This window comes from Carya illinoinensis, chromosome 12 (genome assembly GCF_018687715.1).
Source record: "Carya illinoinensis cultivar Pawnee chromosome 12, C.illinoinensisPawnee_v1, whole genome shotgun sequence".
Classification (NCBI taxonomy): domain Eukaryota; kingdom Viridiplantae; phylum Streptophyta; class Magnoliopsida; order Fagales; family Juglandaceae; genus Carya; species Carya illinoinensis.
In genome coordinates, this window is record NC_056763.1 from 22,609,629 (window position 1) to 22,681,717 (window position 72,089).

Sequence of the window (72,089 nt, forward strand, 5' to 3'; positions counted from 1 at the left end):
CGTGAATGCATGAGTAACTTGTTTATCTTGAATTGTACTTATTTCATGGTGAACCACGTTTGAGTCCATGGCACCACATAACTTGTCATGTAGTGAAACACACTTGAGTCCGTGTTTCACTTAACTTGCATAACATGAAGTGAAATACGCTTGAGTCCGTATTTCACTTATTTTGCTTGACGTGGAGTGAAACACGCTTGAATCCGTGTTTCACTTATCTTGCTTGACATGGAGTAAAACACGCTTGGGTCCGTGTTTCACTTAACTTGCATGACATGGAGTGAAACACGCCTGAATCCGTGTTTCACTTAACTTGTGGTAACCACGCTTGAGTCCGTGATACTGTCTTAGCATAATTATGGTAAACACGCTTGGGTCCGTGCTACCCTAAAATGTTTATCTTTCTTAATGCATGATAATTTTCTTAGACTTCATAGACTTTTCTAGCATGACATATTCTTGTACATGGCATGGCATAACATGATATATTATTGTACATGGTATAGCATAGCATGACCTGGCCTAACATGATTTAATCATTTTATGACATTTCATGGCATGCATGATCTCAAAACTACATGAATATGGCATACATGATTTGGCTATTTATTACATGGCATGCTTGACTTAAGTTATTGCACGAACAATACATGGCATACATGGTCTAAGCACTACATGAATGAAGCATGCATGATCTGTCTATTTTAATTCATAGAATACCTATCTTAAATTATTATATGATCACATCATGGCTTCCATGTGATTTTAGTAACATTCAATCCATCAATCAACAATCCATAAAAGCATAACACATATATAGGCTTACTTTCCTGTAAATCATCATAATTCATAGAAGTTTATGAAAGCGATCTAACCTTGACTTGGCTCTTAGCGCAACGTAGATAACCATCAAAACCATATCATATTATCATACCCAATTATAATATTTACATTACACATACATTTATATGATCATATTATTTACCTCTTAGCGTTGCTTCCGAAATCTCACGTCGTAACTCGTGACCTATATAAGGCACTAGACGTTACTAATCTTTCTAAAAAACGTGTCGTAGCAATCTAATTATTTAAAATCTTACCATAGAGATAATATAATGAATATTCAAATATAAAAAGATTACCTAAAATAATATTATTCCAAAGCTCATATGATGATCTTAATAATTTTATAAAACTTAGTTAAAGGTCATTTGAAATATTAGCTAAGATAACAAGCTGAAACAATATAAAAGAATTCTTTAAAGTATGCTTAAAAGCCCTTCAATATATTGTATAAAAGAATGAGTCTAAGACTAATATATTTATTTAAGTGAAACTTTGGTCTGATTTAAGTTTCAGCCCAACCCCAATTACAGAAATCATTTAAGGTTACTAGAATAGTTTCTGTAAATACAACCAGCCCAATAAAATAATCAAGCCCACAAGAAATCAACTCACTTATCAATTAAAACAAGTTTCTGAAATATACTAGAATCAAGCCCAATTTAAAACAAAAGTCCATATTAATGAAAGATGTCTAATAAACCTCAAGCCCAGCCCACAAGGAAAAATAGCCCACGTATATGATCAGGTTTAAAATATAAAGTCTGCCTAGTTACTAGAGGGTAAAGAGGTAACTTCACCAAAAGTTCCTTTATGAGGCAGTTTACGGAAAGGTTAGGTGCAGTAGGTTGAAGGGCATTTGTGTAATAACCAAAACTTGCATGTACTTTTCAGTAAAGTAAAAGAAATAAGAGGATATGAACAAAGCAAATAATCATTTGCTGGAGAAAGCAGGCCAGCGATAGGATCTAAGGCTTGCTAAGGAAAGGTAATGTGTGACAAGAGAGAGAGAAAAAGGTGGCAGACTGCAGTGGCTTACCAGATAGTGGGGTGTTCAACGAAGTGGTTGACTGGCAGTGTCTGTGCAGATCTGAAGGTGCTCTGATGAGGTGGCTGGGTAAAAGAAAAGAAGGGACTGCACGAGTGCTATCCTTTTCTTTTCCCTCTTTGTCAACTAAAATTTCTGAAACATTATTCTGAGGGTCTGGTGATATTTTATAAAGGTGAGGGAAAGGGTTTTACGTGAGTTTTCAGGAGATTAGCTAGAGTTTTCAGGGGATTAGCTAGATCTGATTTGGTTTTGATCTTAGAATCTTTTCAAAAATTTTTAAACCTATCTGATAATAATAGAGAATACAAGATAAAAGGAAACCACCTTAAAAAACTAATTAATCTGGTTCATTATCTTATTTAACAAATAGATAATTATAAGCATCTGAAGATAAATAAATAAATAAGTAATTAATAAAAGCAATAAATATAAACAGAACATAACTAAATAATTCTAACTGAATTAACCTAAATTCTAGGTTCGTATGTTACAGCTAGGGACCCCACTCTTGAGTCTCGTTTTTTAGTCCTGCTTAATGTGTGCACGCCACTGTGGTATTTCCTTCGTTTGTTTTTTCATTTGCTTTCCACGATTACATTTCTGCACAACAGCGCCAGGGAGCATCATCTTCCCCTGTCCCCATTAGATTGCCCTCAAACCATTTCATTTTTCCCAAACCAATGCCCCGTTCGACTACCCCCAAACCCTAACCGTCTACCCTCGCCTCCATTGAACCCATCTCTGACCGGAGCTGGGATCTCCTTCATCAGACCTCAAATCCGGGAAACAAAACAAGAGAGAGCTAGAGATTCAAGTCTCACTGTGGAAGAGGGGAGAACACTGCGCGACAGTGAGCTGGGTATGGCACGATGGCTATTGAACAGAGATTTTTTTAGCCAAACAGGTTGTTGAGAAGTTGCTTGAGGTGGTGGAAGTCCGTTCAGGGAAAATCGAGGCTGAGAGTGCAACAATTTGCTCTTTTTTTGGGCAACCCAAACAAAGGCTTTGAAGAGATGAGGCGTGGAGGAAAAACTAGGGCTGAAGCGAATATGGTGGCTAACAGGAGCTTGTGCAAGGGCGGCAACATACACTGGGAGTGACGAAGGTTGTTGTGTGGGTTGGAGGTTGGCTTCATGGTTAGATGGTAGAGTGGTTTTGTGTTGTTGGGTTGGCTTGACTGATGAAGGGAAGACTTGGTTGGCAACAGTTGTGGTTGTCGTGGCCTTGGGCAGAGTTTTGGGTTGAAAGATGTTATGGTTTGCTGGTCTAGGTGATTTAGTTGGTTTGCAACATGAAGAAACATTAAGATAGATAGAGTTGATGAGAGAGATAGCGAGAGACGAAGACTGAGAGACAGAGTTGGTGAGGGAATTACGGAGAGAGTTTCAGCGAGGAAAAAAAAATAAAGAAGAAGGAGAATGCTTGGGCCTCAGGGAAATGAGTTTCAGCGAGTTACTAGGCCACGGTCAACTCTCACACATGCTCTGTTTTTAATAGTAAAAATAGAGGTTTGTCGTGCATGGAGTTGAGCCGTAAATTGATTTCGTGGTGGCTGAGTTTGGGATGCGCAGAGTTCAACAACACCGAGAAATAGCAGCAGCAGCAAGCAACGTGGAGTAGGCACTCGAAGAGGATGACCGTGGGAGGATCACGATAGTTGAGTGAGCGGTTGATCTATGATGAAGTGCTCTATTTTGGTTACTTAAAACAGAGGTTGACTCATGCAGATGGTGCCTATTTTTATGTGTTTGGGAGGTTGGAGCTACGGTGTTGGGTTGCGTCCGTGCAAATGTGTCACTCGTTGATGGTGCTGGGTGATCTTCCGCCATCGGTAGAGAAAAAAATTAGAGGAAGTGAATAAGGAGTGAGAGAGAGAGACAAAGAGTAAGTGCTGTGAGGGTACGTCAAATCGTCCTAGAAAACGTGGATGAAAACGTCAAAACGTGTTTCAGTCAACGTGGGGAAAAAAAAAATAAAAAAGGCTAATGTGGAGGACCACGTCAAGCAGGAAGAGAAAATGGGATCCCACAACGGGATCCCTAACATTTTCCTTGATTAAAAATGCTGAAATGTCAAAAAGAAAGATGAAGTGTGGTGTCAACCTATGTTCCATCTCCAGTATCACCAGAAACTTCCACATCGCAAGATAAATTTACCATACTACTTGTTTTTAAAAAGGTCGTATAAAAGGAATTTTGAGGGACTCATGATCTGTGGTAAGAAGAATGATCTTGTAAAAATGGATTTTGAGGGACTCATGGGTCTGCACACTATGGTAAGAAGGAAGATGAAAATAGTAACTTTTATCGGTTGTAGTTGGATCTATGACAAGAACAATAAAAATATGAGCTGTCTCCCTCCTATTGGAGGGTGTAAAATACACTTTCACAGCAAATCGATTTTAAGTTTTTTTCGAACATAAAATAACACAAAGGTATCAAATATCCAACTACGTAAGAAAGAGCCAACCAATATCTTCTCAAGAAGGGGAATATACTTATGGTCTATTGGTTTATTATCCCACCGCATCACTCCAATTACATCTTCTTCGCCTTGATTAGGACATCAACCTTGTCAAGGAATGAATGCTCGCTCCTTCATATTCCAATATCTAGTCTCCTATCTATCTCCAGGAGAAGATGATTGCATTTTCATCTGTTTGGATTTGGATTAGTTATTTGGGGGAAAAAACTTTCAATAATCTTATTCCAAAACAAATGCATGTACAAAGTTACCATTTTTTTGTACAAGCATGAACAAAGTTACTATAAATGAAGAAAAGAGTCTCACTAGTCATAAGCCATCTAGACAGCAGGTACAAAATACCAACCCAAGTAGCCCACTGTAAACTGCTCAACCAGCTTCCAACTAGCACAATTCCTCAAGGCAACAGCCCAACCAACCTGAAGTCTTAAGGCCCCGTTTGATTACACAGATGAGATAAGATGTTTTGAATAGTAATGAATAAAATATTGTTATAATATAATTTTTTAATATTAATTTGTATTAGAATTTGAAAAAGTTAAATTATTTATTATATTTTGTATGGGGATTTGAAAAAGTTAAATGGTTTATTATATTTTGTATGAGAATTTGAAAAAATTGTAACGATGAGTTGAAATGAGATGAGATGAGATTTTTGGTTTTGGTTAACCAAGCGGGGAAGTGCTTATTTGGAAAAAGTTTTCATCCCAAAATTCTCATTTCATCACATTCCATTTCCTTCCCAAACATCATTTCAAATATAAATACTTTCAAACTAATTATTTCAACTTTTCCAAACTTTCAAACAAAAAATAAAAAACAATTCAATTTTTTCAAATCACCAAACAAAAATAATATTAAAAAACAATATTCTAACAATATATTAACTTTATAATATTTTTTATTAACTTTTTTCTCTCTCTCCCAAAACCACATAAAAAATTAACTCAAACTATCTTACCACTATTCACAAAATTCTTATCTCATCTCACTCTCTAGTAAACTGACTTTTATTGGATTGGTTTGAGGTGGGCAGGTTGTTCGGGTGGTTTTCCTGCACAGACCTGGTATAAAGGATTCATGTCCATCTAATGCCACTCAAGAACCTCATATGAGCAACATTAAATATTATAGAGCCACAAGTTTTGTCAATCTGTTTATAAATTGGACAATCCAATTTGAGAATTAGAGAGATCCTAATATGATGTGTTTCAAGTTTTTTGTTTCGAAAGTTACGTATCCCTCCAACAAAAATAAGTTATACAAAAGAAAGTTAAAGTGAGAGAGAACCTTAAAGAATGTAGCTCTCCCTACATCTGCAAAGCTGCACCAGAGATATTGCCATTATGCGTGGTGAAAGCTGCTGACATCCTTACTATAGGTAACATGCCATTGTTGTCACTGTCTTTATAAAATATTCCTCAAATTATGCATGAATATAAGGCTAAATATATACCATTCTGTTGCTGTCCTACATCATCAAGCTAAAATCTTTCTTCAAGTTAAAAGAAAAGATTTTAGCGAGACGATGAATGACAACAAGAGAAAATATATATATTTTCATCTTTGATCCACACAAATTTTGGATTTGCCCTCAACATCTCAGTAGCAAACCCAAAATCCCTTTCTTGACAGCTTGGAAGATGACCTCCGGAACCTGAACATAATCCCCTTGTTAAATACCAATTATGACACCTCTTCATGTGTGGGACGGATTGTTCAGGGAATTGAACACGAATCAACTTCATTCCATATAACCCAAAAATAGGAAAAGAAGGCTAAAACAGTTCAAAAAATTAATTGAGGAATGATATTGCTTGAGTGGAGGCAATAATATATACCCATGAATTTAAGCACACTAGAGACTAGATGGCACAACGAAGCTGGTGAACCATGAATAGCTGGACTCTTATTTCAAGCTTAGGATCACTCAGTAGCTAACATCCAAGAATATTCACAATAATTGCAGCCCTTGCATTCTTAATCCACCTCTTTAATATGTATTGCTCTAATATCAATCTCTTAATCTTCATTTTATGAATTACTTAAAAAAAAAATGACTGCACAGATTTCCCACATACTCTATTCTTATAACCCCATGGAATAAAGCCACCTAAAGATATAACTATGACGTGTTGACAGCCATATTAAATGACTTCTCAAATTCTCCTGGAACATATCAAGTATTACTTCTACAGCGATATCTCTAGGATGCGTTGGCAAAGGAACATTAACCTTCATTATGGAAATTTTTTGTTAACTACGGCACAAATCATCATCCGTAATTTGAAAAATGATTAAAAATTACACCAAATCTAAACCAGACTTCACTTGGTTGAAAATGTTCCGTTGCTAGTATGTCTTAGCAAAGGAACATTAATCTTCAAATTAAAACTAACACTAAAGTTGTGTACTTTTCTTACCTGAAGAATATGTATGCTTGGCAAGCAACATTGAAAATAAGCACAACAGTAAAAAGGTTCTAAGATTTGTCTGACCAGTTCGACATTTTATCAAACAGATGTCATGCATGGTTTTCTACACAACCCTTATACTTCTTCAAGCCAATTCGGCCCCTCGACACCATTCAATCGAATCCGGCGTTATGTATAATTTTTATATAAATTATAACCACACAAAACTAAGAAAGCTACTGATTTGCTGAGGAAAAATCATAAGGAAGCCTAGGCTGAAAAGCTAAAAAAAACACACACACAGACGAAGGAGGTCTGAGACGATACCCGAGAGGGAGTACCTCTGGCCGCCGCTATAGGTTTCGTGTAGTTGAAGGGGCGTCTCTTCCGGGTGATTGGATTCTTTGGATGTGATTCTTTATTCCTTGCATTCCCCCATGCAAAAAGGAGACAATTATATGCTTTCGCGTAATTGGTTTAACATTTATTAACGTACAGTACTACTCATAATTTTCTCGTCATTTAATCGAGATTATAAGAAATTTTATTTGTAATTTCTAAATAGAGAATGTATATGTAGATTCTTTATTAAAGAAGAAAAAATATCATTCTAAAATATAAATTTTAATAATTTTAAAAAATTTTAAAAATAAAATTATTATTTTTTTGATAGAAAAAATAAAATTATTTATATTTATATTACAATTCCCAAATAGGAATAATACGTAGTATTGCCCACCATATAGTATTAGATAATTAAAAATTAATTATTATAATTTACTTATAAATATAGATTTTAATACTATGTTATAGAATGATGAGAAGAAGATAAAAAAAAATATGAAAAATATTTTTCTTTTATTAATATAGGAAATTTACTGATATCAAATACTTTTTACACAATTATTATATGTCTTCTTTTCAATTTGTAAAAATTAATCATACGCGCATTTTTTTTTATGATTTTAATAATAATCATATTTTAGAAGGAAAATGATAGTCTCACGGAGAAAATCCACAAAGAAAAGGTAACGAAAGTGCATTTTGTTTTTTTTAAACCATATTTGTATTTTTTTTTTAAATTACTAAAAAGAAACACACACAAATGATTGATTAAAAGAAAAGAAACACTAATCGGTACAATATTTCAATACAATGAATCGGTGGTCTTAGCATTGTCTATTTTAAAATGAGAGTATTTATATGAATTGGTATTATTTTTATAAATTATTCTAATTTAAAATATAATTATATAAAAAGTTGTAAAAGTAAGTATTTATTTGTCATTTTTTTAAATAAATATTTTAAAAATGTTATTTTATTATTAAATAACAGTATCAAGCATGTGGATGACATAAATGGCAAGGTTTGGATATAAAGATATTTTCATCTATCTTATTATTACAATTTTATTAAATTTTTATATAAAATATAATAAATAATTTAATTTTTCTAAATTTTAAAATAATAATAATATTAAAAAAATAATATTCTAACAAGAATTTATTCAACTTTAATCTAAAACATATAATTTCATCTCACTATTCAAACCTCACCTAAATCTGAGAAAATAAATAAACTAAAATTGAACAATAATAGTTAATGATTAAGAGAAGTGCTACAACTACAATTGGGTCATATAAAAATTAACCTACAAACTGACATTACTTCACATGATTTGTTAGATTTACTTTACAATAAAAATAATTTTACAATCTAACGTATTATATTAAATTACATTAATTTATAGATTTACTTTTATATGATCTTTTTATAACTAAATCATTTCTCAATACCTAATAATAAATATAATAACAGAAAGTAAATGAGAAAAAGATTTAGGCCCCATTTTGTTTTATGAACAATCTCAATCCATCCCATCTCATTTCAATATCTAAATATAAATATTTTTTAATTTCAAATTTTTTATTTTTCAATTTTTTTATCTAATCATTAACTAATCAATACAAATTCTTCAAATTTTAAAACAAAATATACAAAATAATTCAATTTTTTCAAATTACAAATTAAAAATAATATTAAAAACTTATAATCTAACAATATTTACTTTATAGTATTTTAACTCAAATTTTTTTATTACTATTCACAAACTATCTAATTACCATTCACAAAATTTTAATCTTATCCTATCTAATTTATGTAATTAAATGAGGCCTTATATGATTTAAGTTCTCCCTATAAGGTCGTTTCTCTTAAAAACCTCGATATTATTAAGGAGTATAAATCGGTCCAGTCGAGGAGATGATGGACCAAATGTCCATTATTTTATCGAACTAGACCGTTAGCTATCGATCTTATTCGGTCGGTCCGGCTTAGTTATTTTGTTATTTTATTTCATCTTTTTTTTTGTAAATAAATTAATAAAAAATTATTTATATTATTAAAATTAAAATTAAGTAAATTATTAATATGGATTAGGTAACTAATTCATTAAAAACAATTTAACAATAATTCTATTTATGATGTTAATAGTTTTTTTTTTTTTGTAAGCTTATGATATTGATAGTTACTGATTACTAACATAGATTTTAGTATGCATAATTATTAATAATGTCCTATATTAAAAATTAAAATTCTTTCATTTTATATATAGTTAATGAATATCAAATAATTTTATTATACATAGATTATTCATACTTGCTTGCAACTTAGGTATTTAAAAAAAAAGTTACTTAATTACTTTAACTAAATGTAAATAGTAGAATATATATAAATGCATTATGTATCTACATATATTGTCATATGATTTATGATACATCATTAATTAATAGCATATATTATTTGACATTTTATATGATCAATGATGATAGATTAGATAAAAATTACATAATTAATTTATACAACTACTATATAAAATAAAATAATATATAGATATAAATATATTAAAAATGTATGTATTAATTTGGTTTGGTCTAGTCTAGTCCGATCCAAAAATTAGAGACCCCAGGACCAGACCAAAACCCATTCAATCCACCATCTATGGGACCAAAACCGACCACTCACAGTTTCAGTCCGGTTGGTTTTTCCTATCCGGACAAAAACTTCTTCACCCCTAGATGTTTGGAAAATAAGATTAAATGAGAATTTTGTAAATAGTAGTAAAATTATTTATGAATAGTAGTACAATAATTTGCGTTAAAGTTTTTTATTGAGTTTTGAGATGTTAAAGAGAAAAAATTGAATTAAAATATTATAAAATTAAAATAATATTAAAAAATTATTTTTAAAATTTGAACAGTTAGTATTATTTTTATGTTTTGTTTTAAAATTTGAGATAATTATAATAATTTGATAAAAAATTGGATATTTAAAATGAAAAAATATTTATATTTGTATTGCTTATAGCTGGACGATAAACACTAGCATGCCGTGTTTGATCGCTGATTTTTTTATTTATTATTATTTGATGATAAAAAAATGATTTTAATTTTTTTTTTTTTAAAAAGTGATTTTAAATATATTAATATATATTTGTTTACTTAATAATCAAGAAAAGGATTAAAAAGAAAAACTGAGCGGGAGAGTAGCCGCACCCATAGCTGGACATGAAAAAGAAATAAAAAAGAAGTGGAGTGGGCTCGGTTCCATTTTTGGAGTTGCACAAAAGAGGAAGGAAACCCTAGTTGGTTCTGCGCGTGAGCATTACGCTTGCTTATTAGCACGAAATCTTTCCCGTACGCGTCTCTCTGTCTTTTTGCCTCTCTACTTTTCGGCAAATCAAGGAAAGAAAGAAGGTATCATTGGTTCTAATCTTTCACTCAAATTGTTCCAATTTTTTCTTGAGATTTATTTCATTTTTCGTGGTTATTGTGTATCTATCTTTTAAGGTGAAAAAAAGAAAGGAGGAAATTGGGATAGAACGATGGCAGAGCGGTTGACGCGTATAGCTATTGTGAGCTCCGACAGGTGCAAACCCAAGAAGTGCCGCCAGGAATGCAAGAAGAGCTGCCCTGTTGTTAAAACCGGTACGCTATTAATTTCAATGATTTTTTTTTTTAAAATTTCTATGTGGTTGGCCCAGATCGAGTTTTGATGATTTGCTTTAATTCTTTCCAAATCAGTTCATTTTCTTATTTGCGAATTATTGATAGTAAATTTACTGGGAATCAATTGAGTTTATTTTTATTTTTTAACCTCAATTGAGTTCATTTAAATGAAGAACCTTTTTAAAGTATTAATTAAAACGGGAGGTTTATCTATCAATATAACTAGTTGTTGGCGTTGTGTTCTGTCATGTATGATTAAATTTCACACATGACAAAGGTTCAAATCCCCTTGGGTCTAAAGTTCAAATCTCCTTGGGTGCAAACAATCTTTAGGGGCCATTGGACTTGAGGATTTTTTTTCTTGAATTACTGGAGGAGCACTTGCGGAAAACTCATTGCCGAGGGCCTGTGCATCCTGGGGATTAGTCGGGATGTTGTTCCTGAACACCTGGTGCCAATAAAAAAAAATTATTTTCAAATTGATTGTAGTATGACTTTTTGTTGGTTATTCCTGAACAGTTTATAACTGAAGGGTCAAGCTGGCATTTTCTATCAAACAGATTTTGAATGATTTCAATAACCAGAACTGGCAAGCCAACATTTTGTATTGAACAGATTTTGAATTATTGCAATAATCAGAACTGCGAAGATCTACAGATTGCTACCAAGCCAGTAGCACATCAAATTTATTTTAGATACAATACATGAATATGGTACTGGACTTATCTCTAATCTGTCGTCCCAGGACCCCATATTTCTCTAAACTTGCGTTTCCTGGACTGCATTGAACAAGGCCAGACAACCAGTTGAATAAGAGAACATGGAACCAGGGCGCTATATGCTAAGTCAGCTTATGCAGCAGATGAAGTACACTTAAAATCCATAAACAATTTTTTTTTTTTTATTAGCACTGGGTGTCCAGGACAAAAGTCCTGACTAATCCGGGGGTGCACAGACCCTCGGCAATGAGTTTTCCACAAGTACACTTGGGGTAATTCAAGGGAAAATTTCCTTAGTCCAATGGCCCCAAGAGTGTGAATGCAGAATTTCGAACTCAGGACATCCGGTCTAAAGTTGAACAACCTACTTCCTTCACCTTTTGAAGAGAAAAAATGGAATCACTTGCTCTTTGGGATCTTAATAATTGCATTTTGGGAAGTCTTATAAAAAAAAAAAAAAAACATTTTGGGCAGTAAAAAAAAAAAAAACATTTTGGGCAGTCTCAATATTTGAATGTGTTCTTGCGAATACACCACATTAAACATATGGGAACAATCCTCCAAAATTTTGGATTTCTATGACCTCCAATCCAGGACTCTGGACTAAAAAAGAATATGTTCATGAGATGAAATTTTCTGAAATGGGAATGCTGTGCTTGATGATTGCACCAACATACAAGGAAGATCAAGCTGAATGAGTGAATAGGCCCAAGGGAAGGTCTAGAACAACACAAGTAGAGATAAAGAGAGAAAAAAGAGAAAAAAATGCATATGCGGGTAAACAAATTAGCTTTCTTACCTGCTTTGCCCTCTATCTGCAGGTAAACTTTGTATCGAGGTTACCCCTGCTTCTAAGATTGCTTTCATCTCCGAGGAATTGTGTATTGGATGTGGTATCTGTGTTAAGGTATGTAAAATGGAGTTGAAATCCTCTGTGTTTATTCTCTTGTTTAATCGTGTTTGGGAGGATGTATTTGATGCGACTAAGTGATCTGTTGCTACAGAAATGCCCATTTGAAGCTATTCAGATCATCAACTTGCCGAAAGATCTGGACAAGGATACAACCCATCGCTATGGTCCTAACACTTTTAAATTGCATAGGTTAGTTTTCCACTGTTTTCCTGCAAAATAGTGGATTTCCTTTTCTGTTGTTTTAGATATCACTCCATTATATTAACAGGTTACCAGTCCCAAGACCTGGGCAAGTTCTTGGCCTGGTTGGAACTAATGGCATTGGAAAGTCTACTGCCCTTAAAGTTTTGGCTGGAAAATTGAAACCAAACCTGGGTCGTTTCAATGTAATACTCTCTACGCATATTTCCTTAAATGCTTCTTGATACATTTGCAACGGTTACTATATGACATTTTTTTTCTTTCAGAATCCTCCAGACTGGCAGGAAATCTTGACATACTTCAGAGGATCAGAGCTGCAAAACTACTTCACTCGTATTCTTGAAGATGATTTGAAGGTGTGACTTTTTTATTCTGACCTGTTCTTTTATATGTATGACCTGCCTTCTTGAATGAGGAAGCATTTTTGTGTTTTTGGATCTATCTTACTATTTAGTTATCATGTTGGTCTTCGTACAAGCAAATAAATTCTGAAGGTCTTAAATATTTTATTTGTTTATAAGTCTAAGGTGTCTCTATGCTGCTTCTATGCTTTAGTGCGATCTTGGTTGTTTTTAATAGTCCACGCGGATTGATCCCCCAAAAACTGTCTATGCATTGTGTACAATTGTCTAATCCCTATAAAGTTGTGCTTGACATACTTCCATGTTATGATTGATTTCAATGGAGTGAGTTTTCATGAATTTCTTGTATCACTGAACTAGCACGCTCAGGCAATGCTCTTGTATATGTCCCATATACTTGGGCTTATGCCTATTCTTATGGTTAATAAAATTTTGTTTATTTAAAAAAAAAGAAGAAAAACATTTTATCTAGAAAGGCTGAAATTAAAAGGGCTGAAAGCAGAGACCATCATGTGCAAGCTCAGCTTGACCTGCTATTAATAAATAGTGGAATTGTACCACACTCAACCTCCTTTCCTTGTGCGTAAGCAGCTCCAGGGATGGAGATTGAAAAAGGAAAAGGTGTACCGATTTGTCTTGCTATGCTTTACATTCTGACAGCTTTGTAGGATCTAGTTGGTGTGGCCTTTTAGTTTAAATTGCTCTTAAGTCTTGACTTATGCTTAGAGATGATAATTGTTGTGCATATCATTCTAAGTTTACACAAAAAGAGACTAATAAGTGATTCCTGAACTTTCTATTTCTCAACTGAACTCAGCATGAGTACCTATTAAATTGAGGTCAGCTATGGATCCTCAAAAACTATTGGGGGTCAGTTACATGCATTCTTGTATATGTGAAAGATCAATTAAAGTAAGGTGAATTAGTATTATGCTGGCAGCCATCCCGCCTCACCCTCCATTTTCTCCAGGTTTGAACCATCTGTGCACAAAATCCTGGACTGCTAATGCAAGTGGAGTTCGTTCTTTAACCTTTTAATATCCGTGCAAAATATTTTAGCATATATCAGTGTATTTTTCCTTCTGCCCCCCGAAAGAAAAACATATAACAATTTATCAGCTCATATTGAAACATATGTGGAATGTGGAAGCTGAGTTTTGTTGGAATTTACATACTTGGAGCTTAAATCACAATTTATTGAAATTTCAGCTGCTCCTTGCCTTAATTGAGATGTGAAACTATTTTTTTATTTAATGAGATGGTTGAATTGGCCCAATTAATTAATTCTGTTCACGTTCACTTGCAATATCAAGCCCTTGGACTTCATAAAGCTACAAAATATTTATATATTTTTTTGCACGGGAAGTGGTAATAATGAGAATAAGTTCAGCCGCTTAAATGCAAAATCGAGCTTGGAATGTCATTTATTAGTTTATTTCTGAATTTAAAATGGTGTGCTAGATTGGTCATTGAGTTGTCTTTTGGTTAACTATTAAAAGACCTTTGTTTAACAATTCTCTCTAAGAGAATGAGTATTCTTTTTATTAGGCTATTATAAAGCCCCAGTATGTTGATCACATTCCGAAAGCAGTTCAAGGCAATGTAGGGCAGGTGCTGGATCAAAAGGATGAGAGGGACATGAAGTCAGAACTTTGCAATGATCTTGAGCTGAACCAGGTTATAGATCGTAATGTGGGGGATTTATCAGGAGGAGAGCTTCAAAGATTTGCAATTGCTGTTGTTGCTGTACAGAATGCCGAGATATACATGTTTGATGAACCTTCAAGTTATCTTGATGTGAAACAGAGGCTAAAAGCTGCTCAAGTTGTCCGATCGTTGCTCAGGCCTCATAGGTTTTGGTTTCTCCAGCCTTCTGTTCTTATTCTTCAAATGCTTTTTCTTGTTTGTATTACCATTCAAGACTTCTAAGAAGGCTAATCACACTGTGTGAACTTTTGATTTCAGCTATGTAATTGTTGTGGAGCATGATCTTAGTGTTCTGGATTACTTATCGGACTTCATTTGCTGTTTATATGGGAAACCGGGAGCATATGGAGTTGTAACCCTTCCGTTCTCAGTCAGGGAAGGAATCAATATCTTCTTGGCAGGATTTGTTCCAACAGAAAATTTACGGTTTCGGGATGAATCTCTCACCTTTAAGGTGATTTGTTAGTTTTGTCAATTTAGGGCCTTTGAGTTTAGCTGTACCCTTTTATTTACTTTGCTGCCTGCTCTAGGTTGCTGAGACACCACAGGAAAGTGCTGAGGAAATTGAGACATATGCACGATACAAATATCCCACTATGACCAAAACTCAAGGAAATTTCAGGCTTCATGTTGTTGAGGGTGAATTTACTGATTCTCAGATCATTGTGATGCTGGGTGAAAATGGGACAGGAAAAACAACGTTTATCCGAATGCTGGTATTGTTTCTTTTAATAATTTTTGTGTTCTTTGTCATCTTCAGCTGTTTATGTTATTATAGATAGCCTGCTTTTCAAAATAGAGATCATATTGGCTAAACTGCAGGCTGGATTACTGAAACCTGATTCTGTAGAAGGTTCTGATGTGGAGATACCTGAGTTTAATGTTTCCTACAAACCCCAGAAGATCAGTCCAAAATTTCCATCCACTGTCAGGCACTTGTTACATCAAAAAATTCGCGATTCATACATGCATCCTCAGTTTGTATCTGATGTGATGAAGCCTCTTCTTATTGAACAATTAATGGATCAAGAAGTTGTGAATCTTTCTGGTGGAGAGCTGCAAAGAGTTGCATTATGTCTATGCCTTGGGAAGGTAAAATCATTCATATTGCGGTGTGAGTGCCTTGTTATAGTTGTTTGTTGGGATTTGTTGTCCAGAAAACCATGTAAATTTTGTGAGTGGTTTCGCACTAGAATTTGTGATTTATTCTTGGACGCTCTTGCATTATATTGACTGTCCAATAAGTTGCGTTTACCATGATTATTTCAAGTAGTTCTGATGTGTTGCTTGACTTAATGCAGCCTGCAGATATTTATCTGATAGATGAACCTAGTGCATATCTTGATTCTGAGCAGCGTATAGTTGCTTCGAAAGTCATAAAGAGGTTTATTCTTCATGCAAAGAAAACTGCTTTCGTGGTTGAGCATGATTTTATAATGGCAACTTATCTGGCAGACAGAGTTATTGTGTACGAGGGGAAGCCCTCAATCGATTGTACTGCCAATTCTCCCCAGTCATTGTTGACTGGGATGAATCTCTTCTTATCCGTAAGTGTCACAATCTTGTTTCCCCCCCCCCCCCCCCCCCCTTCCCTCCTCTCTCTCTCTCTCTCTCTCTCTCTGGTATTTTGGTTATATCGTGGTATTCAATGTTTGCTGCAATTACACTTTCATATTAATTCTTTCCAAGCACGTGTGAAATTCTAAATTTTAGCCAAAGAGTAATAAAATAATATAATCTCTTCTGCTGCTGCTCCCTGTCTCTGCCTGTTCACTAAAACTCTCATTGATGTATCACTTTGCATTGCATTCAGCATCTGGATATCACATTTAGAAGGGATCCAACAAACTACCGCCCAAGAATCAACAAACTGGACTCAACCAAGGACAGGGAGCAGAAATCTGCTGGGTCCTATTATTACCTGGATGACTGACATAATTATGAACAGGTTGGTTCTTTATGTCTCACACTTTCAACTGCAAGTTATAAGCACGCTTGTTATGAAACCCAGACGTAACTGGGATTTTTGTTCATATGCAGTTCTCCTTCACAAAATTAAATGGCATCAATGCGAGCAGTGGGATCTGAACCTGAATTATGTTGAACAATGAAAGAAGGTCCTTTGCCATGTTGGCAGTTGGTTAAAATGAGTTTTAAGGCCATGTTGTCTATTAATGCCAGTTTAATATGTTCTCCTATAATGTGCTGGCTATTCCCCAGTTTTGGTATGACATCAGTCGTACTTGGTTTTTATCACATCAATTCTTGTATTTCACTAGTTGGGGAACGGCAAAAATGACATCAATTGTGTTGCTGTGCTTGTGTTGGTTTCGTGATTTCTGGGCTAACAATTCCATAGTTTTTTCTATTGAATTGGTAAGGTTTCTTCTTGTCTTGAGGAACCAAGCATTTTGAAATGATATTTCATTAGGTTGCTAAGTATGAAACATGGGAAATTTTTGGAATTTTGTATCTCCTCTTTGGGAGTCGGAAGGGCTCACCATCCTACATTTTTCTTCTGTTTCGTGCGTTGTCTTGACAACCTAATAGAAGATAATTTCTATTAATTTTTGATGTTGCAAAGTATATGTACTCGAAGAAGTGGTCTGTTATTTGTTGTGTCAGAAGTTGATAACCTTCCTCACATTTCTCGGCACCTTATCGTATTCAATTGAACCTTGAATATCATCTTAAAAAGACATCTCAACAAATCTAAGTAAACCTTGACTAGGGTAAAAAGAGGTACACAGATTATTTGATAGAATGGATGGTTTTCGTGTTCCAACACTAATAAAAATGATTTTCTTTCTGGGCATTGATTGTTGTGATGTTGTATTAGCACATGATGAAAAGATGGCTGGTTGGTTGATCCAAATGATATAGATGACAAGAGACTTTGAGATGATGGATAAACGATATTAGAAAGATCTTGTAAATGAGAAGCATTTAGGGGGTTGCAGCTTTATAGAGTGGTTTACTGGCAATCAAAAAGTTGTAGCTCACAAATGCTGGCTTCTCTCTTTATTCCTGATTCATTATCAACAAATTTGTGACCATTTTCAGCTCAATTTCCCAAATTTTAAAGTCAAGTATTTGGAACAACCGCAACTTGTTTAGCCACAAACCACTGAAGAAGTGTGGTACTTGCAAGGCACAAGCAGCAAAATAGAAAGTAAGGCTATGCTTGGATGTTGAGGTGATTTCAGATGATCTGTGATTAGTAGTGAAAAATTAATAAATAGTAGTGAATTATTTGTGAATAGTAATGAAATAATCTGGAACTACTTTACTTACCAAGTACAAGTCTCCAATTTTGCATTACTTCCCAGCTTGAGCAAGCAAGTCTTTTGAAAGGTTGAGCAATTCTGCATTGCATTTCCAATTGAGTTTTGCTACATAAAAATAAAGTTGCGTACTAATCTGCGTACCAATACTGATTTCTTCATACTTAAAATTTAAATTCACATTATTTTCAATAAAATCTATTTTTTGACCAATCACATTAAATTGGTGCGCAGATTAGTACATAATTATGCTTACAACTAAATTTTTCCTTTCAGATCATCAGGACTCTCAGTGCTACTCTATGGCCAAGAGAGTTTGGAATTGAAACGAGCACCTCACCGATTTAGCAATAAGGTTGAGTGTAGTTCGACATGACTTTGGTGAAACTATGGTTAAAAAAAAAAAAAAAAAAAAAAAAAGAGAGTTCAATTTCGTTCGATTTCATTTGAATTGATCAGAATCACATTTATTTTAGTGTGTTTTTGAATCGTTTATTAAATCACTTCTCTTATTCGAGTTAGGTCAATTCTAGTTAACATTTTTACACTGCCATATAATAGGAAGAGTAGAAAGACTGAAAGATAAAAACGTGAAGTTATTTATTTTATTTGATTGAACATGAAAAACTTGATTGTGCACAAAGTATTGCCATTGCTATGCGCTTATAATTAAGGGTATATATATCTTCTTCATAGACGAGAATGTTGAGATAAAAAAGTTAGGACAATTTAGGTTAATATATGAATTACATGTTTACTGAAATTCTTTAGATTTATATCATGTTCTTATTAGAACTAGTCAATGAATTTATATTATAAACTCTTTTGTACATAATTTTAAAGTTGTATTACATATATATATATATATATATATATATATATATTTTTACTAACATTGAAATGTTATGGATCGCCTGATTCAATTTGTTGAATTGCTTGATTTATTGAAACTGTCCTTTTCCGATTTCGAACTGATACCCATTTTCAATTTTCAGGGCTTGGTTCAAAGAGATTCTGCCATTACCACATGCCATCCTCACTTCATTGACAATAGACTCTTGAGGCTGCATTCCAGCTGCCTTCATCTCATACAGCAACTTAATGGCTTCCATGTAGAAGCCATTCCGAATGCACGCTGTAACCATTGCATTCCAGCATGCAACATTTCCCTTGTCATCAATCACCTCAAACACCAATTTTGCATCTTTCAGTAGCCCACTTCTTCCGTACATGTCAACCAGCCCGCACTGCACAAAAGTATCTGTATCCAACCCAATCTTGATGGCATTGGCATGCACCTGTTGGCCACAGCGTCCACCATCGTCAATCTTAGCACATGCCCTGAGAATACTGGAAAACGTAAAGGTGCTTTTCTTTATTCCTGCCCTTCCCATCTCTTTAAAGTAACTAAAAACATTACCAAAACGCTCCTCTGTACAGCTGCTGATGATTCTGGCCGTCCATGTCATTGTGTTGTGACGTGAGAGTTGATTAAAGACAGATTCAGCGCCTTCTATGCACTTGAGTTTCCCGTAGAATTGGATTAAGGAACTGGTGATAAATGAATCAAGATTAGCCATACCCAACTTGTATAAGCATCCATGAAGTTGCTTTCCTAGATCCAGATCAATAGTGTATACGCATGCCTCGAGAACACACGCAATTATCCATGTGGGGTATTCCAACACGCTGAGTTGATATTGCATTTTCACAAACAAACTTATAGCTTCGTCATGGTTGGTATCGTTCGCATAACCAACGATCATGGTGGCCCAAGAGATGAAGTCCCTAAGGGTCATTCGGTCAAACAACTGACGGGCAGTGTCCAACAGGCCACACGATACGTGCATGAGGAGGAGCCGATTAAGCAAAGGCAAAGGAACTTTGAGGCCGCTCCGGGAGATGTGCTGATGCAACTCGGCGGCTCTAGTGGAGTCGGAGGAGAGAGTGCATTCCTGGACAAGAGAAGCATAAATATCAATGGGTACACGAAGGTGAAGAGAATCCATCAAGAGCAAAACATCGGAGGTCGTGCACGAGGGAGTGGGAGTAGGGGCAACGCAGATGGCGTTCTTAATTTTCCTCCAACTTTGGCTGATATCATCATTGTTTCGAGGACGTTCGATTGGTTTTGAAGTTTCAGTTTCGTCCCCAATGAAATGCGTACGTTGCTTGGGGCTGCGTCGAGGCAATCGAATTTGAAGTAGTGATGGAGACTTGGAAGAAGAATGGTCGCTTAAACTGACGATGCTGAGGCTGCTGCGATTGCTGTTGTTGTGGTTGCTGTTTCGGCAAGAGTAGGAGGACAAGTACGTCTCTATTTTTGAGGAAGGGGCTGTCGTTGCTACGACTTCCATTTGCAACAATTAACAATCAAAAGACAAATCCCACAGACAAACCCCAGGTTGAGCTCTCATTCTCTTCCTCAAATTTATGATTCACATGAAAGAAAAAGGGAGCATCTTCGGTCTGAATGGTGTGCAAAATATTGTTTTATACCTTCCAACGAGAAAGTAACAAGCCGACTTGATACTGTTTTCTCAAAAAAAGAGATGCACCAAGTGATTTCTCATAAACGTCCTCTCTCTTCCATTCTCAGAAAATCACTTCACCTCCCAGCCCTGGATCACCGGCCGACTCCATTTGCTACTTACTCTAATGCATCACAGATGAATTCGTCACTTCTCCAACTTGGTTCACCATTCATAATCTTACGAAAACTTGGCAGAAGGTGGTGAATAAAAATTTTTTTATTCTCAAGTCTGTAAGTTTATTTAATAAAATATTCCCATAATATAAGAAGTTAAATTTTAAAAATTAAAATTTAAAATTTAAAATCTTATTATTAAAGAAAAACACTTTAGCCATAAATGAATTATATAAAAATAAATCTATAAATTGATGTGGCTTTATGTTATACGTCAGATTGTAAAGTGATTTTTATTATAAAATAAATCTAATAGATTTCATGAAATTACGTCAGTTCGTAAGTTTATTTTGTATAATCTCTTTATGTCTATAACAGTTTTCTTATTTAAATAATTTAAATGATATGCTCTGTATACTGACTTGAGAATAAAATAATTTTTCTTTTATAATATTTAAAATCATGACACTTCGCAGGCAACTGCGTGGGTATTTTTTGTTTTTAGTTTTACCGTATTTATTCATCTTACACGACATTCTTATTGTAGTAAAGATGTAATTTTTCAAGATGATACATCATAACATCAATTAGTTTGTTCTTTACAACAAAAAATTAGAAAGGGAAAAAGATTTAAAAGAAAAAGCCACGAAGTTAGAACTTAGAATTGTTGAATTATGACTCATCACCATAAACCAACATCAACGAGACTGTAACCTGCTGGCTTCTTTAACCGTTGAGTCTGAACTGTATTTCTTAACTCCACAGCGTCTTTCCAGCTTCCAGCAGAAACATACATATTCGACAATGAAATGTAATACCCAACGTTTTCAGGCTCCAACTCAAAAAGAAGTTTTGCTACTTCTTTTCCCATCTCAAGATCTCCATGATAGTAGCAAGCACTAAGCAGAGCCCCCCAAACACCTGGTTTAGGTTGGGTTTGCATTTGCTTAATAAATTCATAAGCCTGATGGAGCTTACCTGATCGACCCAGCATATCAACCATGCAAATGTGATGCTCAGTGAGAGGTTCCACTCCATATTCCTCGAACATATGATCATAATACCAGATACCTTCATCGAGAAGCCCGGAGTGGCTGCAGGCTGATAGAAGGCTTATAAATGTGCTCTTCGTCGCCACTGTTCCCTCCTTGATCATTTCTTGGAACGTTTCAATTGCTTTCTTACCATTACCATGATATCCATATGCAGAAATCATGGAATTCCAAGCTGCTACAGACTTTTCCTGTATATTTTTAAATATTTGGATTGAAATGTCCAATCTTCCACAATTGCTGTACATATCCAGAAGAGTCGCAGAAATAAAAGGATTCTCCTGAAATCCAAGTCGTAACACATGACCATGAATTTCCTTTCCATATCTTAGAACTCCAAGTTGGGTACAAGCCGAGAGAATTCCAACAAAGGTGATCTCATCAGGTTCATATTCAAGAGCACAGAATAGTTCCAGTGCTCTTCTAGCATCCTTGTTTTGAGAAAAAGCAGAGATCATACAATTGCATGAACATAAATTACGATTTGGACAGGCATCAAACACTGATCTTGCACTGTCAGTATCCCCACATCTGCCATACATACTAATTAAAGCATTCTGCACACGAGTATCTGATCCCATTAAAGATTTGAGAGCAAGCCCATGAAGAGATTTCCCTTCAGAAAACAACTCTAGATTCCCACAAGCTGATATGACATTAACAAGAGTAACAGAATCATGGCTGATATGGGTTTCCTGTCTCATTAAACTGAAAGTGTTTAAAGCCTCTTGGAAATGGCCTTTCTGTGTGCAGCCAGCAATTACAGTGTTCCAAGAAGCAATATCCGCTGCTACAAAATTTCTCTGCAACAATGAGAAAGCAGCTTTCATGTCTCCACAATGAATATGCATGTACATGAGGGCATTAACTGCAAGAATATCATCTGAAAATCCCAATTTCAATTGCCAACAGTGAATTGATTTACCAAAGTGGAGAGACTCATATGAATCACAGGAAGGGAGTACAGCTAAAAGCGTTGACAAGCTGCATTTTGGATTGTAACGGAGGAGTTCCCTAAATAAATCTTGAGCTTCTCCAGAATAGCCATTCTGGGAATATCCGGAGATCATTGTATTCCATGACACCAAGTCCCTTTCTATCATTGAACTGAACAAGAGCTCAGCCTCTGTTAGACGGTTGCATCTCAAATACATGCTCATGAGGCAGTTTTTTACTGATAAATCTGATCCCATCTGCCTACGAATGGTGAATCCGTGAATGGTTCTTCCTTCCCTCAAAAGCATTTTTTCTGCACAAAGTGGGATTAAGGTAATTATAGTCACTTTGTCAGGTTGAACTGACCACGCTATTTGCATTTCATGGAAATGATGAAATGCTTCGGAAATCTTTCCATTTGAGCCAAATCCTTCAATCATTGCATTCCATGAAACAGCGTCCTTGTATATCATTTCTCTGAACACAGTCTCTGCAGCCTCAATCTCTCCACAGTGAGAATATAAAGAATTCAGAGAGTTGGCAACTGAAATGTGGGAGTTCTCATAACCCAGTTTAATTCCCCAACCATGAATGATCTGACCAAAAATCAGCTCTCCTAGACAAGAAGATGCAGAAATAGCACTAGACAGACTTACACTATCTGCTCGTTCTCCAAAAAAAGCCATCTCCTTGAAGTACATTAAAGATTTTTCAGGACGATTATTATAAAGGCATCCACTTATAATCGAATTCCATGAGATAATATCTCTACACTCCATCCATGAAAACACACGCTCTGAAGAGCTCAAATCACCGCATTTTGCATACATGTCTGTGAGTGCATTGCATAGAATAGATTCAAGAAGCATCCCGGCCTTGAAGCCCAATCCATGAAGAGCTTGTCCTTGTCTCAAGTTATTCATATGGGATGAAGCCAATGTGACTACCAATAGAGTTGTTGAATCAAACCCGGTTCCCTCTTCAGTCATCTCCATAAAAGAACTAATTGCTGCACTAGAGCATCCATTTTCAACGGATGCAGTAATCATAGCATTCCAAATGATCACATCCCGGTTATGAATTTCATCAAACAAAGCCAATGACGACCCGAAATCTCTGGCTCTAGAATACACAGTGAGAAGAGAGGTGGAAATGGGCAAGTGAGCAAGAGAACCTATCTTTAGAGCAATGCAATGGCCAATGCAGGCAGTTACAATGTTAGGTACTACAGTGGAGGATTTAATGAAATCAAGGACACTGTAAAAGCGAGCATCCTGTACAAGTCGATCTCTTTGCGACGTTTCTTCAAACGGTTGCAAAGCAGAAGAAAAATAAGATGAACGAAGCCAGAACAAATTGTTAGCTTTTGGGATAAGTAGAGAGGAGATGTTGGGTAAGATGGGATATACGTGTTGCTGATGAACATTGTTAGTAGGGCAACGAGAGCTTCTCTGAGGACAAAACTGATGCAGGAAGGTGTTTGATGTTTGTTTTATTGGCCTGATGCAGAAGGAAAAAAACCGATGCAGGAACGTGCCTGTTATGTTGGCCTTGACTGCACGACTGCGCATACCCTTTATTTAAGCCTCGCTACTGTTTCTTGGTTATGCATTTTATCCAAGGGTTTACTCGATACCAGTCGATGAAGGTCTTTTAATGAAATTGACTGTTTGTGCCTTCGCTGTTATTGAGTCGACTCTTATGTTCCGAAACTCTATTTTATTTTAGAAAGGAAAAATTTAATTAAAAGTACAACTGTACACTAATATGTACACTAATATAATATGATTGATCAAAAAGTAAATTTTATTGAAAATAATGCTAATTTAAATTTTGAATACGAACAAATTAATATACAACTTTATTTATACGTAGCAAAACTATTAGAAAAATATTTTAACTACAAAATGTTAATATAAAAAAAATTTATAAATTGACATTGCTTAATGTAATATGTCAGATTATACAATTAATTTAATAAATTGCATGAAACCACATCAATTTATAAATTTATTTTCTTGAAATCTCTGTGTCTATAACACTTTGCCTTACTTTAACTCAGAATTCAACTTCGGAAGTGTCAAGTTTGTTGCCAAATTCTACATTAAAATGTCTTGGCATGATTATTTTTTTACACTAGAATTCCTCAAGTTCTACCACATCGAATTCTTTATCTTTATTTCTATTGATATTTCACTAGAACAACATTCATTACTTTTATAACTCAATACCCAAAAAAGAGGATATATTCCAATTTTTTTAGCCATAGCCAAAACAAAAAATTGAAGAGAAATATGAAGCATTCGAATCCTACTGAGAGGTCAATTAGAGATCAGAAATTGTTGAAGAAAGAACAAGATGTTTCTTTTGTTCCTTCTAGGCAATCGAAAAAGAAAGAAACAGTTAATATATTCAAGATAATTACTTATTTACAAAATATTGTCTCAATTTATCCTATTTCATTATATTCGAGATGTGATATCCGAAGGATGAACTGGATATGGACAGTTCTAATAAGATTTCATTCTTGAACAAAAATCCATTTTTTGATTTATTTCATCTAGTTCATGACTGGAACAGGGGCTATAATTTACTTGATCAAGAAGGGGCTATAATTTACCCTGTATACTGATAGCGGACATGACCATGGCTCAGAGAGAAACAGGAGAAAAACATGTCCAGCATGATAGTAATTAATCAAAACTAATTTGTTCATAACATTGATGAGAAGAAGCATTTGAAATATTACCCTCCCCGTGGAATCATTATTAGCTTCCGTTTCTTTTTTCACTGATGAAAACTTCTTACAAATAATAAATTTTCTATTGTAACAGAATGTACATTCCATCTCATTTCTATGTACTAAATGAGTTAATCGACTTGGATATAATCTCTTTTGCCTTCTGAAAATGTGAATAGCCGTTTCCATTTGTGGGAACTAAACTAGCTCTGGATGCTCTTTCTGTCTCCCTTGCTCTTGCAGTATCTCACCAACATAAGCATGAGGTTGAGCCTCACAAAGGTGGGTGATCATCTTCTGGAGTTTTAGGTGGCATTGGTTTCCAACCAGGTTTCTCATCCCAGTACATATCATAATAAATGTGTCCCGGAGTGTGATGATCCACACAACACCATATACCGACATACCGTTTCACACGATTCCTGAATCTCTGTTCCCTTGTCTGAATAAGACAAACATTCAATCAGTACATTATACGAAAGTAAAGTAAAAACAATTACATGGGGACAAAAATATTGAAAAAAAAAAAAAAAAAAAACTTGCCTTGTCATTGAAGCCTAGGAATGCATCTTGCATTGAAGAGAACTGAATGACTTTCACATCTTTGAATGAGGAGAATATTGCCTTGAACTGTATGATACAAGTAAAATCTCACATATTCAGTCAGATATTGAGGGGATGAGCATTGCAAAAGATAGAAATGATACTGTGTCATGATCACACAATACCAGTCCAATAGAAGTTAACCTAAGGGTCTCCGACTTATTTCATGAAGGTGTTCATTTTTCCAGAAAACCAAGAATGGACATACACATGCATATCCACACACAATCATTATATATAAATAATTTATTAGAACGCTAGACACTTTTTCGATAAGTTATACACAATGGGTCTTGAACCCATGATTTTACCCTCTTCCCCTTCTTAAGGGAGGACTAAGGCAGTGTGAAGCTAATGCTCAATGACATTCAAACAAGTATATATATGAAATATTCATAAGTCATTGATATTCATCAAATGTTTTCACATCTAAATGATTTGAAAGTACTAGAAAACAGGCAATGTAATATCTTTTATTTCAGTCATGACCAAGTCACCATAAATTTAAGCCCTTAGTAAGAAAAGAGAACCATCAGATCGACAACACCATGATGTTAAGTCCAGCACAGAAGCTATGCATGGATGGAAGTTCATTTGGAAACCTGGGGAGTTGTGGTGGTGGAGGGGTTATCAGAGATGATGAAGTTAATTTTGTACCTGGTTTTTCTGCAAGTTATGGCACGGGTACTAATACAAGAGGTGAGTTGCAGGCTGTCTGAGATGGCTTACTGTTGTATGCAACGGAGGTTGTTTTCTGTGCAGCTAGAGTCTGATTCCTAAATGATTGTTGATTGGTTACAAGGTAAAGCTTTACAATATGTGGTATTACAAGATATTTGGAAGGAAATTTTGGTGCTGTTGCAGATTGTACGTGTTAGAGTACTTCATCTATATAGGGAGGTAAATTATGTGGCTATTGTTTTGCAAAACATGGAGCTAGAGGTGTTTCAACTCGGTACCTTGATACAAGGTGTATTGCAAGGGTAGCAAGAGGTTTTTTATGCATGGTGAAAATGGAAAGTGGGTATCTGAAATGTAAATAACTTTTGTATGGTTTTATTTATGTATAAAATAGGTTTGTATAAAGTCTGTTTAGGCTTTCTTTTTTCTTTCTCTCTTTTTTTTTTTTTTTTTTTTTTTTTTTTTTTTTTTAATTTTTATGTATAGGTTTATCTGAGGATGCGTTTTAGAGTCTGGTTCTGAGATTTTTGTAACACCCAAACTCTTTCTGTAAACGGAATTCTCCTGTCACAAGTAAGGGCATGTGATAAAAATTGGGGTAGAGTCCTCTTTGAAATAGAAAAAAACAATTAAAGAGTTTGGAGTTGGTTTGAATTCAGTAATAATTTGTATAGAAATCTAGAATACCGTTTCTTCATTGCTGTGCTTTGGAAATCTGATTACGCCTCGCGAACTGGTATCATTAGATGCACGACAATCTCGGGTTCCTTCTTGACAAAGCTGAACATCAAGCCATGACTCTTTCACCTAAAACAAGCAGCAAGAGAGAAGATCGTCTGCACTGAGTGACAGGTCAAGAAAAAGTGACCTGATGATTTTAAGATAACCCATTCTAATTTACCTGTTTCGGCATTGATGGATTGTCAAGGAAAGTGTACTCCCTAATATCGATCCCAGGGCCAAATTCCTCCTTTGGCATTTCTTTCAACATGACATTTACCTGCAGACAGTGCATATTCCTTTGCATTAGAAAGCAGACAGCAAATAAAAACAAAGTTGACATGGACATTGAAATCCTTTATCATTCATTCCTATCTATGATTTACAAAATCTATAAGAAATTTGCTACGAAATAGCTCCCTCAAGTGACAAATAAACACTGGATTGGTTAGGTTTCTGAACTTTAGCCAAACTATTTACTTGCTTCAACTGTATTTGATTCCAACTTCTTCTATTTCCCACCCCAAAGGACATTTCTTTGTGACTTCTCAATTGCTTGCCAGCTGACAATTATAAAAGACACAAAGTACGGATATTTTCTTCTAAGATGAACCCAAAGAGTATTTCATTATGATTTGCAACCTTTCAGTCATCCTTGTTTCCAAGTGATTAGCTTCTTACACCACTTTTCGCTAGGATAGGCAGAAAAGAGGGCTTACAGAAGAATTGTTATTATACAGGACAAATTGCTGGCTGTTCTACTCAAACACTATATCCTGGGAAAAATGAAAATGTTTGGATCATATATTGTCCTCATTATAAACCTATGCAATAATTCTAAATCCAAAGACACTTGAAAGTGATTATGAGAAAAATAAGAATGCTTAGCTGATAGTGAATGAATTTGAAGTCAGAAAGATATAGGTTTGACTCATAAAACAAGCAACACAACTTAAATTATTGTAAGAGGTGTACTAAGAAATTACCATATTGGGGCCAGTAGCAAAGCCCTAGGTTAATTAAGAACTCTACACCAAACTCCAATTTATTAATATCTATCCTTATGTTTCTGGAAAAATCTATAGACAATAAAAATATTTGTTAAGTTTCCTTGCTTATGTAACCATACTGATGCATTGCTAGAAACCACGGCAGAGCTAACCCCTCAACTATAATATCTGATTACAATGAGACCAAGATGAGCGTCATAAGATTTGAATGTAAACTTAGAACTACAAACATTGTATATGTACTTAATGAACATAAAAAATGGACAGACTTTCCCACTCTTTACCCAATGTAAATGCAAATTCCAAGATGATCCTCTACTCTTTACCAAGACAAAGAGGCTGGACAATTCTAGACATGATTTACCCTTTTGGTGCCCTGGTTTGTGACAATTCACACTAAGAAATAAGTTTCTAAACAAACTCAACCAGCACATCAAATTGATAGTTCCCTATAATATGTTATAGACCAGAGTGGTATTATGAAAAAAGTGCATATATAGGTTTACACTTGCAAATTGAGAGTTAAAGAGAGAATAAAAGGCACCAAGATCTGTAGTGTTTTGAACAAACAACCGTACCCTCCATCTCACTAGTGGGAGAAGAAGTAGTGTCATTTGAGCTAGAGCTCAATGGTAGAGAATGCCATAATTCATTGCAAGAATGTGAAGCTTAACATGTGAATCATTGAAATACCATTAAGTGATTACTCTTATAAGGAGAAACTCTAGCTGTAAGAGCCATGACATCCACCACTTTTTTAATTCATGGGTAGTTTGTGAAATCTAGTTGATTTTCTGCTTCAATATCAAAGAATAACAACAGAATCTTCCAACAAAGAACTGTAATCATAATCTTCAACATAAAGAAAGTACCTCAAATACATGGTCTAGAGGGCAGACAAAAGGTTGTCTGGTCATGGAACCCTGCAATATTCCAGGGTGTGCAAACCACAGCCTATCCAACCTGCACCATAGTGGAGGCATGACCTAAAAATCACACAATAAATGCACAAAACAGAGATCAAAGATAAACTTCAATTAACAGCAAAAATGATGACTACTGCAATGTAATTTAGTGAACAAGAAACTCGACCAGATCGACATCTACTAACTTCTATGATACCACTCAGCAAGTATATATAAACAAAGCAAAACATCTTGGCCCTATGTTGACAGGTAAATTTTGAGGATAGATTTAGTGGATCACTCTCAAAATGACTTATTGCTCAAGGAAAATTATTCCATGAGGCATTCCCGTCATAATCTATCAATAATACTTCTCACTTGCCAGCTGGCTGACCATCCCCATTCAGATTCCATAGACATTTTTTTTTTCACTTCACTTCCAAGTTTAAAAAGGAAACCAAAAGATTCACTATAAATGATCCTAGCATGTGAATTGAAAATTGTAAAATCAATCAACTCAACAAAACTTAGACCTCAGTATTTGCGGTCAGTCACATGATTCTGTGCAGTAGACTCTTCTAATATGTACATGTGGTGTGTGCCCATGCATGAGATTGTACAAGAGTGCACGTCTGCTTGCTAGTCATTATGGACATCCATGCATATTATTGGACATATACATAAATCTGGGATATATACGCTCCCTATAAGGAATATTTTTACACCATTAGGCTTTATCTAGGGTCAAACTTCTGTCCTACATGATAGTACGCATATTTTGCCCACTACCCAAACCAACATTCATATTGGGCTCCTCTTATTCTCATGGAGGTTCCCGTTCTATCAATCAATGGTAGCACAATTTTATTAGTAGCCTGGTGAATGAAACAAAATACACAATATGAACAGGAAAACTATCTAGATAGAATCCTAGTGCGTGTAAGTCCCACGCATTCTCTTTGAAAAAAAAAGTACCACCATTAAAAAGTAGATTTATCATGTGGGTGTCAGATTTGCCCACTTCTTTCAAAAGGAGTGCATGGGGCTTGCACATACTAGGAACAAATCATTTCTCTAACTTAAACTGGTGATGCAACCGTATATGATTTATGGAATAAACAACCTTAAGGGACATTAGAGATCTCGAGCAAGCTAACCAATTAATAAGAGCACCCAAACTCAATTGCTGAAAAAAGGTAAAGAAAAAGCGACAAACATCGGCCGAAATTCCATCCAATGATTCTACAAGATTTGTTGTTACAAATTTAGTAACTAATTGAATAAAATAACACGATGCTGCCCAAGCAAAAATGCTTTCATGACCATCAATTCAGAGATAAGCCAATGGTTTTAAATCCGTCCTGCAGTGCACAGGAACAATCAAAAAGTCATGTGACTCTTCAGTCTCCCGATTAAAACCCATATGATTTATTATAGAATAGCTTAAAAGACTATCAAAGCAAACATATTGAGTTAAGATGCAAAACAGAAGCTAAAATAAACCAAGTTAATCACACATGCTAAATTATGGAAGTATAGGCTCCTTCCAGTTTTCCTCTTTGATGCTCAAGTTGTTCATAAAAAGTCCATTCCAACATGCTTTCCATCATTTTACCACACTTTTCCAAAAGCATAATGGAAGTGACATGTTATAAAACAAACTTATTACATACAGTTTAGATTCATGTCAAATTATCAATTTGATTGCACTTCACAATAAAATAAAATAAATTAAAACCATAATTGGAAGTCTTTAGTGGAAGTTTTGAAAGGAAATACTACGCATCGTATTGCTGTCATAAGGTGCATATATAGCAAGTTCAGATTCTTAAAAGAAACTACTGATCATCTGTTGCTCCACAGCAATGTGGTTAGAATTTTGTGGGACTCAATTTTCTGTCTCTTTGGAGTGAATGGGCCACTACAGTAATGATTATGAAGGAAAAAATACTTCCAATTCCATATGAACTAATGCAACTAATCTATCAGAGTAATAAAGACTACCATAAAACGTGAGATATGTCTCAAAGGTTTACTTGTTCTCACCAGTGTACGATTCAACAATGAAGCAATAGCAAGTGCTGTCCTTATTTGTTTCATCTGAAAGAGTCATTAAAAAAAATAATGTATGAGATGCAATATCCAAACAAATGGAAGGTTTCGGCTAGATTAGGTAACCACACATACATACTTGGTAATTAACTAGAGAAAAGTGTGATCCGATATTATGTTCCCCATCTAGTAACAGGCTCTTTGGAATGGATGGCCTAAACGACAAGAAACCTCCTGCAAATTTTTCACAAAGAAAAAACACTTCAATGATAATGTGATATTTATCCAGCATTCCGTGATAAAGGATGCATGCCAGTTGTCAATAGAACATGTGCCCATTTATTCAAATGTGTTTTTCCAGTTGTCAGTTTGGTGCAAACTTGGTCATTGACTAGGGATATATATGTAATGGGAATGGGCACCATTTGGTTAGGATGGGAGATCAGTAATGTTAAAAAGAAGTTTGGGTGCATGTGTACAATACCTACACCTATGAGTAAGAGGGCAGTCCTCCAAAACAAAACTAATGCATCCCATAAACAATGAAGGGAAAAAAGGTCTTCTTTAGAGGAGAGCTGGTTTCCTAGTATTCTAGCTATACAATTGAAGAGGGAAAGCCACTGAACAGTTTAAACAAAATCGGACCAATTCCTTGTTATTGTCATTCTCTTCCATTTTAATTTTTAGTAAGTACTTTCTTGTTATTTCCATTCTCCTACTTAACAACACCCACTCCTTGCAGAGTAGAATTGTGTGTTACTAGATGAGACAAAGAAGAGAGGGCAGACAAAGTGCTCTCACATCTTTTTTCCTGTTTTAAATCATGATGTAGCTCACTTATTTGGCGATCCAGGACCATGTGGCTGGTTATTTTGAGCAGTTACTTACCGAACCTGAGGAGTGGAGGCCAAAGATCGATGGGCTAACTCTTGAGTCCATTGAACAGCAGAATGTCACCTGGTTGGAGAGGCCGTTTGAGGAGGCCGACGTTAATGAAGTGGTAAGAAAGATGGTAAAAGATAAAGCACCAGGGCCTGATGGATTTTCTATGGGTTTCTTCCAAACCTGCTGCGAAGTGGTGAAGGAGAACTTAATAAAGGTATTTCATGAATTCTTTTCGGTGGGAAAATTTGAGAAAAGCCTCAATGCCACTTTTATTACACTTATTCCCAAGAAGATGGGGCATCGGAGGTTAAGGATTATAGGCCCATTAGCCTTGTGAATGGGGTGTATAAGATCATTTCCAAGGTACTCGCAAATCGACTGGGAGGAGTTTTGGGGTGGATCATTATGAAACCTCAAAATGCATTTGTACAAGGATGACAGATCCTAGATTCAGTTCTCATCGCCAACGAATACCTTGATAGTAGAATCAAAGCGGGTAAGCTGGGTCTCTTGTGCAAGTTAGATATGGAGAAAGCTTACGATCATGTCAACTTTTATTTTTTGTTGTATTTGCTGGGGAGATGTGGTTTTAGGGAGAGATGGTGCACATGGATTAGATGGTGCATATTGACAGGTGCGGTTCTCAATTTTGGTGAATGGATGCCTAGTTGGCTTTTCTAACAGTTCCCGAGGCTTAAGGCAAGGGGATCCTTTGTCCCCACTTCTATTTGTCATAGTCATGGAGGCACTTAGCAGAATGATCTCAGTGATGGTTAACAGTGGATTTTTGGTTGGCTTTTTGGTCGGTGACACACATCGAGGTACTATGCACATTTCCCATTTGTTGTTTGCAGATGATACACTTATTTTTTGCGAGACAGATCTAAACCAAATTCAAGCACTAAGGGCATTCCTACTTTGCTTTGAGGCGGTCCCTGGGTTGAAAGTGAATTTATCCAAGTCAAAACTAGTTCTAGTTGGCAACGTTCGTAATATCTTTGGTGCAAGTCTCAAGAGCCAACCTCACGTTGACGTTCAAGAGGGAATAAGATGCAAACAGAATCTCTCTGTTAATAAAATCGCTTCATTCTCAAGTTCAAGATCAAAATCGGCAACTGCCTTTCTTCTCCATGAAAACCATATTTAAAGGATTACATGTGCTAAAATTCAGGAAATAAATTAGGAAGGGATTGCCAATATGGCAACAGAGTCTTGCGGGAATAAATTAAGAAAGAATTATCAACTAAGCAACAAAAGTTTGAAAAAAGTAGATAAGAATCGATAAGGATTCTAGCAGCTGAAAAGGTCCTCATCCCCCCCACGATTTAAGGAGTAGATTCCGCTTGGGTACCATGCTCCTTATTTGCATCAATTGCCGGCCACTCAAAAGAACTTGACTCCGGCAAGTTTTGAAGAACATAGGCAGCAAACAAATCTGGGTGAAGTCGGTTGAGCTCCGAAGCTTGTAGCCAAACAAAGTCAGACTGGGGACGATTTTTCCATTGTACTAAGAACTTGTAATAACCTCCCCGCCGAGTAGTAACAAACTGGTGGTTGAGTATCGACGCAATTTCATCTCTTGGGGCTGTATTTTTGGGAACGCGAATAACTGCATCTTGTTGGGTATTTAGATCCGAGGCTAGTGGCAATGTTTCTTCCGAACCATGAAATTGAGTGAGATCTTCAATGTTAAAAATAGGGCTGATCCCGTAGTTAGCAGGTGACTCAATGACGTAGGCGTTAGGACCCAACTTCTTAACCACCTTAAAAGGTCCTGCACACCGAGCATGTAGCTTATTGAAACTCCCAGGAGGAAAACGTTCAGGTTTTAAGCGGATAAGAACCATGTCGCCAACCTGAAATTGTCTGTCCTTCCGCCTAGTATTTGCAGCGTTGGAATATGCTTCCGTGCTGAGGGTCAGAAGCCGCTTGACTTCTCCATGAATGTCCTTCATGTAACTAGAAAAATCCAACGCAGCTTCGCTGGGTCTAGAGGGCAATGTTAGAGAGTGGAGGTCCAACGGAGTGTGGGGGCGAAAGCCAAATACCACTTCAAATGGCATGCAACCAGTGGAGCGATTAACAGAGCTATTGAAAGCAAACTCTGCCTGTGGTAACACGAAGTCCCAACTTGCTGCATGGTCTGCTACTAAACATCTCAATAAGTTTCCTACACTTCGGTTGGTTACTTCGGTTTGGTCGTCGGTTTGAGGATGAAATGCACTAGAGAACAGCAGCTTTGTCCCCATTTTGGCCCACAAAGTCTTCCAAAAATAACTCATGAATTTAACATCCCGGTCGGACACTATGGAGGATGGAACACCATGCAGCCGAATCACTTCTTGTAAAAATAATGCCGCTGTTTTGGATGCATCATAAGTCTTGTGACAAGGAATAAAATGAGCCATCTTTGAAAAGCGATCCACTACCACCATTATGGAATCATGCTGCCGTAGTGTCTTTGGTAGTCCAAGCACGAAATCCATACTAATGTGCTGCCAAGGCCTATCTGGAATTGGAAGAGGGGTATAAAGACCCGCTTGCTGTTTGGTGCCTTTGTTTATTTGACAAATCTTACAACGAGCCACGACCTTATGCACGTCGCGCCGTAGTCAAGGCCAAAAGAATTTGTCGGAGACCATGGCAAATGTTTTATCAACACCAAAATGCCCTGCTAAACCTCCTCCATGAAGCTCTGAAATAATAAATTCTCTGAAAGAGCCACACGGAATACATAGTCGATTGTCGTGGAATAAAAAGCCATCTTTCACTGAGAATTCATTTTTAGCTACGTCCGTGCCTTCCACGAGCTAACGCCAGATGACGGCAAAGTTTGTATCTGTAGAATATTGTTGCTTCAGACTGTCAAATTCCATAGTATTAACCGATGACACCACTAGCAAATGTGGTCGCCTGCTTAAGGCATCGGCTACTTTATTTTCAGTTCCAGACTTATGCTTAATGACAAAGTCAAATTGCTGCAGAAAATCCATCCATCAAGCATGCCGTGCGTTCAGCTTACTTTGAGCATTCAAATGTTTTAATGAATTGTGGTCCGTATAGAGAACAAATTCTCTATGAATTAAGGGCGCCAATGTTTAAGAGTCTGAACCAGAGCATAAAATTCCATATCGTATGCCGAATACCGTCGACGGGCCTCATTAAGTTTTTCACTATAAAAGGCGATAGGATGTCCTTCTTGGCTGAGTACTCCTCCCACACCTACATGCGATGCGTCGTATGCAACTTCAAATATTTTGGAGATATCGGGGAGCTTTAGAACGGGAGCTTCTCCCATCTTTTTTTTAATCTCAGTGAATGCATTATTGGCAGATGTAGTCCACATAAAAACTTTGGACTTCAAACACTCAGTGATGGGGGCCATGATGGTACTGAAGTTTCGTATGAAACGCCGATAAAATGTCGCTAGTCCATGAAAGTTGCGCACTTCAAAAAAATTGCGAGGAGCAGGCCAACTTCCAACTTCTAATTGCTTGAACCTTGGTAGGATCGGCTTCAACCCCTTGGTCTGAAATAATGAACCCCAAAAAATACACCTGATTCTTCATAAAAGAACACTTGCCACGGTTTACATAGAGCTGTTCTCTTCTTAATGTCTCTAGGACCTGCTGCACATGGTCTAAATGATCCTGCAAACAATGGCTGAAAATCAAGATGTCATCAAAATAGACAACTACGAATTTGCCCAAGAAAGGTTTGAGTGCTTGCATCATGACACGCATAAATGTGCTTGGTGTGTTGGTTAGTCCGAAAGGCATGACCAACCACTCGAATAAGCCATCTTTGGTTTTGAATACCGTCTTCCACTCATCTCCGGGACGGATTCGAATTTGATGATACCTGCTACAAAGATCAATTTTTGTAAAGATGGATGCACCACTCAATAAGTCTAGCATGTCGTCAAGTCGAGGAATAGGAAATCGGTACTTCACCGTTATTTTGTTGATCGCTCGGCTATCGACGCACATCCTCCAAGTATTGTCTGTCTTGGGTGTAAGTAGAACTGGTACAGCACAAGGGCTAAGACTTTCTCGGATGAATCCACTGTCAAGCAGCTGCTGGATTTGTCGATTCAGTTCTTCATTTTCCGTGGGACTCATACGGTAATGTGGTAGGTTTGGTAGAGAAGAACCTGGGATTAGATCAATGGCATGTTGCACCTCTCGCATCGGTGGTAGTTGTTTTGGCATCTCATCGGGCATGATTTCCCGGAACTTCTCCAGCATGTTTGTAAATTCGTCGGGGATAATACCATCTTCCTGTTTAGTCTCTCGATTCACTACCAACAGCACTAGTTGTTCTCCTTTTAGAGCTTGAGTAAACTGTCGAATGGTTAACACCGAAACAACCTCTTTTTTCTTTTGTTTTGGTTGTGTCAAACTCAGAAATCTGCAAAGGGTCTAAAACGAATTTCTTGCCATTAAATTTAAAAGAGTAAGAATTGGCATACCCGTCATACAACACCTTTCTGTCATAGAGCCAAGGCCGACCCAATAATAAATGACAAACGGTCATAGGGACTACATCACACCAGGCTTCATCCGTATAGCTTCTTCCCAATGCGAACTTCATCAAACATCAATGTTTTACCAAGATGGGGTTATCTTCATTGACCCAGCTTACTCGATAAGGGGTGGGGTGTTTTTCAACTGTCAAACCCAAACGTTCCACTGCATCACTAGAGACCACATTCATTCCACTCCCATTGTCAATGATAACATTTAACGCACGATCACCATGCTCCATACGAGTATGAAAAATGTTGGTGCGTCGCCAATCAGAATTATCACTTTGGATCTTCTTCTTAGTGCCCGTCAAAACTCGGTGGATCACACAACTGGGCAGATCAGTTGCTCCCAAGTGCTCTATATCTTCACTGTCACTTTCTTCAAATTCCTCTTCCTCAACTCCCTCAACTGCATCAAGCATTCTGAGTTCTTTCTCACATACAAAGGCCAATTTTTTTTCTCTCGTAGGACATACTACATCATAATGTCCAAACCCCTTGCACTTGTAGCATTGCGGTCCGTCGCCGGTAAGTTTGCCCTTTCCTCTTTGGTCACCCACCACAGCGTGTCTACCCTGGTCAGTGGGCAGAGGTGGTTTTTGGTATGGTTGTGTTGGTGCGCGTTCCTGCCTGGGATCCGTAGTTGACATGCGTCTCCCGTTGAAAAATCCAAGTTGCTTTTCGACTCGTAAGGCCAATTGATAAGCTTCATCGACGCTTAAGAGCCGTGCTATTAGCATCTCTTTTCGCAGTTCATTACGTAAGCCCGTGCGGTAACGAGCTAGTGTTTGTTGCTCATTTTCCACCACCTTGCTGCGAACGGTCAATTCATGGAAGCGGTCTGTATACTGGTCGACAGTCAATGTCCCTTGCCTCAGTTGTAGCATCTCTTCAAACATAACTTGCTCGTAGTCAATAGGCAGATATTTCTCTTTCAGCCGCTCCTTCATTTCTTCCCAATTAGAAACCGACGCACATTGAGTACGGCGTAGTTGTTCTTCCACACTACCCCACCAAGCTCGTGCATGGCCTTTTAATTTCATACGGACATAACGAACTTTTCTATCCTCAGACATAGAAAACCAATCAAAATAATCTTCAATGGCCGTCAACCAATCTTCAAAAGCATAGGGATCCAGTTTTCCAAAAAAATCTGGAACATCTACCTTCATTCCCTTGGCTAGTTCATCAAGAGGTTGACGGTCGAAGTTACGTCCTCCTCATCCCCTGGGAATTCACGACCATTCCGCCCAAAGCGCGCTTCATGATTACCAAATCCCCTGTTTCTCTCCTTGTAATACTCATCCTCTTCGTTCCCTTCACTGCCATCTACTTCATCTTCCGGAGGAGGCCTACGCACCCTGCTATTGTGAGGTCCAACCTCATCTCGATTTCGACGTTCCTCCATTGTATCCAGCCTTTGATTGATCTGTTCCAGGACAGATGCGAGTTGGGTGATCTGTGCTTGTAGTTGGGGTAGATCAGTGTTTGGATTTTGGTTATTCGCCATATCGTAAGAATTACCACTGCGAGTTACAAGCATGAAACACTGAGTTCCTTGAGGAGGAAACCTGTCTCTGATGCCAAAAATGGTGCAAGTCTCAAGAGCCAACCTCACGTTGATGTTCAAGAGGGAATAAGACGCAAACAGAATCTCTCTGTTAATGAAATTGCTTCATTCTCAAGTTCAAGATCAAAATCGGCAACTGCCTTTCTTCTCCATGAAAACCATATTTAAAGGATTACATGTGCTAAAATTCAGGAAATAAATTAGGAAGGGATTGCCAATATGGCAACAGAGTCTTGCGGGAATAAATTAAGAAAGAATTATCAACTAAGCAACAAAAGTTTGAAAAAAGTAGATAAGAATCGATAAGGATTCTAGCAGCTGAAAAGGTCCTCATCCCCCCCCACGATTTAAGGAGTAGATTCCGCTTGGGTACCATGCTCCCTATTTGCATCAATCTTGTTATTGGCTAACACCCTTGGTTGTAAGATCTCTTCTTTCCCTATGAATTACCTTGGGCTTCCTCTGGGGGCCAACTCTAGGGCTAAATCTATTTGGGATACAATAATTGAGAAAATTGAACAAAAATTGGCAGGTTGGAAGAGATTATATTTGTCAAAAGGTGGTAGGATTACTCTAATTCAAAGCACTCTTTCCAATCTACCTACCTATTTTCTATCATGGTTCCCAATTCCTGCAAGTGTGGCGGCATGTATTGAAAAACTGCATTGTGACTTCCTTTGGAGCAAATTTGGAGATGAATTTAAATTTCATTTGGTCAAGTGGGAAACGATATGCTCTCCAATCTCTTATGGTGGTTTGGGAGTTAGAAACTTGAGGGTGTTTAACCGGGCGTTACTTGGGATTGATTATAGATATGGAGGATTGTGGAGGGGATGGTGCTCTAAGGAGGTAAGCGGGGTTTATGGTGTGGGTTTATAGAAGCACATTAGGCGAGGGTGGGGAGTCTTTGCTCATCATACTAGAATTGCGATGGGAGATGGCTCAAGAACTAAATTTTGGTATGGCATATGGTGTGGAGATAGAGCTCTCAGGGACTTATTTCCTGTAGTCTTCATACTTGCACGTGAGAAATAAGCTTCAGCGGCAGAGCGCATGGAGAGGGTTGGGGATTTATTCTAGTGAAATATGAACTTCACTAGGGCGGCCCAAGATTGGGAAGTCAACAATTTTACGAATTTTTTTCAGCTTTTATACTCTATGAGACCGTGCACTCAAGGAGCTGATAGTTTGTGTTGGACACCTACTAGGAAAGGTACATTTTCAGTTCGTTCTTTCTATAAGGCTCTCACACAACCACAGAATAATTACTTCCCACGGAGAAGAATTTGGAGAAACAAGGCCCTCCCTAGGGCAGCATTTTTTGCCTGGACAACGTCTCTGCGCAAGATTTTGACAATGGATAACTAACGGAAATGTGGGGTGATAATGGTGGAATGGTGCTGTATGTGTAAATAAGTGAGGAGATTGTGGATCATCTTCTACTCCATTACGAGATCGCTAGAGCATTATGGGTTGATGCATTTAGATGGGTAGAACTAGCCTGGGTTATGCCTGCTACAATGGTCGAGCTATGGCATGTCGGGTGAACCTCGGCAGCATCTCACAAATTTCAGCCCTGTGGAAGATGTTTCCTATGTCTTCTATGGTGCATTTGGTAGGAACGCAATGACAGGGCCTTTGAAGATAGGGAGCGTTCATTGGAGGAGATTAAATTATTATTTGTTAGAATTCTTTTTCTTTAGGCCAAATCTGTAGATTTCAATGGCCTCGATTTTCACAATTTTCTTGTTTCTATTTCTTCCTCCTGTAACATACGAACCTAGAAGTTAGATTAATTCAGTTAGAAATTATTTAGTTATGTTACTATTTTATTTATTCTTTTATTAATTACTTATTTATCTTTCTTTAGATGCTTATAATTATTTATTTGTTAAATAAGTTAATAAACCAGATTAAGTAGAGTTTTAAAGAGGTTTCCTTTATCTTGTATTCCTTGTTTTTATCGGATGGATTTCAAATTGTTTTCAAAAAGATTCTGAGATCAGAACGACACTCAAATCAGATCCTATCTAAACTCCTTCTGAAGACCACGTAAATAAGAAACCCTTTCTCCATAAAACCCCACATTACTCAGACTCTTCACACACAAAGATAGGCAGAAAACTCACACCAGCCCAACGTAACAGCTCCTACAAACCTGGAAAATCACTCTCACAGCCAACCAAAGCAGCCAACTCGCCGGAAACCGCCACAAAAAGTGCCGACCAGCCCAGTCCCGTCGAACCCACTCCCTTCCGGTAAGCCCACGCCGGAATCTTCTCTCTCTCTCTCCCTGTTCTGTGTTTCGGTTTAATAGATTTTCTCTCTCTCTCTCTTCTTCTCCCTTGGTTTGCATCACCATTCCGAGAAGACCAGTGGTGTTGCCGGTCACTTCCAGTCAACCCAGAGCTATCATCGCCTCAGCTTCCTCTCAGTAAAGCATCGCACATCCACTTGCTTTTTTTTCTTTTTCTTTCTTTGGTTCCAATGTTATGCGTGAGCCATTCCCGTAAGCCTCCTGGACTCTTTCATTTGCTTTACTTTAGACTTTTCCAATAGCCCCTCAAATAAATTCTTATATTACCTTTATGCCATTTAAAGCCCCCGTAATCATCTTTTTGAAGAACCTTTAGTTAAAATTACAATCCTGCCATTAAGTGCCTATGCCTTATTTTATGTTCCTATACGTGGGCTGCCCCTCACTTAGGCCTTGGGCCTCCTGTTTTCTTAAGTGGTTGCTATCATATTATTTTAAATTAGGGCTTGATTTTACTACATTTCAGCAATTGTTTTAGTGATTTTATTGGACAGATTATATTTTCAGAAAAAAAAAGGAAAACATCACCTTTACAGAAACTTTATCTACTTAAATAAATTAGTCTTAGACCCTTTTTATAGAAAATATTTAAGGGCTTTTAAGCATACTTTAAAGAATTCTTTTATATTGTTTCAGCTTATTATCATAGTTCATATTCCAATTAACCTTTAACTAGTTTTTATAAAATTATTAAGTTATGTGTTTGCACAAAATATTAAGTATCATTATATGAGTTTTGGAATAATATTAGCTTATTTAACCTTTATTTGAATATTTATTAGATTATCTATATGGTAAGATTTTAAGTAATTAGATTGCTACGACACATTTTCTAGAAAGATTAGTAACGTCTAGTGCCTCGTATAGGTCACGAGCTACGACGTGAGATTTCGGAAGCAGCGTTAAGAGGTAAATAATATGATCATATAAATGTATGTGTAATGTAAATATTATAATTGGGTATGATAATATGATATGGTTTTGATGGTTATCTACGTTGCGCTAAGAGCCAAGTCAAGGTTAGATCGCTTTCATGAACTTCTATGAATTATGATGATTTACATGAAAGTAAGCCTATATATATGTGTTATGCTTTTATGGATTGTTGATTGATGGATTGAATGTTACTAAAATCACATGGAAGCCATGATATGATCATATAATAATTTAAGATAGGTATTCTATGAATTAAAATAGCCAGATCATGCATGCTTCATTCATGTAGTGCTTAGACCATGTATGCCATGTATTGTTCATGCAATAACTTAAGTCAAGCATGCCATGTGATAAATAGCCAGATCATGTATGCCATATTCATGTAGTTTTGAGATCATGCATGCCATGAAATGTCATAAAATGATTAAATCATGTTAGGCCATGTCATGCTATGTTATACCATGTACAAGAATATATCATGTTATGCCATGCTATGTACAAGAATATGCCATGCTAGAAAAGTCTATGAAGTCCAAGAAAATTATCATGCATTAAGAAAGATAAACATTTTAGGGTAGCACGGACCCAAGCGTGTTTACCATAGTCATGCTAAGACGGTACCACGGACTCAAGCGTGGTTACCACAAGTTAAGTGAAACACGGACTCAAGCGTGTTTCACTCCATGTCATGCAAGTTAAGTGAACATGGACCCAAGCATGTTTCACTTCATGTCAAGCAAGATAAGTGAAACACGGACCCAAGCGTGTTTCACTCCATGTCAAGCAAGATAAGTGAAACACGGACTCAAGCGTGTTTCACTCCACGTCAAGCAAGATAAGTGAAACACAGATTCAAGCGTGTTTCACTACATGACAAGTTATGTGGTGCCATGGATTCAAGCGTGGTTCACCATGAAATAAGTACAATTCAAGATAAACAAGTTACTCATGCATTCACGCTTCATGTTGCCATGATCATGAATGTTTCCGTTCATGTTAATCCATGAATGTTATATGAAAGTTACGATAAGGCTTTAAAAATCAATTTTATGCTAAGCTAGATAGTATTTTACGGTATGATGTATTATTTACTGAGTATTCGACTCATTTTTGTTGTTTGTCTTTTTGTTTTCTTCTATGTTGATTGCCACAGATGGTGATTATGATGATGCAGAGCTAGATGGCCAGGAGTAGATTTAGTATAAGGACTTAGAGATGAATAAGTGTCTTTTACACAAGGATTAAGTTTCTTTTATGTCATTTCAATAACTAGTCTTGTTTAAGACTAGCTCATGTTTTGCTTTATTCAGTTTTAAGTTTCAAGACTATTTATATCCTTTCAATTAAGTTTCTTTCAATAAATGAGGTCTTTCAGAGTAATGAGTCTCTTTACCGGGCATTTTATCATGTTTGTTAGTAACGTCTCTATCCTACGGGAACGGGGTGTTACACCTCCCCTCCTAAATAGGTGTTATCTCTTGTATAACCCCAATGTACTTGGCTATGCCTATTCGTATTAATATAATTTAACCGTTTACTTATATATATATATAAATAAATAAATAAAAATAAAAAAACTTATTTGGCATCACACACCAAAAAAAAAAAAAAAGAAGAAGCTTATAACATAGTTTTCTAACCTGTTGAACTAGCCCACTCATGCGATACTCTTATATATGTCCCATATACCTCGGCTTTCGTCTATTCTTATGATCAATAAAATTTTGTTTACTGATAAAAAAATTAAAAAAAAAAAAAGTTTTCTAACCCCATCCAATGTCTAAACGGCATGGGAAATGATGAGACAAAAAGCCTTTCAATGTCCCAAATCCAACATGAATTGGCCCTGATAGGGAAAGCACTACTGCAATGAAAAACCACAACATGGCTATTTATTGTGATAGCTGTTGCTATGAGGCACAATACGGGTTTGGGGCTTCATAAAATGTCAAAGATTCAAAGGCTATATCACTAGTTTTCTAAAAAAGAGACTCTGAGATTATATAAGCATATGCATCCTAAGAAAAATTGATGAGAGGTGCAACCTGTAGAGAATTTACCTGGGGAATTATAGTATTCTGGTGGATCATAGAAAACCATGGCTTCCCGCAGCCGGTGGCGCTTTCCTTCAGTACCTGCATACTGAAATGTGGTATGCACTGCATATGGCTCCAGTCGGAGTTGCTGATACATGGCCTGCCATTATAGGATTAAGGCTTAGGGCAGGCTAGATAACATTTTATTGCACTATATTAATATTCTCAACCAAGATTCTTCCAAGCTTTGACAGCAATAACAGCCTCTCAAAAAATTAGAAAAGGAAATAAAGGTCCTGCATTTATTTGGAGACAGAGAGGGCGAGAGAGGAGACCATCTTCATTCTATAAAAAGTGATTCCAGGATTCCTACCTGGACAAAATAAGTATGTCCACTGCAAAATATACTTGCAGGCAAGATTCCCAGCTTCAGATTTCCATCAAACGCATATACAAGTCCACTTTCCTCATCCACAGGTGGTCCTAACTGCCTGCGTACAATATCATTAAACCCATTCTGATCCCATATTTTTTCATCGGCTAATAGCATATCTTTCCATTCCTTTGCCAGTTTTTTTGCAGAATCTGTTGGACGCCAGTGGAATATTCCTATATTGTAGGCTCCACTAACTGTTGAACATGCAGAAAAATATTGTGAGTATTAGTGCTTACTTGAGGCATGAAATTTGAAGAGGTGAAAGTTTATAAAGATCCAAGTTAGTAACTTATATGAAGTAATGATTTTTGCATTAGCAAATGAGATGAAAGTGTGACTGGTACTTGTTCTACTAATGAGAGAGAGAGAGAGAGAGAGAGAGAGAGAGAGAGAGAGAGAGAGAGAGAGAGAGAGAGAGAGCATATGTGACTTTTGCTATCTAAAATTCAAAGGAATGGGCAAGAGTGCAAGTATGCCATTCTGAGAGATTCCTGGAAAGGGTTTGAACTTCAAATTTTTACTAGATTACTCCTTATACTACATGCGACACATATTGTATTGTGATTGTACATATATTGGAAGTACCATGAAGAAGATAATTTTGAAAAAGTAACCAGCTATAATGTTTTCTGTGGTAAAAAGCATAATTCACTAATTTCATCCTTTTTAATGTCATTAAGATTAATACTCTTGCCAAGCCATCCTAAAATGGTGTGAAAGACATCCAGAGTGGTTGGCTGGGTTTTGATTTAAATGCTAGGACAAAAAAGAAAAAGTAAAAATGGAGTGGACCTCTTTCCAATTGTCCAATGTATGGGAAAGACACAGTTTTATGTCATTAGATATATGTAAAAGAGTGTTAGGCATGACAATCATCAACAAAGAACTCCCACATATGGCTGGTGCAAACAGCTCATGCTTGCATAACTGGTAAAGGAGGTTATTATGAATCCTGAAGTGAAAACAGGAAACGCTACAATAACATGATCTTGATTTAACTCAAACTTCACCTTGCTGCCCAATGTCTAGCCTGTCATCGACAACTGTTGGAACAACTTGATCACTAGAAGTCAAGACATCCGCTTCAGGAAATCGGGCAAGATATGGAAGTGGGTTCTGTTTCAAGAACATAACAGAAAACGTAAAATAACTTTGACCGGCAGTAATTTTCTGAAGGAACCAAGTGACATTAAAGATACTCCTTATAACAATAAAAACCAATCTCAAGACAAACAGAGAAGAAACTGAACTCGTAGCATAGGAAAAGTTAGAGGATATCCTTCCTAAAAAAAACTAAAGCATAGAAACCTTAAAATAAAGATTGAAGTCATAGCTTAAAAACTTCACCAGCAAAGTGAACTTATTCTGGCCAAAGTGAATACTGGGCTAATTCAGATGAATCAAGGGGGTCCTAGCCAAAAGGAACCACGAAATAAGAGATAAAAAAAGTACCTTCAACCACACCATGTCTGTATCACACATCAAAAGCTCATAACCAAAAGGGAGGACGGAGTCTATCAGAATAACTTTTTCTCTCCCCATCTTATGAAACGTTGGAGAGCCCCAGCCAACATCTATTGTGCTCATATGGCTGCCCATGTCAAAAACAGGAACGCCTTTCCAATACAAAGCCTCCAACAATTTGGTATCCATTGCACCTAAAACAACAATTTCAAACACCTGTAAGAGCAGTACACTAACAAAAATACTGGTATGATTTCGATAAAAAGACTATCTGAACAAAACGCAAACGGTAAAAACTATACAAGGCTGAAATTTAGAAGTAGCTTACCAACGAGAAAGTTAGAGAGCCCCAAATCTGTCAAGTGCTTAACCCAAGTCAAGATAAAATCCATGAATGCATAGTTACCGAAGGTCACTATGATGACATTATCTTTGACCCTCTGCTGAACCAGTTCTTTGGACAGCCGAAAAGTATTCAAAGGAGGCATTTTCTCAGTTCGCGGAGGAACTGCCCAAACAGGTGGTACCGACATCGTTTGAGGCCCTGGTATAGACACAGGTACTGTACGATCTGTACCCATAGTTGCTGGTCGAGAAAAATTAGGTGCTTGTTCTCTAGGAGGAAAATCCCCATCTGGAAAATCCGCATTGAGATAAGTGAGTTGTACACAGAGACAGACAGTAGAGAGAGAGAAAGAGCTTGACGAACCATGTCGGAAATAAGAAACAAAACATTTGACAATGGAAATCTAGGCAATATTAGCTCCCTCCAGAACAGGTTCCGTTACGAAATCAATCCTAAGATCTCAGCTTTTATCCACATCCAACGAACAATTTAAGGGGAAGAAAACAAAAAGGTCCAAAATCGATTTTTTTTTTTTAATTCCTACACAAAAGCTTGAGGCATTTGTCAGACAATTCCAATGCCACCCAAAAGCGCGCTGAGGTCCTGAATCGATTATCCAATATGGAGGTATACAATTGTAATGGGTTTCACAACTGAAACTCCAAAACCGATCTCAGCCCAAGAGAACAAGAATCTTATCCTCTTAAAATTTCAACAACTAACAAAAAAATTCGCAGAAGCAGCCCTCAGATTCAAATGGGCGAATCTAACACCAAATACATGTGATAGCAGAAAGCAAGAAAAAGCATTTATCCATGAACACAGTACATTACGGTGAAAGCAGCAGATGAGAAAGCCATAGGAGCATACTTGAAAAAGAAGGGGAACGGGTGGAGAGCCAGGAGGTGCTTGGATCAGCTTCAGAGTTGGCAGAGTATATTGCGGAAAAGACATAGAAAGACGAGAAGACTACACCAACGATAACAGTGGCGTAGATAGCCAAGAAGAGAGGCTTTGTATTCACCACTTCTTGACACCCTTGCCAACCCATCTCTCTTCCCTTCCGATTACGATCAATCAAATCACCGACTTTCAAACAGACCCATCATGAAGACCGAAGGATGAAGAAGTTTTCATGTTTCAGATCAGCGAAATGCTTAATTTACTATCGTCTATCACCTACCCCAGCCAAAGGTCAACCACCGGTTTGTCTTACTCAGTTTAGTTTGCCCTTTTTTTTCAACGTTAAAATGAGGATAAAAGGCATTATGATTTATGACTAATAAATTATACTTGCAGAAAAAGATGATGACTGGGCATTTAGAATGATGTTAGACATGACCGACATCCAAAACTTAAAACCTAATTTAATATTAAGATAAGAGTATTGAATAACTGATATTTTTTAAACATTTATTAATTTTTAAATATCTTAATTTAATATTAAGATAAGAGTATTAGAATGATGGGTTTGGATATTAGGTTAGGTTGGGTTTGGTTGGGTTGAGTTGAGTTGAGTTGAATAAAATATTATTAGAATATTAGTTTTAAATATTATGAGTGTGTTGGGATTTTAAAAAGTTAAATTTTTTATTATATTTTATATAGAAATTTGAAAAAGGTGTATGGGAATTTTAAAAAGTTAAATTTTTTATTATATTTTATATAAAAATTTTAAAAAGTGTATGGAGATTTGAAAAATGTGTAATGATAAGATGAAATGAATTGAGGAGGGTTTGACAACCAAACCTTTGAAGTTTGAACAATTTGAAAATCCTTGTCCATGGACATGAAGGGGGAAAAATAGGAGAGGAAAAGCCTTTCTAAATCGTCAGGGATAAGATCAGGTTCGGCGCATTCGACAATATATTAGTGAAGAGCTTGAATATTTGGGGATCCAAGTTTTTGTTAATTATGGAATATATGTGGTAAAGAGAATTTTGGAAGTTTTTCTTTCCAAGAATACTGCTTGTTAATCCTGCCTAATCCCGACATTTGAAACAGCACACGTTTGGTTAGTACGAATAACATATGTGCATACTAGATAATATTTAAGATTAAGATAAACGACAGAATTAGGACCCTATGATTGTTCCATTGCATAAGAAAATTTTTGGGTCTTTCTAATCTTTCTAGTGCTAAGTTCCAAATCAATGAATCTTCAAAGCATGTCTATCCACTAACTTAATGTTCTTCCTCGATCCTTGTATTAAGCGTTTGTATTAAGCACTTTCAATTCTACTCTCTGCATCTCTCCTTCATAAATGAGCCGACAGAAAGGCATATATTGGTATAAAGAAAAGAAAGGTATAAGGGGGCACAACACAAGGGAAATTAGTTGATCAGAACCTAAACTCGGAACAGAAACGGAAGCATGTGGTTCTTGGGTTTCTCCACAAACAACAAAAGAAGCTTTTGGGTAATTGGTGTAATTGTGCTGATGATCTTTCTAGCCATGGTCTTAAAGAGGTGGTTGGTCTACTTGGAGTCTCGTGCAAATGAATGTTCTAAAAGAAAATTAGATGGTCAAAACCCACACCATGGGTTAAATTCCAGTTGTTTGTGCATTGCACGTGGTTTGTGTTATCCTGGTCATGTTATAAGGACATATGCACTAGAAGAGCTGAGGACGGCCACAAGGGAATTCAATATTCGAATAGGAATCGGAGCCACTTCTTTCGTGTATCTTGTGGAGCTTGGCAATGGAAGATTTGGTGCCGTGAAGCGGCTGATGGAGGAGAGAGGTGGAAGCGAGAAGATATTCTTGGATGAAGTTTCAGTTCTGCTAAGGATTTCTCATCCAAACTTGGTGGGTTTATTGGGTTTTTGTTCTGAGAAAGGTAAGCCTAAAGAAACAACCACATCCTTTGTTTAGTGCCAATTGTCCTTTAAATTTCATGGCCTAGTGCAGGCAGGCAACATAGGCCTTGTGCAGCGCATTTCAACTTCTAACTTAAGCCTTTCATCCACATCTCAATTGTTGCATGTCCTATTTATGATCAATGTTCTTTGCAAAATTGTACCTAACAAGAAGTTATTGCGCTTGTAACTTGAGCGGGAGAACAACTGTTGTTGCTGGAGTATGTTCCAAACAAGAGTCTTTTCGACAAGATGCACACATACCACGGCCAATTGTCGGGGACATTGACATGGTTGAATCAGCTAAGCATTGCCCTAGACATCGCTCTGGCGCTAGATTACCCATTCACAAGCTGATCCACCTGTCATTTACAGATATGTCAAGTCCTCCAACATTCTCTTAATGGACAACAACTGTTGGAAATTTAGACCTTCCAAATTCACCCCCATAGAATCTACCTTTTGCAGGAATAACGAGAAAAATAGAGAAATAATAACAATACAAGAAATTTACGTGAAAACTCCAAAACAGGAGAAAAACCACCAGACTCATAGAAAAAAATTCACTATGTGAAAAATTGTTACAATTACACAATTTTTCTCCTCACCACACCCACAAAACTACCCCACTAGTAAAATTTTAACTTTACACCTCTTCCCTTTTACAAAAGGCTAATAGAGGAATTTAACTAAAATCAAAAGTTATTAGATAAGCTTTCAACTAGTGCACTTAAACTAAGAGGCTAAGCCTCTTATCTATAACCTAGCCTAATGCATATTTGTTTACATCCCACCGGTGTGGGACTAAAAAGTAACAATTAGTCAACAATCTCCACCTTGCGATTTTGACTGGTCCCACAGCCAAGCTTCACTTCAATGAAGATCTTCATAGATTCCATTATCATGCTTCACCATAAAAGCATACACACTCAGAATAAACCAATTATAAGCATTTCACTTCGGCCCATGTCGAAAACAACGTTGTTGAAAATTATGGTGTAACTTCCACGTTTGGCTCTCATGGAAGTTCATCAGCCATCGATATGAATTTCCACCACACACCCTGCATCAATGCCAAACCAATGCCTGTGTGCAAACTTGTGGATCCGCTAACATTACCACATTTTCTATCATGGCAATTTTGAGAATTAGCGGCATGTCATGATGATGTACATGTCTCTTTTTAAAGATCAAAATCTTCCATGGAGAGAGACATGGCAACATTAGCATCATTTCCAGTATCTCCATTTACTAACTTGGAGCTACTTGCCGAACCAGCTCCAGCTCTTGGACAATTTTTCTTGACGTGTCCAGATTGTTCACACTCCCAGCAGACTACTTTCTTCTTCATGGAGTTCTTCATCTTCCCATTTTCAGCTGCTACCATTAATAAGTTCTCAAGTGGAACATTACTTTCACTACTTAGTCTTCTCTCTTCAAAAAATATTTTACTGGTAACCTTTGAAAAAATTATTCTCTCATTCTCATGTATCAAAATAGGTTTCATGTGCTCATAGGAAGTTGGAAGAGACCAGATGAGTCTCAAGGCTTGATCCTCATCATCAATTTTAACTCCAATAGCTTCTAGCTCAGTGACAATGCCATTGAGAACGCTTAAATGATCTGAAATAGTTGTACCTTCACTCATCCACAGTGTATGAAACTGCTCCTTCAGGTACACACGATTTGAGACGCCATTCGTCTGATACAACTCTTCAAGTTTTCCCCAGAGTTCGTTTGCCGTAGATATTCCATGCACATTTGCAAGAATATTTTTGGCCAGGCACAGACGTATCGCACTTGCTGTTCTCAAATCCAAATCCTCCCAATCTTTATCGCTCATTTTAGATCTGCTCATTTCACCAGTCACATTAGTACCAGTGCTGACTTCATGTGTTGGTCTGTCCTTCAATGCCTTATGTAATCCTGATTGAATCAAGACATCCTTGACTTGTACTTGCCACAAGTTAAAATTGATTCTCCCATCAAATTTCTCCACCTCAAATTTGACAAGATTTGAAAGCCTACTTCCTGACATTACTTGAAGAATTTTACTCTAGAAATGAATAGTACATCACTAAGTCAGTTCACAGGAAAGATTGGAGGGTCACAGTGGATACACTTAAAATTTTCAATCTCCTAAACAGAACCTCCTTAGACTGTACGTATCCACACTACCACACCAAAACTCCACCCCAAAAAAAGACCTTAGTGGCTCTGATACCAATTGTTGAGAATTTATACCTCCCAAATTCACCCCTAAGAATCTACCCTTTGCAGGAATAACAAGAAAAATAGAGAAATAATAACAACATAAGAAATTTACGTGGAAACTCCAAAACAGGAGAAAAACCACAAGACCCAGAGAAAAAAATTCACTATGTGAAAAATTGTTACAATCATACAATTTTTCTCCTCACCACACCCACAAAGTTACCCCACTAGTAAAACTTTAACTTTACACCTCTTCCATTTTTACAAAAGGCTAATAGAGGAATTTAACTAAAGTCAAAAGTTACTATATAAGCTTTCAACTGGTGCACTTAAACTAATAAGTTAAGCCTCTTATCTATAACCTAGCCTAATGCATATTTATTTACATCCCACCGGTGTGAGACTAAAAAGTAGCAATTAGTCAACAACAACCATGTCAAACTTGCCGACTTTGGACGTTGCAAATTGGGTTATGACACCAAACTTGGCTCACAAACTCCAACCACTGTCAAAGGTTCTTTCGGTTATGTCGACCCTCATTACCTCAACACAGGCCTAGTCTCAGGAAAGAGTGATGTTTATAGTTTTGAAGTCCTACTGCTTGAGCTAATAACAAACCTCAAATCCACACAAGGCTCAGTGACACATGCAGGATGGACCGAGGATTACAGGAAGATCAATGACATTGAGGTATTGACTAAAATGTTGGACCCAAAACTCAATGGCAATGCAGATTTAGAGCAACTTCGAGTGTTGATCAATATAGCCAACTTGGCATTGCTTGAGAATTCTGAAGGAAGACCGGACATGAGCTACATTGTAGATAGGATTTCTAGTTGTATGGAATATCAACTTCAGCCAGAGCTACCTGTATAAAAATGTACGTATATTGCCATTTTTCCCCCAATTTATTGTAGTTAGTGCTTGCTAATACAATATTGGTTCTTACTGTAGCATATAAAGTTGATCCTTTCAAAACATGGTAAAAATAACCCCCCCTTTTCAGTACTGCCCTTCATTCCCCCCCCCCCCCCAAATTTATGTGAATATACACTGATTTTGGTCATTGAATTAGTCCTTGAAATTTTAAAAATGACTCGGCATGATTCTTATCCTGTTTTGCCAGTATCACCAACTACAATCTCTAGTATGATAGATTTTTCAAAACATTTGTTCCTATGATCTCACGTGACATTAGACACAGCTTGTTACTCTCACACAATTAGAATGAGATCACATTGCCCATCAATTTTTATATTTATTCTTTATAAAAAGCAAGAATGATGAGTGTTGCCCAGATGACTAACACAAGAGGGGGGTGAATTGAGTTATATTAAAAAAATAACAATTATAAATCAAATATATAATATAAAATATAAACAAAATATGAAATAACAATAAATATAAAGAGTAAGGGTAAGAGAGAAGCAAACTCAGTATGTTAACGAGATTCAGCCCCACTGCCTACGTCCTCACCTCAAGCTACCCCTTGAGGATTCCCAAATTCACTATTCAACCTCCTTCAGGTGGAGATAGAAACCTATTACACATTTGAACAACACCGCTACAAAGGATTCGTGTAGAACACCCTCTACACTTGCAATCACCTTACACGTGGTGATTCAACTATTCCCCGTGTAGAATACTTTCTACACGCACAAGGGTTATACACACCATTTTTCTGATACAAGAGCTGATAGTGGGTAGGTTATTAGAAAACACCCCTCAATGAGTGAAATAAGAACAATACAGCGCAAACTATATCTCTCAAAATGAACAAGGATTAAGGCTCAATGCTTAGAGAAGAGAAAATGAAAGCTTTGAATGAATGTTGTATGCTCTTGGTATTGTAAATGTGAAGCTCTCAAATGATCTATTTATAGGCATATGAGACTTCATATTCAAATTAAAAAAGATTCACATGCCAAAAACAACACCATTCACTTTTTCAAAAAAATTCAAATAAAAGGTTTTTCTTTTTCAATTGTCAAAGACAACATCATTCATTTTTTCAAAAAAATCAAACCTAATATTTTACTTTTGGCATATGACAAAAGGATCACACTTTTCTTTTCAAAAAATTCAAACCTAATATTTTACTTTTTACATATGACAAAAGGAGCACACTTTCATTTTCAAAAAATTCAAACCTAATCTTTTACTTTTTGTATATGACAAAAGAAGCACACTTTACTTTTCAAAATTTTCAAACAAAATCATCTACCTTTTGTATAAGTCTAAAAAAGCATTAATCACTTTTGAAAATATTCAAATAAAACATGCACATGTGAAAGATGACAATCAATCATTTTTAATATTTTCAAAGTTCAACCCTTTAATCAAGGCATGCACATGTAAAAGATGACAATCAATCATCTTTAATATTTTCAAAGTTCAACCCTTTAATCAAGGCATGCACATGTAAAAAATGACAATCAATCATCTTTCAAAATTTTCAAATTTAATTTTCAAAAATATTCATGCACATGTGGAAAATGTATTTTAATGCTTTATGATAAAATATTAATTTTGAGCATTAATCCTAATTTCGAATTTTAAGAGATTTACAACATTACTCTGTGATTTTAATGTGAACTTGTTTCCTTCTTGCTCATGCTTGGTTCTTTGATGTGCTTGACTCCATTGTGTGGACAACTTGAGCTTGAAATTCCTTTATTCTTTGAATTCATTTGTTATCATCAAAATCCATTTGTAGATTTATAATCACATGAAACTTAAAACCTTGGGTTCAACAATGAGTGTGCGAAAGTGCACTCTAAATACCCTATTATTGGACTAAAATACTGAAATGTGAATAGAAATCATATGAATTAATGTGTATTCTTTAATTGAATTTCTATTTACGTTGGGATACTCCTAAATAGTTTTTTTATGTTTAATTTCAGAGTTTATAAAAGAGCAAGTCAATCCCAGTCAAATTCAAAAGAGGACATTCAGGGGGTTTGAGAGCAAGTTGGAAGAAAATAAAAAGAAAAAAATCACAAAATGAAACCACAAGAAGTCCAAGTCCGAAATTCGTTAGGAGACAGTCTGGACATACTTTAGTCTTTTGAGTGTATCTTTTTACTCACATATCGGATTGATACGATTATTGATGCATTGGAAAGCCATCTTAAAGGGATATAACTTTGTCTCTAATAAGGATTTTCAAATTCGAACTCCTGAAAGCCGTACATGGCTGCCAAGATAAGTCCTAAAATATAGGCGATTTTTTTTATGCGGAAATTAATAGGACATTAGGGTTTCTTTCCTACCCTATATAAGTATATCATTAGCACGAAATGGGGGGAGAAGGAGGCACAAGAGGCAGATCTGAAGAGAGGAGAAAATCACTTCCATGGTCACCGTTCACTTCAGTTTTCTCTGGAGATTTTTATTGTCCAGTATATTTATGGGTAACTAAATTCTCAAGTAGGGTTAGGGATAAACTTGCACATTAGATGGTATTTCTAATTTATTTTTAATTCATGCATTTGATTTTCAATTACTAAAACTCTTTTGTTTTATCATTCTCAATTCATCGTTGATGTTTTCTTCTCTGAATAATCATAGAATTTATTCTGTTTATGGATTCGGTCATACTTTTTCTATTGAATGGATTAGTTCTCTGATTATGTTTGGATCAATTATTTATCTATATTAATTTAGTTTTTTTACTGCAATATCGCTCCCTGATTATATTATCGTATTTGGATTTTCTCAATAGGAGTAGTAATTTACGTATTTTAAAAGTGGTGAATGATTTTTCGAAGGGTTAAATTTGATTTAATTTTGGTTTATAAATCTATACATTCCGATTGGAAATTTCGTAAATTGAGTTCCTAATTGAGTTATCCAATGAATTAAGAATAATTAAAATATCGGATTTGTACAAGGGATTCCTGACGCTCTACTGTTCGTCAAATTTGAGTACTTTTTTCGTTAATCACATTGCTTCACTTAAATTTACATTTAAAATTAATCTTTGTTCTCCATTACTTATTTAATATTTTTCTTTAATTTCTTTGTTCCTCTTACTTTTTTTTTTTTTTTAATTTGTCTCCCTGTGGAATCGACACTCCAAAGCTGTGCTACAACTACCGCATTATTTTTTGGGCATAATCAATTATCCAATAGTGATAAATGTATTGCATTTTGTATAGTGAGATGAACATGTAATAGGAACGTAGTGTATAGTATTATTTTTTGTACAATCATTTCTATCACTGACAAACTTTCCTTCTCGCAAAAGACTAGGCAATTGAGATACAACGATAAAATCAAGAGTAATTATTAATTATTTTTAAATTATTGACACATCCTATCATAAAATGCCATGTCAATTAAAATTAATGTTTATATAAATAAATTTTATTACATAACGTGGAGTAATATGATAGAAATACTACATCATCCGTGCTCCAAAAATAATTAATAACTTTTTAAAGTCAGAAACAACTAACCATTATTTCCTTAAAAAGATTAATACAGTTATGATATAAGCGACAATAAAACAGAAATTTCAACCAACCCATCAACTTAACCCAAATAACGACCATAGCTTTGTACTCTACATGGGCTTTTTTGCTTGTCCTTTCTTTTCTGTTTTTTTTTTTTTTATTTTAACTCAAAAGTCAAAATGGGTCAGGCTATGTACTTTTGGGCTGGGTCGTAACACTTTTTGAGCTCCTGTAATTTCAATCGTCAACTGGGCCAAGAGGCATTACATGCACTTGTAATGCTTTGATTTTTTTTTTTTTAATAATTTCAATATTTAAATTCATGTTTGTCGGATTTTAATGTTTTTTCATTAAAACTTCCACTATTCATTTAAGTGATCATGGTAAATAGACTCTTGTTCTCCATCCAAATTAATTCATGCATAACATTAAAAAAAAAAAAAAAATCAGTGGCCTAACAGATAAGATGAGATGTTTTGTTAAAAATTAAATAAAATATTATTATAATATAATTTTTTTAATATTAGTTTTGTTTTGGAATTTGAAAAAGTTAAATTATTTATTATATTTTGTGTGAGAATTTAAAAAATCATAATGATTATATAAGATGAGATGAAATAATTTAATTTTATGTAACCAAACTAGCCTAAATTATCATGTGTTCAAATCATATAATTAATTAAGGGTGTTGCTACGTACCATCCTAAATGGGGATTCCCCTTGCAGGCCTCATGTGTGTGCACATATGACCATACTGCCCCTTTTTTTAAACATAAACTAAATAAAGAATGAAGTCTCCATCTGAACGCAAATTCGAAAAATTTTTCCCTCCTTCTGTACAAAGAAATATGACAGAGTGGAAGTCTTTTTCTCTCTTCACCATCACCGACATCCTCCACCACCATCTGCTAGTGTCGACTCGATATTCCCCTCCACCACCATTAGTCGCTGACCACGAATGGAATCTATTTGTGCGTAAAAGGAGTCGTTATAATGTTGAGATGGTTTTGTACAAACCTTTGTTATGCTAAAATAATCTTAGTCAATCTTGCCTTAAACTAATTAGGTCTCTCCATTTATTTTGCTAAATATATAAAACTATGAATTTGGTCTAATTTTTGTGTTTATTCCAAAAAATGATTATCAAACAAAAGAATCTTGTCTTTTGTTGTTTCTATACCACTTAAAATTAAGTACTGGCAGTGATTTGTAAGGAATGAAAGCATCTGATTTGTAAGCACAAAGAAGAAGAGGAACAGAAGATCTTTTACGTGTTTTAATAAAATGACAACGTATAGACTTTTAAGAAAACAACTCGTCTCTAGTCGTGCATGAGCAGTAGTTGGGGATTGCATATATAATTTTTCATTAATTAAGCATAAATGCTATGCAGTATATAGTAGGGGTGTACAACAAATCGAGGAACCGCCCGTGACCGACTCAGACTGGCTGAAACCGCCAAAGAACCGGTCGGCGGGCGGCAACGATTTAGCAAAACCGACGTTCGTCGGTTCGGTCGCGGTTTGAGGCCGGCTCAAACCGCTAAACCGGCCGACAACATAAACATATATATTTTTTAATTTGTATCTAAATAAAACGACGCCGTTCCACTTAAAGCAAACGTTTGATGCTGTTATGATTAAACACATGTAAACGACGCCGTTTGTATTAAAGCAAACGGCGCCGTTTTATCTATAATAACGAAAAAAAAAATAAGTAGAACGATGCTGTTGGATTTAAAACCAAACGGCGTCGTTTTGATCTCCTTCTTCCTCCTTCTTTTTCTTCCCCCGATTCATCTGGGTTTCACAGCTTCTCTCTCTCTCTCTCTCTCTCTCTCTCTCTCTCTCTCTCTCTCTCTCTCTCCTCTGTAACTCTCTCTCTCTCTCTACTCTCTCCGAGCACCAGCGCCGCTAGAGGAACCGAGAACCGACCGTGAACCGCCGGAGTAGATACAGACGGTTTTCCTCCCCCCATCGACCGGTTACGGTCGGTTGCTCCGGCGAATCTCACCTCATCGGTCGGCGTCGATTTTATCCAAAAATCGCACCGATGAGGTCGGTTTTCACCCCTAGTATATAGCAAATTTCAAAGAAAATCTTAGATTGGTTCACATTTCTACATATAAAAAATTAAAGAAGACCTATATTCATTTATTTCTGTAAGTAGGTATAGATGACACGTTCTATATCATTAATGTGACAAGATTTAATTTATAAATAAAAAATTATAAATTATAAATTTATAAATCAAATCGTTCCACGTCAACTATATGTGTTTTCAATTAAATGTGCCATGAATGTTGGGTAGCACAATTTATGTAATTATTCTTAAGCCAAATCTGAGTCAAACCCTGTCTCACGTGTAAACTTGACCTTTAGGGGTCACTCATGGCTCGCTCCCCAAGTCATGATATCGTCTATTTTTTAATAATTAGTAAATTATATATTGTTGAAAACATGTACACATCGCCGATTCAAATAAGAAAATATTCAATTTTATAATAGATTAACATTATATTTGGATAGTAAAAATATTTCGTTTTATTTTTTATTTTTTTATTATTATAATTTTTTTAAAATTTAAAATAATAATAATATTAAAAAATAATATTTTAATAATTTTTTATATAATTTTTTAACTCGCATCTCAACTCATCTTATCTTACCTTACTATTTAATAGACACCTTAATGTTTAGAAAAAGCATTAATGATCAATCAAGAAAATAATTTATATCCAACTGCATTTGTCTGGTTTTGATCAATAATTTGTGCATGAATTAATATTGTGCATGACTTTTTGCAAGCATGGGCTTCATTGATGCCATTTCTGACTCCTACATAACCATATATCCCCTTATTAATTGAAGTTCATTATTTTTTCAAAGTTTATTCTTCATGAATAATGCATATTACGTACGTAAGCTCCATCAGGCCTGAAAAGTCAACTTAAACTACTGTTGTATGGGTTAGCACCGCCAAATATATTATTATATATTCATAGTAATATTAAGTACATTTATTCATCAGCTTAGAGTTTTGAAGAAAATAATGATGATTTTAAATAGTATTACAGTAGAGGTCTTGAACCATGAAAGAACTCTGAGTATAGAGAAAAAGTTTTTCATATCTCATTTCATGCATGTTTTGTACATGTATATATATACTGAACCTGTAGATGAACTATTAATTATACAAGGTAACTTAATTTATACAAAGTAACAAATCAACATTAAACTACTATGCATTACGTGCAACAGATCAATATGTTGATATGGTGGAGCTAATATCGTGGAGACTTAAAAGGATAATTGATCTACAATGGCTTTAGTCATGTGTATTTGATCTGTCATTTTGATTTCATTCATTAACAGTTTAAGTCTTGACTCTACATTTTATTTTATCTAATTATATATATCTTACATCTTAAGCTCATTCATTAAGGGCTTAAAACTTTTCAAATACGTAGTGATTTCACATGTAGAAATACGAATAAAAAGGCAAAAAATAATGCCCCTTTCATGTCTCAAGTTCATAAAAAGACAGCTCATGAGATTTTAAGGAATTTGCAATGTCATTCGAGATGGTAGATATTTGTCAAATATCCTCTGCTTTAGAAATAGAAGAAACTACCAACTTGGAATCTCCAACTAAGGTGATTTGAGAAGTGTTAATAGATTCTGTCATTTTGAGAATCAATTTTGCTGCTAGAGCTTCAGCTATCACTGGTATTGTGGTGGAATTCTCCTCAGTCCAAATTTCAATTACATCTTTTTTTGAATTTCTACTAACCGCCGAGGCCATTGAAAAGGAGTTTCTGACTACTACATCGAAAGATATGCAAGTATGATTTGTAGGAAGATTTTGCCATTTTTTCCTCGAATTTGTGCTAGTTTTTTCCTTCCAAGTATGCAAATTTTCTTTATAAGAAAGATTTAACTACGGAGAGATTTTTTGGAGAGAAAAATCCTTTTGGTTAAGAACCTTTTCATTTTGAAGCCTCCAAATAAAGTCTAAAATCATAACAGAAAAAGTCTTGAAGGGGTGTTCTTCTTCGGATGTTAGCCCCAGTTTCTGCTTGTGATATAAAATGAACTGTATCCAATCCTTAATTGAATTTAATCCCAAGGAAAAGAGGTTTAGATGTCATTTGCTCTGACTCCATAAGATTATTGAAATAGGACATTTTATGAAGAGGTATAACAGAGTCTCCTCCGCTCCATCACAAATGGGGCAATTTGTGGAAGTTAATGATGGGATAAAGCGTTTGAGTCGCTCTCTTGTCGGCAGGATATCCCATATTATTTTTTATAAAAGGAGCTTATGTCTATCATGAATTCTAAGATTCTATATTTTTTTCCATTGGATGTCTGGAATCAATTTTCTAAGAGGAAAGACAATATTGGAAGCTAGATGGTGACCGGTTTTGACTGAGAAAACCTCATTTTGTGTTTTAGTCCAGATAAGTACATCCGGACCTTGATTTGAGAGGGGTAGATGGATTTTTAGGATTTCATTTATACTATCATGTTGAAAAAGAGATCTTAGGATAGGTATATTCCAGAATATGTTGGTTTGGGTAATCAAGTACTCTGAGACTTTCATAGCATTTGGTATGTCTGTTGTATGGTCAATGGGAGTAGGTTTGAAGCCTTCCAAAGTAGGTATCTAGGGGTTGGACCAAACTCTTATAGATAAGCCATTAGTGATTTTGAAACATTAACCTTTTTCTAGCAATGGTCTAGTGTTGAGTAATCCTTTCTAAAGTTGTGAGTCAGTGATCTTTGATGTCGTATTTTCGAAGACGATATTAGATATTTCTTTGATAGTAGCTTTTGCCAGATGCTATTAGGACTTTTGTATATTTCCTATCTTGTCTAGCCACATTCATATTTTCTATAAGTCGTAAATCTAGCAATAGTTACATGATCTCAAAGCATGCTTATAACTAAATATTATAAGTTAGTTATATGAGAGCCACATTAATTAGCCATGCACACAGCAGCCAGCTGCCTTATCCGGAAAGTCAGAAGACTTATATTATAGAAGGTTGATATTGTAGAGTTTAATTTTGCAATAAATATATATAGATCTCTCTCTCTCTCTCTCTCTCTCTCTCTCTCTCTCTCTCTCTCTCTCTATATATATATATATATATATACACACACACACACACATATGACGAGGACATGCATGATGTTTCAGCAGCAGTAATACTCCGATATTCCACTGTTTGAGACTTGCAAAGCACCACAGAAACAGTATATGTATACTTATGGGGTAGGCGGCGACGTTTGATTTGGGTTTCAGTTTTGTAGCTCGATCTGATCCCATTCCATCCCGTACTGTCCCATTCAACAAGAGAACTATCGTATAAATGTAATATAAAATTACAAAACCTATTAATTATGAAGGCTGATCACTGGCCTGCGACAATCGAGGAGTGTAGTTGTAACAGAATGAAGGAAAATGATGAGAGTTCTCAAAGAGAATGAGGCATGAAATTCTGGAAAGTGCTCTGTTATTCTTGTGATTACCGTACACGATACAAGCAGGTACTTATACACATATTGCCTAACAAACTAACCGACTTACATACTAAAAACAGAAGACATCTTAATATGAAAATATGTACAAATAATAATGAAAAGAATATTCAACATAATAAAAGAGAAGTGTTGCGTAGCTGGTCATCATTCTTCAGACTTTAATATCTCTTCTAAACTGCATGTAGCTGCTATAGGTGGATGACAACCTGCTACTTCATTATGTAATAGTACTAGTACGTAGTACGCCTAAATGAATAAAATGTGAAAATGCACGCATTATTTAGCACAGAGAGAGCACGAGGGTCTTCCATTGAAAACATTGAAACGTCTCTATAAATGACGTCAATCAACCGATCTCTATCGACGCAAGTTGCAATGAATTGGGGACTGATTCCAATTCTCAAAATGCACGCATTAGTTCTATATTCTCAAAGTGGTTTTCCTCAAACTGGGGCTGGCCCTGGTTTTGCTTTAGGCCCCTAGCCAGCTAGTACATAGGATTTGACGATCTTTTTGCCATATGCATGCGTACGCGCGCTCGTTACGTACTTATATACAGAGACATGAATTTGCATAAATGGTGCGTCACGCGCATGCATGAGTTCAGATCCTATATATTCCTAGCTATATATATATATATATATATATGGTCTCCATTTACGAACAATCATTATTCATTACATGTTTTTAGGGTCATTCAATTCGATTTTACTCTTCCAAATTAATTAGGAACTAGCCGTCTGATCTTCTGCATAATTTTTTCATCCAAATTAATTAATAATATTAGTACTGCATATTAATTTGCACTCCTCTATTAGATTAGCATATTGGTAATTTGATATCTTAATCAAGAATGTTATTTTAATATTCAACAAATATTAATCTAGGAAGAAATTCAAAGAGTGATCAATAACTTACTAACGAAAAATATTATGATCACATATTGAGAGTATTACAAAATATTTCTAAGTACTGCATGCAGGCGTCTCTATCTGGTGTTATATTTTTGGAGATAACTGATAAGGATACACACAGATAGAGGATCGATTCGATCGGGAAGTGAACATTGAAGTGATCTCGTGATCGATCTGGAGTTCATCATGTACGTTCTTGATATTTTCATGGCCTAGCAGGGGTATAAATCTTGCGAATATGATAAGAGTATGGTAAGCAGCTCGTGGGGTTTGCCTGGCATCCCAATAATGGCCGCTTTGCATGCAGCAGAGATATATATAATTGATTTTGTCAGACAAAAAGCAAATTTTGCTGATGAAACATTGCTGCTACGTATCAGGGGGATGGGAGATTTTTGTCTGTCTTGGGTTCACATTTCACAGTCCTTATCAGCGGCGGACCTATTAAAAGTTAGAAAAAAAATATTAATATATATTAATTTTTTATAATTTGATAAGATAATATTAATTTTATCTTGTATTGTCCTCTTTTATAAATAAAAATAATTTGACCCCTTTGATAAAATTACTCCATTTAGATTATTTACTTATAATTTCAATTTAAAAAATTTTAATCTAATTTAAAAGTAAAATAAATAAAATATATTTTATGTAAAATAAAATTATAATAACACGTTTTTATTATTAATAAAAATAAAAATAGAACTTGGATGGTCTTTAAGAATATATGCGCATCTCTTTTCTTCCCATATACAATCTGCATGTAATTTTACGGAGAAAAAGAAAACCTTGAACCCTTACCGTCTATGGCCAACTGAAAGGCCAATAAAGCTACAAGGACGATGCTAAAAGCCCTGCTGATGGCTCCCGTTAGAGTCACCGTTAGGCATTAAAAAAAAAAAATTATTTTTTTATTTTTTGTTTTCAAATCATTTTTTAATATTTTTTAAAAATTTTAAAAAATATATAAAAAATTTATAATAATATTAAAAAAAATTTCTTAATCATTCAAAAAAAAAAAAAAAAGGAGCGGTAAGCTCCAACGGCATGTCCATCATTTTCCGAGCTGCAGACCATCAAACTCTCCGAATTTCAATAAATTTGCCGCTGGTCTGCTGTAGCCTGCAATTCTTCTAGCTACAAGCCATTAGACACATAGCAGTAGGCTATAGCACATGTACTTTTCTCTTAAACTTTTTTTATCCGATTGTTTTTTCAATTTCTTTCTTCTTTTATATAGATATATATAAATATTAAACTTGCAGTGTGACGCCCCCAAATTTCGTTTGGGATCGAACGGACATTTGAAGCGTCGAGACATGCAACACAAGGTTACCTGCCCCCGTTCATGACATATAAGATGCAATAATCCTAACATGCATATAACATTATGCAATATTCGCAGCGGACAATTTTTTTCTTTAGCAATACTATGCACCAAACTGAAAATATCCCAAATACTTAAAACATACTTCATACATAAAGATCCATTGAATAACTAAGATCACAGCACTATTCCAAAATAGTTATGATCCAAAAGTACTGGAGATGCAACTCCATCGTACAAGTAGTAATTTAACTACTATATTAACATTAACGACGCACCGTCGTTCAGTCGACTGTGTCTAGTTGGTCAGCTCCTGATCCTCCTTCAGGTCCTGTAACAAGATCTACCATTCGGGGGGAATGGTAGTTGGGACTACCACAGTGAGATTTGATTATAAATCTCAGCAAGTTAACAAAAAACTTCCACACAGACTAATGATGCATGGATGACAGTAAAAGCATAAATGCATAATCAAATTCGTAAGTAATTAAAGCATAACTTGGCATACAACATAGCATAATTGACATAACTTAAATTGAAACATGAACTGAACTTGATCTGAAACTTAACTTAGCATGAACTTGCTCTGAAACTTGAATTAACATGAAAAATACATACTCCACAGTTGTTGTGGCCCCATGTATTCTACGTGCAAATACATACTCCACAGTTGTTGTGGCCCTATGTATTCTACACAAACTTGACTTAACATTAAAAATACATACTCCACAGTTGTTGTGGCCCCATGTATTCTACACATCACTATGCAGTTAAATACATACTCCACAGTTGTTGTGGCCCCATGTATTCTACATAAACTTGACTTAACATGAAAAATACATACTCCACAGTTGTTGTGGCCCCATGTATTTTACGTGTAAATACATACTCCACAGTTGTTGTGGCCCCATGTATTCTACATAAACTTGACTTAACATGAAAAATACATACTCCACAGTTGTTGTGGCCCCATGTATTTTACGTGTAAATACATACTCCACAGTTGTTGTGGCCCCATGTATTTTACACAAACTTGACTTGAACATAACTTGAAATACATGACCAACTTGAGATAAAAACATTTCGTAACATGGCATAACATATAATAAACAACATATTTAACATGACATACTTGTAATGTACAGTAATACATGACAGAATATATTATGTAACAGATAAAAAACTGATGACAGAATAAATTCTGTACAACAGACAATTACGTGATAACTTAGCATGGCATGACATATATAATAACACATATATCTACACTGTAGTTCCTTTACTTAGCACACATACACAGTAGACTGCTAGTAAGTTAAAAGCTAACTTACCTCGATCTCCGCGTTTCTTATAAAACTTCAAGTGCGATCACGAGGAACTGTAATTAGTGATTCTAAAAATTAGAACTAAATCACTAATAATTTGAAATATGGAAAATATTAACTTAAAGAGTAAAATTTTCATTTTACTCTCTACATGTGGGAAATTGACCGTTTTACCCATAACTTAAGGATTTTGCATATTAACTTCAAAAGTTTCCAAAATTTACATTCCTCATGTAAATTTTGTCCTAAACTTAAATATCAACTCATAAAAATTTAAAACAAAACACAACCATGAAGAACACACTATGGTCTAAACATCCATAGGCCATTTCCCTTTATTTTTGTTGCAATTCCTTCCAACTTCAAAACTCATGCTTAAACCAAAATTTTGCAACAAACATCTTCCAATCCTAAGTTCAAAACCATACTTAAAACATCCATTTAGAAAAATCTAATAATCAACACCAAACTTTTTTGTAAAAAGATCCAAGCATTTGAATCACAAGTTTTGACCTTAAATCAAAACATCTCCAAGAATTTCAAAAATCAAATCTTACTTCTAACATATTCATAATATCATCCTAACATCAACCATGCTTTAAATCATCAAACTAAAGTCACCAAAATCACAAAATAACATTTGGAGTTTTTGGTTTTACACTTAGTCCAAAAACAGGAGTTTTTTCCTCAACTAGTTTTGATAAATCTCTTGATCTATGACTTATAAATATATGATCTTCAAACCAAACCATTACATGGTTTAAAAAGATGTCCTAAAACATATACAAGCTTCTAATTCATGATCACATGGTTAGAAATTAACCAAAACATAAATTTAGCCAAGAATATCCACACTTTGGCTTATCTGAATATCTCTTTGCATAAAATTTCATATCTTTGAAACTAACATCAAATATTTTCAAAATAATAATATAACATGTATATAAGATGTTTAGGATCCTCCAATAAAATTATCAAAGTCATTAGAATAGGTTTAGACCACCAAAGAGTTAAACTTTCTCAAAACAGAAACTGTTTTTCCTCTTCCAGTTTCTAAGTTTCTAAATCTAAGAACATCTTTCATCAAAACCTTTAATCATGCAAAAATCCTCAACCAATAGTCACATATACATGTTAACAATACTCCATAAAAATTTTGGATCAATATCTATCCATTAGCTTGGTCAAAAACTCCAAACTATAACATATTCTCCAGTTTATCTCCCAGAATGACCTTTCTATAGTTTACACAATATTTGACTGACCAAATGATCTTCAAATGGGGCAAATAATATATCCATGTAAACTAGATTCAAAAAGGAACAACTTATATGAAGGAGACTTTATGATAAAACACTTACAACAGCTTCGAAATTGGCGTGCAAAATACCTCCTAAAAGCTGTTCGAGAGAGAGTGTTTGATATTCTTTCAATGAAAAGTGTAAATGAAGATAATTTCGTGGGGAGAGGTGGCTGGAGATAATTATGGATGAGATATGGAAGAGATGAGGCTGGAGTTGAGAGTTGAGTGTAGTTTTCTCCTACCCAAAATATCTATAAAAGATTATCTCATAATATTCTATCCAATAGTATCTACAAAAAATCAACTTAAGATATTTTTATCTAATAATATCTATAAAAATCAACTCAAAATATTTTTACCCAATAATATTCATGAAAATTACCTCAAGATATTTCTTTTTATCCAATAATATCTACAGTTTTTGAACAAACGTTTTGTCCGAAAATATGAAAAAATGTTATTGCGCCATAAGACTTTAAATAGCCCTCCGAGTCTAATGGCACAAACCATATTACATTTTGACACTTCTAACTATCTCCAATAATCAAAAACACATTTCTGATACCATAGTAAATAATAACACTAACTATGTAGTTAGACAAAAACCTATACGATTAATGGATTTGTGAAAACTTATGGAGTTTTCACGAGGTTCCTAAAGTTAATAGAAATTTCACAATTGAATTTCTAGCGGGCTGTTACATGCAGTGTTATTTAGATTTTTTTAATTTATATTTCTCCTCCTTCATTTATTGATATACTTGTATTTTTGTTTAAAATTTTTTATTTATTTTTGAAATAGATTGATTACCAGCTGGTTTGGCTTATATATAATTCTATGTATTGAATCTTTCAAACTTTTTAATTTGTACAATTCACATCTTAGTTAGAGTATTTTCTATCATGCTATATAGTATTTACTTTGTTATCTTTTTATAATAAAAGCATCTGAACGTTCTGGATGGGATATATTTACTGTTACAGGATTTAAAAGTTAAAAGAAGATTAATGACGAAAAATATTATGTCTTTTTTAATCATATTAGAGAGGATTATTGCTCTTATCATAATAATATTATGAAAACTTGTGAAAATTTATTAAAACAATCACATCATATTGATAAAGTAATGAATGCACAAAACTATAATAAATTCTCAACAATCGACTCCGAATAAAAATATCTATTGATGTTATTCGATGGCTTACATTTCTTTGCGATGCTTAAACTATTGGCTTTGTATAATGACAAGGTTGGAAAACTTGTTTTGAAAAATACTCCCAAATTTTTAAAGTATATTTCACCCAAAATTTAGAATGAGATTTTGGAAATTCTTGCAAAAAAAATGCGAAATAAAATTCAAGAAGATGTTAAAAATTCTAAATTTTGCATTATAATTGATGAGTTACGAGATGAGTGTAAGAGAGAACAAATGACTATAATCTTAAAATTTGTTGATGATGATGGTTTTATATAAGAGATCTTGTACATGTTAAAGATACATCGGCATTGATTCTAAAGAATGAAATATCTACAGTTATTTCTTATCATTATCTTGACATTTAAAATATTTGTGGATAAGGATATGACAGTGCTAGTAATATGCATAGTGAATAGAAATGATTGCAAGTATTATTTATTAAACATTGCTCATATACATATTATGTTCATTATTTTGTTTAGTGATTATAATTAGTATTAGTTGTTATATCTAGAAAGGTAATTTATGTTCATGAATTTTTTTTAAATTTAAATTTTATTATTAATATGATGGACATTTTATATAAACGTCGTGATAAACTACAAACTACTCAGGCAACGATTCGATCGAGAAGTAAAAATTGATGAGGATACACAGAGAGAGGATCGATTCGATTCGGGAAGTAAAAATTGAAGTGATCTCGTGATCGATCTGGAGTGCATCATGTACGTTCTTGATATTTTCATGGCCTAGCAGGGGTATAAATCTTGCAAATATGATAAGAGTATGCTAGCTACCTAGCTCGTGGGGGTTTGCCTGGCATCCCAATAATGGCCGCTTCGAATGCAGCAAAGATATATATATATATATATATATATAGAATTGATTTTGTCAGACATAAAGCAAATTTTGCTGATGCAACATTGCTGTTACGTATCAAGGGGATGGGAGCTTTTTGTCTGTCTTGGGTTCACATTTCACAGTCCTTATCAGGTGGACTAATTAAAAGTTGGAAAAAAATATTAATATATATTAATATTTTATGATTTAATAAAATAATATTAATTTTATCTTATATTTGTCTCCTCTATATAAAAAATAATAATAATAATTTGGCCTCCTTTTATAAAATTACTTCATTTATAAAATTATTTTAATTTTATAAATTATTTACTTATAAGTTCAATTTAAAAAATTTTAATCTAATTTAAAGATAAAATAAATAAAATATATTTTAGATGAAATAAAATTATAATGACATTTTTTTAGTATTAATAAAAATAAAAATAGAAATTGGATGGTCTTTGAAAATATATGCACATCTCTTTTCTTCCCATATGTCATTTGCGTGTAATTTTACTGAAAAACAGAAAACCTTAAACCCTTACAATCTGTGGCCTGCAGAAAGGCCAATAAAGCCACAAACCATCAAACTCTCCAAATTTCAACAAATTTGTCGTCGGTCTGCTGTAGCCTACAATTCTTCTAGTTACAAGCCATTAGATACATAGCAGTAGGCTATAACACAAGTACTTTTCTCTTAAACTTTTTTATCCGATTGTTTTTTGATTTCTTTCTTCTTTTATATATATATATATATATATATATATATATATTAAACTTGCAGTGTTATCTAGATTTTTTTTATTTATATTTCTCCTCCTTGCATGTATTGATGTACTTATATTTTTGTTTAGAATTTTTTATTTATTTTTGAAATGGATTGATTACTACCTAGTTTGGCTTATATATATAATTCTATGTATGTATTGAATGGTTATTTATTTTATACTTAAAAGATTAACTTTAACTTCATGTTTAAGGAGTAATTGAATTCATACATTTCTAACTTTATTTTATATATTTCAATTTGATTTTAAATTTAGATTCATGAATTATGTCTAAATTAAAAACTATCAATTCATTTTTTAAAAGAAAAAAAAAATTAATATTCCATAAAATTCTTATAAATTAAATTTCAATAGTTGAACCAAAAGAAAATCCTAATCTTAATTCTCCAATTGCGGAGTCTGAAGATATTCATTTTACATCTTCAACACTTTATTCTAAATAAGTTGATATATTTTCTCTACAACAAGATCTAGGATTACGTCCTCTTATGTGGGACTATCCAGTCAATCAACGTGATAAAATAAGAAGAGGTTACTTAAAAATGGGTCCATATCAAATACGTATCTCAAAATATCCATTTTCTGGTTCTGAAAAGCCTTCTCGTCACTTTCAAGCTTATTGGTTTATACAATTTGCATATTGGCTAGATTATTATCCATCAAATGATGTTGTATATTGTTTACCTTATTATATTTTTACAATGAAAACATATGGACGTTCTGAATGAGATGTATTTACTGTCATAGAATTTAGAAGTTGGAAGAAAATTAATGATGAAAAAATTTGTGCATTTTTTAATCATATTGGGGAGGATCCTTGCTCTTATTATAATAATATTGTGAAATCTTGTGAGGATTTATTAAAACAATCACAACATATTGATAAAGTAATGAATGCACAAAGTTCTAAACAAATTCTTAACAATCGATTTCGAGTAAAAACATCTATTGATGTTGTTCGATGGCTTACATTTCCTTGAGATGCTTAAACTATTGGTTTCGTATAATGACAAGGTTGGAAAACTTGTTTTAAAAAATGCTCTCAAATCTTCAAAGTATACTTTACCCAAAATTCAGAATGAGATTTTGGAAGTTCTTGCAAAGAAAGTGCAAAATAAAATTCGTGAAGATGTTGGAAATTTTAAATTTTGCATTATTATTGACGGGGTACGAAATGAGTCTAAAAGGGAGCAAATGACTATAATCTTGAGATTTGTTGATGATAATGGTTTTATATAAAAACGATTTTTTGATCTTGTACATGTTAAAGATACATCGACATTAATTCTAAAGAATGAAATATTTACAATTCTTTCTCATCATTGTTTTGATATTCAAAATATTCGTAGGCAAGGATATGATGGTGCTAGTAATATGCGTGGTGAATGGAAATGATTGCAAGCATTATTTCTTAAAGATTGCCTATATGCATACTATGTTCATTATTTTGTTCATCGATTACAATTAGCATTAGTTGCTGCATCTAGAGAGGTAGTTTATGTTTATGAGTCTTTCTCAAATTTGAATTTCATTATCAATATGGTGGACGCTTCATGTAAACGTCATGATGAACTACAAGCTACTCAAGCAACATGAATTACACAGATGATAGCTATTGATGAACTTGAAAATAGAAAACGAGCTAGTCAAATTGGCAATATCAAACGAGCCAATGATTCTCGTTAGGGTGAGGTTCTCATTTTTATTCTATTTGCAGTCTACTACGAATGTTTGGAGGGACTTACTCAATGCTTGAAAACATAATAAAAGAAAGATCCACTTACTCTCAATGCGGGGATGCAAATGCTGCTTATAAAATGATTACATCATTCTAATTTATATTTATTTTGCATTTAGTGAAAGAAATTATGGGTATTACTTGTGTTCTTTGTCAAGTTTTGTTACAAAAATCTCAAGACATCTTAAATGCTATAAATATGGTTTCTACTACAAAATGACTCATCCAAGAGTTGAGAAATGAAGGTTGGAAAAATTTACTTGAGAATGTTGTCTCTTTCTCTAAGAAATTTGATATTGACATTCTAGAATTGAGCTCTTGTTATGTCCAAGGTTGTGGTCGTCATCAACGAGATCATATTACGATAGAACATCATTATTATTTTGAAATATTTGATGCTACTATATACTTTCAAATACAAGAGCTTGACAGTAGGTTTGGTGAAGGAGCGACAAAACTTTTAACCTTAAGCTGAGCTTTAGATCCAAAGGATACTTATAAATCCTTTAATATTGATGATATTTGTTATCTTGCAGAAAAGTATTATCCTCTGGATTTTTTTAAGAACAAAAAAATTAATTTAAGGTTTCAATTAAAACATTTTGAAGTTGGTGTGCTTACTAATCCGAAATTTCAGAATTTGTCATCCATCGCAGATTTATGTCGAAAATTGGTAGAGACAACGAAATCAAAGATATATTATCTTATTGATAGATTGATTCGTCTCGTTTTAACACTTCCAGTATCTATAGCAACCAATGAACGAGTATTTTTAACCGTGAAGATTGTTAAAACAAGACTTCGCGACAAAATTGAAGATGAGTTTTTAGAAAATAATTTAGTTGTCTATATTGAAAGAGAAATAGTTAAGAATTTTGATTTAAATTCAATACTTAATGATTTTTTTTCTTTAAAAGAACCCAAATTATAATTTTAGACATTGTATTTTTTTATTTGATATATTTATATGAGTTTCTTTATATTATTTCAATGATATATTATTCTTGACACATAATATATATTTTTAATATATAGGTTGTATTAAACATATTTTATTTTTATTTTAGATCTTATTATGTGACAGTTTTATACTATAAAAAAAATTGTGTGGAAATAAACTAAAAAATATCTTGTTATACTTTTAGCTTTACTTGGTCCCCTCGAAACAAATTCCTAGTTTTGCCACTGGTCCTTATTCAGAACTAACTGAAAAGATCTAGTTTGTGATCCTAATCGCAATTTCCTATCTGCCAGCAGGCCTGAACGAATAAACCACTAACTCGAGCTTTGAATTTTTTTACCTAACCCAAAAATACCCGACCCATCTGTATGTAAAATCATAATCAAATTTAAATCATACCTGTTTTTGTTTCTAATTAGGTAATCACTGATACCTGTTTTAAACAGAAAACGACATCATTTATATATCAGTTTGTTCAATCCTAGCTCCGGCCCTCTCTCTCTCTCTCTCTCTCTCTCTCTCTCTCTCTCTCTCTCTCTCTCTCTCTCTCTCTCTCTCAAGTCTCAAAAGTTTAGTTTCTCTCTCGCATCTCACTCTCTCTGTGTCTCACTCTCTGTAGCAATGTCAGACAATCTCTCGCAACTCACTCTACAATCACTAAGCAACATATCGAAGGTAACATAAATTATTTCATTTTATTTGCTTTGCTGGGTTAGGGTTAGGGTGGTGGTGGTAAAGGGCTTGTGGCATGGTTTTTGAT

At 35.1% G+C, this 72,089-nt stretch overlaps 4 protein-coding genes, 1 long non-coding RNA gene and 1 pseudogene across 6 annotated transcripts; 2 read left to right on the forward strand and 4 right to left on the reverse strand.

Moving 5' to 3' along the window:
• Window positions 1–865: 865 nt before the first annotated feature.
• Window positions 866–7,330, reverse strand: LOC122289186. The gene is made up of 3 exons (XR_006236135.1): window positions 7,120–7,330; window positions 5,669–6,035; window positions 866–4,549 (listed from the first exon to the last, which is right to left on the reverse strand). It is a non-coding gene; the product is annotated as an uncharacterized LOC122289186 (long non-coding RNA).
• Window positions 7,331–10,344: 3,014 nt separating this feature from the next.
• Window positions 10,345–17,166, forward strand: LOC122289944 (ABC transporter E family member 2). 2 transcript variants are annotated; one of them, XM_043097386.1, is made up of 13 exons: window positions 10,345–10,547; window positions 10,641–10,778; window positions 12,340–12,425; window positions 12,523–12,620; window positions 12,700–12,817; window positions 12,899–12,988; window positions 14,543–14,847; window positions 14,960–15,155; window positions 15,232–15,417; window positions 15,524–15,793; window positions 16,003–16,248; window positions 16,515–16,649; window positions 16,742–17,166. In XM_043097386.1, exons 2-12 carry the CDS (start codon window positions 10,676–10,678, stop codon window positions 16,632–16,634), a joined length of 1,818 nt encoding a protein of 605 aa, XP_042953320.1. In that variant the 5' UTR covers window positions 10,345–10,547; window positions 10,641–10,675; the 3' UTR covers window positions 16,635–16,649; window positions 16,742–17,166. The 2 variants fall into 2 exon arrangements, with proteins under 2 accessions (XP_042953320.1, XP_042953321.1); XM_043097387.1 differs by lacking the exons at window positions 10,345–10,547; window positions 10,641–10,778; window positions 12,340–12,425; ... (1 more) ...; window positions 12,700–12,817; window positions 12,899–12,988 and adding an exon at window positions 13,981–14,002.
• A 1,760-nt stretch (window positions 17,167–18,926) lies between these two features.
• Window positions 18,927–20,342, reverse strand: LOC122289346 (pentatricopeptide repeat-containing protein At1g31790). Its single transcript, XM_043096327.1, has one exon. The coding sequence runs from the start codon at window positions 20,340–20,342 to the stop codon at window positions 18,927–18,929; it is 1,416 nt and encodes a 471-aa protein (XP_042952261.1).
• Window positions 20,343–21,244: 902 nt separating this feature from the next.
• LOC122290009 (pentatricopeptide repeat-containing protein At4g19220, mitochondrial) lies at window positions 21,245–24,335 on the reverse strand. The gene has a single exon (XM_043097515.1). The coding sequence runs from the start codon at window positions 24,189–24,191 to the stop codon at window positions 21,315–21,317; it is 2,877 nt and encodes a 958-aa protein (XP_042953449.1). The 5' UTR covers window positions 24,192–24,335; the 3' UTR covers window positions 21,245–21,314.
• A 945-nt stretch (window positions 24,336–25,280) lies between these two features.
• LOC122289584 (arabinosyltransferase XEG113-like) lies at window positions 25,281–47,091 on the reverse strand. Its single transcript, XM_043096722.1, has 13 exons — window positions 46,720–47,091; window positions 45,832–46,137; window positions 45,492–45,697; window positions 45,050–45,155; window positions 43,977–44,233; window positions 43,628–43,763; window positions 31,471–31,565; window positions 31,326–31,379; window positions 29,247–29,360; window positions 27,546–27,644; window positions 27,332–27,451; window positions 25,904–25,990; window positions 25,281–25,802 (listed from the first exon to the last, which is right to left on the reverse strand). The coding sequence occupies exons 1-13, from the start codon at window positions 46,898–46,900 to the stop codon at window positions 25,635–25,637; spliced, it is 1,929 nt and encodes a 642-aa protein (XP_042952656.1). The 5' UTR covers window positions 46,901–47,091; the 3' UTR covers window positions 25,281–25,634.
• A 1,132-nt stretch (window positions 47,092–48,223) lies between these two features.
• LOC122289348 lies at window positions 48,224–51,798 on the forward strand (annotated as a pseudogene).
• The last annotated feature ends 20,291 nt before the right edge of the window (window positions 51,799–72,089 follow it).

What these genes read in the sequence shown, in the direction of transcription:
- LOC122289944 (XM_043097386.1), top strand. Translation starts at nt 10,676, where the DNA reads ATGGCAGAGCGGTTGACGCGTATAGCTATTGTGAGCTCCGACAGGTGC. An exon ending in CTGCCCTGTTGTTAAAACCG is followed by an intron (nt 10,779 to 12,339) that starts GTACGCTATTAA and finishes CTCTATCTGCAG; the next exon opens with GTAAACTTTGTATCGAGGTT. An exon ending in CAAACCTGGGTCGTTTCAAT is followed by an intron (nt 12,818 to 12,898) that starts GTAATACTCTCT and finishes TTTTTCTTTCAG; the next exon opens with AATCCTCCAGACTGGCAGGA.
- LOC122289346 (XM_043096327.1), bottom strand. Translation starts at nt 20,342, where the DNA reads ATGGAAGTCGTAGCAACGACAGCCCCTTCCTCAAAAATAGAGACGTAC.
- LOC122290009 (XM_043097515.1), bottom strand. Translation starts at nt 24,191, where the DNA reads ATGCGCAGTCGTGCAGTCAAGGCCAACATAACAGGCACGTTCCTGCAT.
- LOC122289584 (XM_043096722.1), bottom strand. Translation starts at nt 46,900, where the DNA reads ATGGGTTGGCAAGGGTGTCAAGAAGTGGTGAATACAAAGCCTCTCTTC. An exon ending in GCTAGACATTGGGCAGCAAG is followed by an intron (nt 44,234 to 45,049) that starts GTGAAGTTTGAG and finishes CATGTTCAACAG; the next exon opens with TTAGTGGAGCCTACAATATA. An exon ending in AGAATACTATAATTCCCCAG is followed by an intron (nt 31,566 to 43,627) that starts GTAAATTCTCTA and finishes AAAAATTTGCAG; the next exon opens with GAGGTTTCTTGTCGTTTAGG.